At 36.1% G+C, this 72,089-nt stretch overlaps 5 protein-coding genes and 3 pseudogenes across 9 annotated transcripts in view; 4 read left to right on the forward strand and 4 right to left on the reverse strand.

Moving 5' to 3' along the window:
• Nucleotides 1-2,322, reverse strand: part of LOC146898586 (uncharacterized) — a 2,808-nt pseudogene extending 486 nt beyond the window's left edge. Inside the window, exons 1-3 of the transcript XR_015023164.1 lie at nucleotides 2,233-2,322; nucleotides 291-539; nucleotides 1-197 (exon numbers count right to left, since the gene is read on the reverse strand). The exon at nucleotides 1-197 is cut by the window's left edge and continues 486 nt beyond it. The product of XR_015023164.1 is annotated as an uncharacterized LOC146898586 (transcript). The remainder of the gene's footprint in view (nucleotides 198-290; nucleotides 540-2,232) is intronic.
• Nucleotides 2,323-19,829: 17,507 nt separating this feature from the next.
• Nucleotides 19,830-22,507, reverse strand: LOC146898587 (disease resistance protein RGA2-like). Its single transcript, XM_085731564.1, has 2 exons — nucleotides 22,388-22,507; nucleotides 19,830-21,167 (listed from the first exon to the last, which is right to left on the reverse strand). Exon 2 carries the CDS (start codon nucleotides 21,163-21,165, stop codon nucleotides 19,975-19,977), a length of 1,191 nt encoding a protein of 396 aa, XP_085587690.1. The 5' UTR covers nucleotides 21,166-21,167; nucleotides 22,388-22,507; the 3' UTR covers nucleotides 19,830-19,974.
• A 5,149-nt stretch (nucleotides 22,508-27,656) lies between these two features.
• LOC146898588 (disease resistance protein RGA2-like) lies at nucleotides 27,657-33,811 on the forward strand. Of its 2 annotated transcripts, none has more exons than XM_085733746.1 (3): nucleotides 27,657-30,920; nucleotides 31,117-31,174; nucleotides 32,051-32,316. In XM_085733746.1, the coding sequence occupies exon 1, from the start codon at nucleotides 27,809-27,811 to the stop codon at nucleotides 30,896-30,898; it is 3,090 nt and encodes a 1,029-aa protein (XP_085589872.1). In that variant the 5' UTR covers nucleotides 27,657-27,808; the 3' UTR covers nucleotides 30,899-30,920; nucleotides 31,117-31,174; nucleotides 32,051-32,316. The 2 variants fall into 2 exon arrangements, with proteins under 2 accessions (XP_085589872.1, XP_085589874.1); XM_085733748.1 differs by lacking the exon at nucleotides 32,051-32,316 and adding an exon at nucleotides 33,676-33,811 and having other exon boundaries at nucleotides 27,710-30,920.
• Nucleotides 33,812-34,247: 436 nt separating this feature from the next.
• LOC146898589 (peroxisome biogenesis protein 16-like) lies at nucleotides 34,248-39,198 on the reverse strand. The gene is made up of 8 exons (XM_085733749.1): nucleotides 38,975-39,198; nucleotides 37,318-37,375; nucleotides 36,649-36,865; nucleotides 36,268-36,545; nucleotides 35,187-35,455; nucleotides 35,036-35,103; nucleotides 34,844-34,905; nucleotides 34,248-34,736 (listed from the first exon to the last, which is right to left on the reverse strand). The coding sequence occupies exons 1-8, from the start codon at nucleotides 39,056-39,058 to the stop codon at nucleotides 34,675-34,677; spliced, it is 1,098 nt and encodes a 365-aa protein (XP_085589875.1). The 5' UTR covers nucleotides 39,059-39,198; the 3' UTR covers nucleotides 34,248-34,674.
• A 5,281-nt stretch (nucleotides 39,199-44,479) lies between these two features.
• On the forward strand, nucleotides 44,480-45,982 carry LOC146898590 (agamous-like MADS-box protein AGL62; annotated as a pseudogene).
• A 1,386-nt stretch (nucleotides 45,983-47,368) lies between these two features.
• On the reverse strand, nucleotides 47,369-48,082 carry LOC146898591 (agamous-like MADS-box protein AGL62). Of its 3 annotated transcripts, none has more exons than XM_085734307.1 (2): nucleotides 47,616-48,082; nucleotides 47,369-47,504 (listed from the first exon to the last, which is right to left on the reverse strand). In XM_085734307.1, exons 1-2 carry the CDS (start codon nucleotides 48,080-48,082, stop codon nucleotides 47,369-47,371), a joined length of 603 nt encoding a protein of 200 aa, XP_085590433.1. The 3 variants fall into 3 exon arrangements, with proteins under 3 accessions (XP_085590433.1, XP_085590432.1, XP_085590431.1); XM_085734306.1 differs by having other exon boundaries at nucleotides 47,369-47,493; nucleotides 47,593-48,082; XM_085734305.1 differs by having other exon boundaries at nucleotides 47,369-47,463; nucleotides 47,527-48,082.
• A 17,117-nt stretch (nucleotides 48,083-65,199) lies between these two features.
• Nucleotides 65,200-67,711, forward strand: LOC146898592 (uncharacterized; annotated as a pseudogene).
• Nucleotides 67,712-70,590: 2,879 nt separating this feature from the next.
• LOC146898593 (uncharacterized) overlaps nucleotides 70,591-72,089 on the forward strand; it is a 2,156-nt gene continuing 657 nt past the window's right edge. The window contains exon 1 of the mRNA XM_085736584.1: nucleotides 70,591-72,089. This exon is cut by the window's right edge and continues 40 nt beyond it. Coding sequence (XP_085592710.1) covers nucleotides 70,591-72,089 — 1,499 coding nt within the window.

Consider the following 72,089-nt stretch of genomic DNA (forward strand, 5'->3'; position numbering starts at 1 on the left):
TCATCATCATCATCATTCAAATTAATTCCTGATCCGCCCTCTTGTGTTGATTGAACATTTTCCTTCTCCATCTCAATAGTCATATCAATGATATCTTCTGTTACAGTACCAGCTGCTTTATCTTTTCCAAATACAGTATCCAAGCTCTCATAGTGTGGAAATGGTTTTTTATACAAGCCAACTGCGGTAGGGTGAGACTGCGTTAAAGGAAAAAGTGTTTAGAAATATAAATTTAATGCAAGAAAAATTATCATGAATTTATCAATTTGGAATAGTATATCTTATATTACCTTGCACCATTGACGATAAATCTCCTTCTCTACTATAATCATCTTTTCAGCATCATTCCACCCAAAACCACTTGCACCTGGACCCAACATATCTTTGATTGCAGAATATTGTCTTTTAAGCAGTTTCACTCTTGATTCAATATGTGGGGTGGCTTTTAGTGTGCAACCTGGGAATTTGTTGTGAATATATTTCTCCAAAGCTTTAGTATACCCAGGTTTAAATGAGTTTGCATCAGCCTTCTGTTTTATCTTGGTTTTCGGGTGTCAAACATTGATTACGTTTGAACCTTTTAAACCGGTGATATCTTATTTTTTCTTGGGAAGGGAAAAAGTAAGCAAAACCCTTGAGAATCGAGGTCCGGGAGTTGTTTTCGCTACGGGAAGGTGTTAGGCACCCATAACGACTATAGTAACCTATAGGAACCGTCTTTAATTTCTACGTGCGCGCTTTATTTTTAAATGCTATTTGAAAATGTTATTTACACCTAAAAGTTACTAAGTGAAGAATTGGAGGGAGAAGAATGTTTTTGGATTTTTATTTTAGTTGAATTGAAGGAATTTTGTTCCTTGCCTACGTACCCGATTAAGGGATCAAATCCACCGTAGTTCTCTTTCAAAAAATGTTTTTGTTTTTGTTGGTTGATTTTAAGTTTGAAAATGGATTTTGGAAGAATAGAAAGAGGCCTCAAGGGCATGAGATTAGAAAATAGTGAGGTTGGATTAGTGAATTGCAAAATATGGTCAAAGTAGGATTAGAGTTCATTGAATTTTTGATTAAGAAAATGGAAAAGGAAAATACAATGGGATATTGGATCCCAAGGTTTATTTGGAAAAGGTTTGAGTGAAGTTGTTCACATTTGTTTGGAAAATTGGTTTTTCTAAGTATAAAGCCTAAACATACATCTAAGCATACAATCCTAAACATACATCTAAACATGCATATTCTAGCTACTTAGTGATGTGTGTGCATGTGTCGGTGTACATTATTAGAGTCCATTGTCCTTTACACCATACCCTAGATACATTCTATGGCCTCTTTGCCAAGAAATTTAAAAGTGCATAAAGGAAAAACATTACAAAACTCCTAAGTGTTTACATTCTAACTTTGGTACAAATTAAATTGCAAGAAAAATAGAGATGAATATGGGATGAAATGGAGATGCTTATGATGAATATGAAACATGAAATGAAATGGTTAGTAGCATAAGGCAATATCAAGAGGAATAAAGCACGAAAGACACTACAACATAAAGGATAGAAAATGAGTGCAAACATGGCTAAAATTTGTTCATAGAATGCAAGAACCATATGACCTATAATTCTCACATTCCAATATATTTTTGGGGGTTTAGAAACAAGTCTTGGAATGGGAATTAAGGCAACATGATTTACTTGGCATTTTAAAACAAATTTTAAACATATTTACATTATTTAACTACACAACTAACTTGTAAGCTAAGCAACTAACTAAATTTCACACACAAGCATCAATATCAAACACAAACAGTGGCTAAACTCTATGGAATCAAATGGTATAGGTCACAATTATTCACCAAGCAATTGGAACTAAAATCAAACAAATTTTTCATTTATTTTTAGCACAAAATATCACAAAAATAGTACGAAAACCGCCACATTATTTTTATCAATTTTCATTATGTAAAATTAACACTAAAAGGTCACAAGAATATCAAGAAACACTCATGAAATTTTTAGGAATTCTTTTAAGTTTTTTGGACTAAAAAAAGTTCAAGAAAATTACTATTTCTAACAAAAATAAGGAAAAAAATGCTTCAAGTGTTTTTCTCAAGTTTTAGCACAAAGAATGTCACCAAAAATGTCAAGAAAAGCATTAAAATCATATTAGAAAAATTTTAGGATTTTTTATAAACAAATTTGAGTAGACATGGGTGCAGATAGCAAGAAATTAACCAGAACGCACAGAAAAGAAGGGTGCAAACAGCAATAACATGCAGCAACAACAAAGAAAGACAGTTATGGGCCCAAAGAGAGTTGGATCGGGTAGATCCATGGGTTAGCCAACTGGATCGGGTTATAGGGGGAGTATAAAAGGCTTTGTACAAAAAAAACTTCACACTTGACAAAAAAAAACATCACAACACTTGGTTCTAGAGAGAGAGAGTCTGACTTCTCTCTAGAACCAGTCCGCCGGAAACGAAACGAGGAAGACGACCGGAGCCGCTCCGACGCGGTGGTCGGCCGGAGAGCCGCCGCGTCGGAGCCTTTTTTTTTATTTTTTCTTGAAATTTTTACGTCATTTCACTCGTGTTCTCTTCCTCTATTCGAATCCAGTCTTGGATTTTCAAAACGAAACACATATAAGCCTAGATCTACTCTTCTATTTCGAAAATTCTTTAGGACAATGAACAGCAAAGAAATAGTTACCTCTTTTGGATCAAAACGGAGGAAGTAAGAGGAGAATGACGGAAGATTTCTCCGTCTTTCGCGAATCTTCTTCTTCGATCTGCTTTAACTTCGTTTCTGACTTTCCATCACGTTGAATTTGGCTTCGTTTTCGACCTTTCTTGCACAATCTGGTTCGAATTTCTCTGCGGCTTTGGATCTTGCGTTGAAATGTTGTTGCGGTGATTCTGACGTGTTGCTTGCTGTGTGATTTGCGTGAAAACGAACTGCTGTTGTGTTTGTTTCTTTTCTTTTGCAGGTGTATGAATCTGTTGTGGAATTAGACGGCGGATTTGTGGTGGTTTACGGCGGTTTGTAGTTTGTTACGGCGGAGATGTGGTGGTGTTGGAAAATTCTGTTAGGGTTTGTTCTTGGTGTTCTTGATGAACATTCATCAAGTTCATCAAGAATTTGATGATTTGATCTGAAAATGCAGAGAGAGAAAAAGTTGAATCTGTTTGTGTTGATTTTTTGGAAAGTGTGAATTCTGATCTTGACTTTGACTGTGATGTGGCTTATATAGCTGACACATGTGACTGCTGGACCTGTTAAATGATGACATGTGGCATAACTAACTCTTGGACAAATGAAAAAAGGACACATGGCACTGGACTAATGACTTGGACAATTAAGGACTAAAATGCAATTTTTAGACACTTAGGACTAAAAAATAAAAAGTAAAAATAAAATGAAATAAAATTGGTAATTGGGAAATAACGTAAAGTGAAACGATTAAAATTGACAAAACGGACTAAAACGAACAAATGGCCTAAATGAGGTACTTTAAAGTACCTCTCTGCCGAAATTTCGTGTGAAATGACCAAAATGCCCCTGAGGCTAAACTGACTGAAAATGTCTCAGATACAAATTTAAAAATGGATTTTTAACAGGGATTGAATCAAAGACTCATACAAGCAAAATTAAAAGACTCAGAGACAATTTTTAGGATTTAAACAGTGACTTGACACTTGAAATGACCAAAATGCCCCTAGGGGCAAAACTGACTCAAAATGACTTCAAATGCAAATTTTGGAATGGATTTTGACACAGAATGAAACAAAGACTTATTCAACCTATTTGAAAGGACTCAAACAAAATTTTGAAAGACTGAGAGAAATTTTGACATAGGAAATGACTAAAATACCCTTGCATGTGAATTTTGCAGATAATCATTGAAATAAAATGCAGAGAAAGATGTAATTGATCAGAGACAGTTCAAATGGCTTGAAATGCAAGAAAAGAAGAATTGAACAAGTATTTTTAGGTCCAAAATTAGGGTATAACAGCTGCCCCTATTTAAGTTTCTTTGTCCGGAGAGTCAAGAGACGAAGTCTTAGAGTTGACGGGACGAAGATACTTAAATATTAACATTTGCACTGCTTTTGGACATAAAAATACGTTTTCAGATTTTCAAAAACATGAATGCTATGTAATGTTTGATTATGAATGCAAGACAAACAACTGGAGTCTATGGAACCTATCATGTCACTGGGGATTCAGGTGGACATTGACAGGGTAGACAAACCAGGGATAGAAAATAAGGTACAAGCTGTTCTTTGGGTCGAACTAGTCACTTGACCAAGGAATACAAAACAAGAGATAGGTGCAAGCTGTTCTTGGGATTGAACTTGGCACTTGACCGGAAACATAGACATATAGGCAGATACAAGTGGTTCTTTGGATCGAACTTGACACTTGGTTGAAGATACAAACAGATAGGCAGACACAAACTGTTCTTTTGGATTGAACTGGCTGTTTGGCTGGAGACATAGAGGGTTGATACAAGCTGTTTCTTTGGATCGAACTTGCTTGTTGGATTATCACCACATCATGTGGGAGAGTGCAGACTGTTCTCTTAGATCGAACTTGTCGTTTGACCGATAACAAAGCATAAGCTGGGTACAAACTGTTCTTCCGATTGAACTTGCCGTCTGACTGATAACAAAGCATAAGCTGGGTACAAACTGTTCTATCGAACTTGCCGTTTGACCGATAACAAAGCATAAGCTGGGTACAAACTGTTCTATCGAACTTGCCGTTTGTCCGGAAGCATAGGTATATAAGCAGGTACAAGTGGTTCTTTTTTGGATCGAACCTGGCACTTGACCAGTAACAAGATACCAATTGAAAGTCTGGCTTAACAAGATACCAATTGAGGGTAAATTGTCATTGACTTGCTCTGAGAATAGACATGACCATTTTTGTTGGCCCAAGAGTAAATTGAGAATGAATTGACATTGGTTTGAATTGAATTGAAAGTTGAAATTGACATTTGACATTGGCTTGGAAATTGAAATTGACATTGACATTGACATTGACATTGACATTGGCTTGGCAATTGAAATTGACATTGACATTGACATTGACATTGACATTGACATTGACATTGACATTGACATTGGCTTGGCAATTGAAATTAACATTGACATTGGATATTGACATTGACATTGGCATTGGAATTGGCATTGGATATTGACATTGACATTGACATTTGACATTGGCATTGACATTGACATTAACATTGACATTGGATATTGACATTGACATTGGAATTGGAGATTGACATTGACATTGTCATTGGATGTCAACATTGGAATTGGAGATTGACATTGACGTTGTCATTGGATGTCAACATTGGAATTGTTATTGAAGTTGAGATTGCTTCGAATTTGACAGTTGACATGATTGGATTTGACAGTTTGACATTGAAATTGAGATTGGAATTGACATTGGAGATTGGAAATTGCTTCGAATTTGACAATTGACATGATTGGAATTGAAGTTGGAGAGTTGAAACTTGTATTGAAGTTGGCAGTTGAAAGTTGGATATGCAACATGTATGTATGGTATAGCAAGATTATTGGATGTATGAGCACATAAAATGCATGATTATGCATGTATGAATGCTTGGAATGCATGACTGGTTGGCAGTTTGACAGAGAAGTTTCACAAAGGCAGACGAAACATTGGAAGATTGGGCACGTAGTGGCTCGTGCTGCAACATATTCACAGGGGAAAAAACTCTTTTGGAGAGACCATCGTTGGGAGACGTATCGAAACCATGGCTGAGGGCAATAAAACTTGTAAAGGAGGGACCCTTGGAAAGTCCTTGGATACAGGTCGCCGTTGCTAGGCGTGTTAGTGCTGGGTAAACATTGGATGTTCGCATCTGTGGTCAATGCTTTTTCAATATTTCATTCTTTCCATTTTTCATTTTCAAACCCCATTTTGCCTGAACCGCCCTTTCGGGTTTTCGATTCACCGGGGAGTAAAGATTCTTTTCATTGCCCCATTTTTGCCTGAATTGCCTTCATAGGTTGTCAATCAGCGGGGTGCTCATTTTTGCCTAAGCCGCCCTTTCGGGTTTTCAACTTAGCGAGCTTTTTATTCTCATTTTTCATTTTTCATTTTCATTCTGTTTTTTCATTCTTGCCATTGACCACAGATCATCCTGGGGAGCAACCTGCTTGTAACATGTATTGTAATAGACATTGATGCTCATTCATTCATGCATGTTTCATTGAAATGTACCCTGTTGCTCGGGTTTGCTTTCAAAATAGACAGAGAAAGATTTTTCAGTTTTCAAAAATGTTTGTTTCAGATATTGACATTATCAAATAGAAAGAAAATATTTTGTATATAGCATTGAAAGTAGGAAGAAAAATAGAGTTTCAAACAGTAGAAAGGCTCAAATTGATGTAGAAGAGTGAGGGTCAGCCAGAGGCATGACTTCACGGATTTACAAAGCTTGGAAGATGGTAATTTTATTGGTTGGTGATACATTGAACACGATGACCGCTACACTTCATAGAAATTTTGAATTCACAAGTACAGAATCCTCTGATGAAGATGATCATTGACAGTTGCAGATGCCCCAAGGGGTGATGGTGATTTTCCAGACATAGTTACTCGTCTTTTATTGTTAACCTCATTTTTGCATGAACCGCCCTTTCGGGTTTTCGGCTCATCGAGGCGCTCATTCTTGCCTGAGTTGCGTACAATCTCAGCGAGCTTCTTCATATTCATTTTTTTGTCCCTAATTTTGCCTGGATCGCCCTTTCGGGTTTTCGATCCACCGGGAAGCGCATTTTTGCCTAGGCCGCCCTTTCGGGTTTTCGACCTACCACGCTGTTCTTTTCTTTTTAGACAAAGTATTTCTTGACTATATCGGCATTAACAGGATTTGGAAGCTCAACACCATCCATGTGTGTAAGAATCAAAGCACCACCAGAGAAAGCCTTCTTGACGACATAAGGACCTTCATAGTTAGGTGTCCACTTGCCCCTTGGGTCGGGTTGCTGACTTATTCTTCTTTTCAATACAAGTTCTCCTTCCTTGAATTCTCGAGGTCGGACTTTCTTGTCAAAAGCATTCTTCATTCGAACTTGATACAACTGTCCATGAGCCATAGCATCCATACGTTTCTCTTCAATCAGATTCAATTGATCATACCGACTTTGACACCATTCAGCCTCAGTTAGTTTTGCTTCCATGATTACTCGAAGAGATGGAATCTCCACTTCCAGAGGGAGAACTGCTTCCATACCATATACAAGAGAGAAAGGAGTTGCCCCGGTTGAACTGCGCACTGTAGTACGGTAACCATGCAGGGCAAAAGGTAGCATTTCATGCCAGTCTTTGTAAGTAGTGACCATCTTCTGAACAATCTTCTTGATGTTCTTGTTAGCGGCCTCAACTGCACCATTCATCTGAGGTCTATAAGGAGAAGAGTTGTGATGTTCAATTTTGAACTCTTCACACAAAGCTTGCATCATGTTATTGTTCAGATTGGAACCATTGTCAGTGATAATTTTGTTGGGAACACCATATCGACAGATGATGTTATTCTTGATGAACTTGACAACCACTTGCTTGGTCACATTAGCATAGGAAGCAGCTTCAACCCACTTGGTGAAGTAGTCAATTGCCACTAGAATGAAACGATGTCCGTTGGAAGCTTTTGGTTCAATTCTTCCGATCATGTCAATGCCCCACATAGAGAAAGGCCATGGGGAAGATATAACATTGAGAGCATGTGGAGGCACATGAATCTTGTCAGCATAAACTTGACATTTGTGGAATCTTTTGGCATGTCTGTTGCAGTCACGTTCCATAGTTATCCAGTAATAGCCGGCTCTTAACAGTTTCCTTGACATGGTGTGGCCCGAAGCATGGGTCCCAAAGGTACCATCATGTACATCATGCATCAATTTCTCAGCTTCTTGTTTGTCAACACACCTCAACAGGACCATGTCGTAGTTCCTCTTGTATAGGATTCCCCCGTCCAGAAGGAATCTACTAGCCCATCGTCTCAAGGTCTTTTTATCTCTGTTGGAAGCACCAGGTGGATATTCACGATTCTGCAAGAATTGCTTGATGTTGTAATACCAAGGCTTTTTATCATTCACATCTTTGTCAGCTTGATCTGGCATATTTTCAATGGTGAACACATGAGCGGGTCTATCAAGACGTTGTACTTTGATCACAGGCACATCATTCCAGTGATTGACACGAAACATGGAAGACAAAGTAGCAAGAGCGTCAGCCATCTGATTTTCATCCCGAGGGATATGGTGCAGCTCAACCTTCGTAAAGTATGTCAACAGACGTCTTGCATAGTCACGGTACGGGATCAGCTTCTCATGATGAGTCTCCCATTCACCCTTTATCTGATTAATAACAAGTGCAGAATCTCCATAGATGTCAAGGTGTTTGATTCTCAGGTCAAGGGCTTCTTCAATGCCCAAGATGCATGCTTCATATTCAGCTATGTTGTTTGTGCAGTCAAAGGTTATTCGAGCGGTGAAAGGAATGTGGTGCCCCTGCGGAGTCACAATGATAGCTCCAATTCCTTTACCGTAAGCATTAACAGCACCATCAAACACCAATCCCCATTTGCTGTTGGGGTCCGGCCCTTCATTGATCAGTGGCTCTTCACAGTCTTTTGCTTTCAGATGCATAATCTCTTCATCAGGGAAGTCAAACTTAATTGGCTGGTAATCATCAAGAGGTTGACAAGCAAGATGCTCAGCAAGGACGCTTCCTTTGATTGCTTTCTGAGCTTTGTACACAATATCATATTCAGACAACAACATTTGCCAACGTGCAATCTTTCCAGTAACAGCAGGCTTTTCAAAGATGTACTTGATTGGATCCATTCGGGATATCAACCAAGTTGTATGATTCACCATATAATGACGCAGGCGTTTGGCAGCCCAAGCTAAAGCACAACAAGTCTTTTCAAGCATCGTATACCGAGCCTCGCAGTCGGTGAACTTCTTGCTCAGATAGTAGATAGCATGCTCTTTCTTACCAGTCTCATCTTGTTGACCGAGAACACAGCCCACTGAATCATCTAACACTGACAGATACATAATCAAAGGCCTTCCTTCCACTGGCGGGACAAGGATAGGTGGCTCCAACAAGTATTCTTTAATGCTATCAAAAGCTTCTTGACATTCATCGTTCCATACAACAGGCTGATTCTTTCTGAGCAATTTGAAAATTGGTCCACAAGTAGTAGTCATGTGAGATATGAATCTTGAAATATAATTCAGACGTCCGAGGAAACCTCTGACTTGCTTCTCAGTTTGAGGGACCGGCATCTCTCTGATGGCTCGGACTTTGTCAGGATCAACTTCAATGCCTCTTTGACTGACAATGAAGCCTAGCAACTTTCCAGATCTTACACCAAATGTGCACTTGTTAGGGTTCAATCGCAGCTTGTACTTTCTCAGTCTTTCAAACATCTTTTTCAAATACACAACATGCTGCTCTTCATCACTTGACTTCACAATCATATCATCAACATATACTTCAATTTCTTTGTGAATCATATCATGAAACAGAGTTGTCATACCTCTTTGATAGGTAGCACCAGCATTTATCAAGCCAAACGGCATTACTTTATAACAGAACGTTCCCCACGGAGTGATGAAGGACGTCTTTTCTCTATCTTCAGGAGACATTCGTATCTGATTATAACCAGAGAAACCATCCATAAAGGAGAACACTTTGGATTGAGCAGTACTGTCAACAAGCACATCAATATGAGGCAATGGGAAGTTATCTTTTGGACTGGCTTTATTCAGATCTCTGTAATCAACACACATTCGAACTTTCCCATCTTTCTTTGGTACTGGTACGATGTTGGCAATCCACTCAGGGTATTCAGCCGTCATGAGGAAACCCGCATCAATTTGCTTTTGTACTTCAGCCTTGATCTTAAGAGCCATGTCTGGACGAGACCTTCTCAATTTCTGTTTGACAGGAGGACACTCAGGTCTTGTCGGTATCCGATGTTCCACAATCTTGGGATCTAGACCCGGCATATCTTCATAGGACCATGCAAAGACATCTGGATAATCATGGAGAAGCTGGATGATCTTCTTTTTCACTTCTGGCTCAAGTGCAGCACCAATCTTGATCTCTCGCTTGTTTTCTTCAGTACCCAGGTTGATAAGCTCAATCTCTTCCTGGTGAGGCTGAATGGCTCTTCTTTCTTGCTCAAGCAGTCGAGTGATCTCATATGGTATCTCTTCATCATCATCCTCATCTTCAGCTTCATATACAGGGAATTCAAAATTTGGAGGAACCATAGGGTCACTGTGTTCAACGGGTTTATTATGGTTCAATCTGCATAATATGATTGGGATGATTTTAGAAAAATGTTTTTCATGCAGATTTTTGAAATTAATAAGAAAATACAGATGTTTTGGTTTTTTCTGGCATTACCATTATTTCCAAGAAAAAAGCACTAAAAAGTAAAAAAAAACAAAGAGTCGTGAGAAAAACGACAACTTTTTATTGATTAACGGCAATGCCGAAACAAACACGCCCTTACAAAGATATCACTTTCGCCTTGGGCAGAGCGAAAGGATTGTTATTTTGAAAACAAGAAACATGAGCAACAAAACACATTACATGGAAGCATGCATGATTAAAGGAACATCAATGGCTTCCCAATTTCTCACAGTGCCTCCTGGTATAACAAATGCAGGCACGTGACCACCTTCAGCAGCATCTTCAGTAATAGCATTGATAAACCCAGCACTGTAGAAAGTTCCTGTTGAAACGCCTGAGGTCGGGGAGAATCCAAGGCCCTCTTTACGCTTGTTTTCCAGAATCTGAATCACTTTGCCCCAGCCAGCAGCTTGCCCTTCTTGAACAGCTTTCTGGGCATCTTTCAATGAAGCCATGCTAGCACCAGCCCTCCGGGGCTCCGCACCCTCAACAGTCAATCCTTGAAACGACGTCCCTTCAGCGGACCCTGCTTCAACACAAGAGAACAATGATACCTGGCTAACTAGATATGCTTCCTCACCGTGCACAGTGACAATCTTACCATTCCTCATGAACTTGAGCTTCTGATGCAAAGTGGACGTGACTGCTCCAGCGTCATGGATCCATGGTCTTCCGAGGAGACAACTGTAAGAAGCGTTGATGTCCATAACTTGGAAAGTGATTTGGAACGTCTCTGGACCAATGGTAATTGGCAAGTCTACCTCTCCGAGAACATCCTTGCGGGATCCATCAAAAGCTTTAACCAGATAGCTACTACCCCTCAGGGAAATTCCGTGATGACTTAATTGCCTTAGTGTGGATTCGGGCATTACATTCAGAGACGATCCAGTGTCTACCAATACGTTGGATATCAGGTCAGATCCACAATGTACTGAGATATGTAGAGCCAAGTTGTGGCGTTTCCCTGCTTCGGGGAGCTCATCGTCACCGAACCCCAAGTTGTTGCAGGCAGTAATATTACTCACTATCCCATCAAACTGATCCACAGAGACCTCATGATCAACATAGGCCTGTTCCAGTACCTTCATCAACACTTTCCTGTGAGCTTCTGAGCTCAAAAGCAGAGACAAGATGGATATCTTTGAAGGAGTCTGTAGCAGCTGGTCAACAATCTTATAGTCACTTTTCTTGATAAGTCTCAGGATTTCGTCCAGATTGGACTCTTCAATAGATTGGCCTACTGGGCTGGTATTCTTGTCAACAGGAGGAGCAACTGGTGGAGCTATCGTGGCAATGGGTGTCACCACCTGTCTTTGAAACAAGGGTGGACGGACTTTCTCGCTTCTCAGAGTTGTAACTTCACTAGCAACATTATCAACTGTAGCTGGGGATACGAGAGGCACTTCCACTCCGTTCTCGATCATGGTTGCATTGTATTTGTAGGGAATTGCTTTGGTAGAGGTATAAGATACCGGACCAGGTAGCCTGATTACCAAGGGCTCAACATTCTTTACCTGAGATGCACTTTCAACAGGAGAGTCATGGAATACTGGCACAATCACACATACATCACTGGCAATCAAGTACTTGTCATCCATCAGGCTCTGGATATCATTTTGCACAACACAACAGTCCATAGGATTCTGCAGACATTCTGAACAAGAATCATGATCATGTTTGAACAGAGAAGCCTGGCAAAGTTTGACATGTAATGGCACCAAGGGAGTGACGACATTGCGGACATCCAACACGGGATCCTCTTGAGGAACGGGAATCCTTTCAAAGGCCTCAATCATATTGACAGCAGCATGGTTTGGAAGCGGGTTGTCAAGGACATGAGGAACGCTATTCTCAAAAGTCAAACGCCCTTTTTCTATCAGATCTTTCACAATATATTTCAGAGCAAAGCAACCTTCAACATCATGGCCTTGAGCACCCTGATGGAATTCACATGTCAGGTCCTGACGGAACCTGGGAGGCAATGGATTAGGCGGAGGCTTGCCTGGTCTAGTGACACAGTGTCCCTTGGCCAGTAGAGTTGGGAGCAGTTCACCATACGACATTGGTATTGGTGGAAAAGAAGGCTTGGGTCGGGGACCCTGTTGTTGCTGTCGTTGCTGTTGAATAGGAGGTTGTTGTTGTGCTGGCTGAGGAATAGCATTGACGGGCATTGGTGGTTGACCCGGTGGCAGAGGATATTGCTGGTAGAATGGTGGGAAGAACGGATGCTGAGAGTATTGCATGTAGTGATAAGGCAGAGGTAGTTGCATGGCTGCTGCAGACGGGTTACCAGACACCATCCCTACGTCAGATTCTTTCCTCTTGTGATGTCCGTTACCGTACTTCTTTGGTACACTGTTTGAAGATTCGCCCTTCTCAATGACAATAATACCATCTCGGACAGCCTCTTCTAGACGCGTTCCCATTGTAACCATATCAGAGAAGTTGTTTGGGGCAGAGACTATCATTCTCTCCTTATATTCCTTCTTTAGAGTCTTCAGGAATGTCTGCGTTAACTCTTCCTCATCAAGACGAGGAGAAACACGGGCAGCTGCCCCTCTCCATCTCTGTGCGTATTCACGGAATGTTTCCTCTGATTTCTGAGATAGGGCTTTGAGAGAGTCTCTGTTTGGCCTCAGACGGGTGTTGAACTCATATTGACCTTCAAAAGCAGCAGCGAGTTCCTCAAAGGTATGAATGTTATCTTTGCTCAGACTAGTGTACCAATCTGCTGCATCATCTGTCAAGCTACTCTGAAAGCAATGGATCATCAGTGCATCATTGTCGGCGTAGTTAGCCATCTTTCGGACATACCGGATAACATGGTTATGTGGGCAAGAAGTCCCATTGTACTTGTCGAATTATGGCTCTTTGAATTTCTTCGGAACCTCAAATCGGGATACCAAGCATAGATCACGAGCTTTAGCAGGAGCACTATTGTTTCCTCGGCTAGCCTTGACCTCACGGAGTTCTCCAGCCAAGTCCCTTAACTGTCTCTTCATAGCTTCCATTGCGGGATCTTGTCCACGCGGAGTGTCAATATCAATCACCTGTTGCACAGTGTGTACAATAGGGTCGGTAACAACAGTGGTTACTTGAGGCATAGCAGTAGACACAGGAATCTGTCCCTGACCAGCAAAACCAGAGATACCGGCAGCAGTATTAGGAGAGTAGTAAGCTGAGAGGCCATAAGGACGGCCGTTGGGCATAACAAAACGAGCATCAGTAGCCACAGTAGACAGTGGGATAGAGGGAACCACCTCAGTAGTAACTGGAACAGAAGTGGCTGGCTGTTCTTGTGAAGCCATCATAGCGGACATAGCGTCATGAGCCTTAGCCAAGTCTTCTTTCATGGCAGCCAATTCGGCACGGAGCTGAGCATTTTCTTCTTCAAAGTTAGCCATTATCCTTCTCTTGTGAAATCTTGTCTGATGAATTCTATCTGGTTGGTAGACTTTGCGAACACGAGCCACTTTTCAGACTGCGGCGGACAAAACCAGGAGGCAATGAGCACGAGAGAAGTTTTTTGTGGTCAATGAATGCATATGATGCATGAAATGTGCTGATGTATATGCAAAAAAGACTCTTTTTAGGTTATCGAAGGGTTTTAGACAAATTATGAACTCGTAAACATTACTAAACAACAATTAACATAAACGGGAATCAAACAACTAACATATAGTTTTACAAGACAAATCCAACATGAACAAATGGAAATAACAACAGGAAATGGAAATCCTCAAGCATAGGAAGTGGAAGCGTCGTCCTCAGAGTCGGACTCATAGTCGCAGTATCGTGCGTAGAAGTCACGGGCACCCCTAGCTCTCTTGGAGTCCCTCATAAGCAGCCTATCTTTCTCCTCAATCTCTCTCCTAGCCTTAGCTAACTCTTTCTTCAGTGTCAAGACCTCATGAGTCTTCTGCTCATCCTTCCCATCCAAAGTCATGATCAAATTCTCAGCCTTATAGTATCTAGCTCTCCACTGATGCTTCTCCCGACTCTCCATAGCTAGGTGCTCCTGATACATCTCCTGGGTAGGTGGGAGTAGAGGCAAAGGCATGGTAGGGACAGATGCAGACACATATCTCATAGAGGGGTAAGGCGTACCAGCCTCCTCAGCTCGGTTTATCACCCACTGTGTATAGGCCTCATGAGCGATACCGGACCTCACACCCATATGCTTTACCTCCTTCTTCCGAAGTTTGGTCCAAGCTTGCATGAAATCTTTTCTAATGCCTGTGGGAGCATTGGAGTAGTGAAAGAAGTAAGGAGCTGTAGCAAGATTGATGGGCTTATCTTTCATCGGAAAACCAAATTGTCGCAAAGCAAGCTCCGGGTTGTAGTTGATTCCACCCCGGGTACCAAGAAGAGGTACATTAAGAAACTTTCCACCGCCAAAGATGATTTCCTTGACCCTAGAAGCGGGAGTGAGCCAAACCACTTCATTAGGAGTGAGAGCCATAATCCTCTGTGAAATAGACCAATTCCTCGGATTGTCGTGGAAAGACTGCGGAAGGTGCGAAATAAACCACCTATAGAGGAGAGGCACACAACAAAGAATGTATCCACGCCCTTTGCTGGAACGATCGTGAATAGCATGGTATGTGTCAGCTAGCAAAGTAGGAACCGGATTCTTGGAGTGGAAGATCATAATAGCATTCATGTCCACGAAGCCGTCAAGATTCGGAAAGAGAATAAGCCCATAGATGAGAAGTGCAAGAATAGCCTCAAGAGTGTCCTGACAAGTGGTATTGAGGTTGGCTTTCCCAAGAAGATACTCTGAAGTGAACCCTCGGATATGTGCTTTAGTAACAAGATTCTTGGAGACATCGGTGGTCTTGAGATAGAGATCTTTAGCAATAACCAATGGAGGAAGAGGATTTTCAGGTCCTGAGAAAGGTATTCCCTTAGCAATAGATAGACCTGTCAAGGAAGAATAAGCCTCTAGAGTGGGCACCAACTGAAAGTCTGGAAAAGTGAAGCACCGATACCCCGGATCATAGAATTGCACTAGAGTGTGCACAAGCTTCTCATCCACATTAGTATGGAGAATAGGAAGTAAAGCCCCGTAACGGCGTCGGAAACCAGTCGGATCCTTAATCTTGAGTGCCAAATCCCTCAAACTAGCCAAATCCACTTCCTTGAACTTGTAGGATTTAGTCATCTTCATCCCTACAATGTTTACAATTTCAACTTGTCTAAGCCCTTCGATAACAATGCATGACAAAAAGTTTATGCATGTATGCATGAATGCATGATTATGTTCAAATTCGGAGAAAACATGGTGGGTTTGAAGTTCAAAGTCGAGGAGTCATGGGTGGACACGGTGTCCGGTGAAACTAGGGCTTTAGGATAATAGTAACCGGGTTCTAAAAAGGTTCCCAAGTTGCAACCTCTCCGACGTATCTCATGGTGTCACGAGACAACCCTCGCTCCATGATTATACGTGGAAGGTCTAACTTGAGTGTAGTATCGCGTGACGACTAAAACTCGAGACAACACCCGGTTTAGCCTCCGCACTACATCCTAGAAAATGGCCATGGATGGGTTTGGTTATCTACGGTTCATAGCGTCATAGAACAATTAGAAGCAAAGTGCCTAAACGCGACAACTCGCGCCGACAACATCACCCCCAAAATGCCTCAGCTATGTGGGATTGATCGCATAATCCAAAACACGAGGCAACCCCCGGAATGAATTGTCGATTATATCCCTCCTAAATCCTAAGTTCACTCAGCCCGGGTGCAGGACTTTTGATATTCTCACCCCACACGTTTGCAAGAAATTAAACATTTATTCACATAGGAAAGCAAGTAAAAGAAGCAAGTAAAAAAATACAAGCGCAAACGTGGAAATAAAAACTAGTCGTAACTCTCGAATCTCCCCAGTGAAGTCGCCAGCTGTTTTATCTTGGTTTTCGGGTGTCAAACATTGATTACGTTTGAACCTTTTAAACCGGTGATATCTTATTTTTTCTTGGGAAGGGAAAAAGTAAGCAAAACCCTTGAGAATCGAGGTCCGGGAGTTGTTTTCGCTACGGGAAGGTGTTAGGCACCCATAACGACTATAGTAACCTATAGGAACCGTCTTTAATTTCTACGTGCGCGCTTTATTTTTAAATGCTATTTGAAAATGTTATTTACACCTAAAAGTTACTAAGTGAAGAATTGGAGGGAGAAGAATGTTTTTGGATTTTTATTTTAGTTGAATTGAAGGAATTTTGTTCCTTGCCTACGTACCCGATTAAGGGATCAAATCCACCGTAGTTCTCTTTCAAAAAATGTTTTTGTTTTTGTTGGTTGATTTTAAGTTTGAAAATGGATTTTGGAAGAATAGAAAGAGGCCTCAAGGGCATGAGATTAGAAAATAGTGAGGTTGGATTAGTGAATTGCAAAATATGGTCAAAGTAGGATTAGAGTTCATTGAATTTTTGATTAAGAAAATGGAAAAGGAAAATACAATGGGATATTGGATCCCAAGGTTTATTTGGAAAAGGTTTGAGTGAAGTTGTTCACATTTGTTTGGAAAATTGGTTTTTCTAAGTATAAAGCCTAAACATACATCTAAGCATACAATCCTAAACATACATCTAAACATGCATATTCTAGCTACTTAGTGATGTGTGTGCATGTGTCGGTGTACATTATTAGAGTCCATTGTCCTTTACACCATACCCTAGATACATTCTATGGCCTCTTTGCCAAGAAATTTAAAAGTGCATAAAGGAAAAACATTACAAAACTCCTAAGTGTTTACATTCTAACTTTGGTACAAATTAAATTGCAAGAAAAATAGAGATGAATATGGGATGAAATGGAGATGCTTATGATGAATATGAAACATGAAATGAAATGGTTAGTAGCATAAGGCAATATCAAGAGGAATAAAGCACGAAAGACACTACAACATAAAGGATAGAAAATGAGTGCAAACATGGCTAAAATTTGTTCATAGAATGCAAGAACCATATGACCTATAATTCTCACATTCCAATATATTTTTGGGGGTTTAGAAACAAGTCTTGGAATGGGAATTAAGGCAACATGATTTACTTGGCATTTTAAAACAAATTTTAAACATATTTACATTATTTAACTACACAACTAACTTGTAAGCTAAGCAACTAACTAAATTTCACACACAAGCATCAATATCAAACACAAACAGTGGCTAAACTCTATGGAATCAAATGGTATAGGTCACAATTATTCACCAAGCAATTGGAACTAAAATCAAACAAATTTTTCATTTATTTTTAGCACAAAATATCACAAAAATAGTACGAAAACCGCCACATTATTTTTATCAATTTTCATTATGTAAAATTAACACTAAAAGGTCACAAGAATATCAAGAAACACTCATGAAATTTTTAGGAATTCTTTTAAGTTTTTTGGACTAAAAAAAGTTCAAGAAAATTACTATTTCTAACAAAAATAAGGAAAAAAATGCTTCAAGTGTTTTTCTCAAGTTTTAGCACAAAGAATGTCACCAAAAATGTCAAGAAAAGCATTAAAATCATATTAGAAAAATTTTAGGATTTTTTATAAACAAATTTGAGTAGACATGGGTGCAGATAGCAAGAAATTAACCAGAACGCACAGAAAAGAAGGGTGCAAACAGCAATAACATGCAGCAACAACAAAGAAAGACAGTTATGGGCCCAAAGAGAGTTGGATCGGGTAGATCCATGGGTTAGCCAACTGGATCGGGTTATAGGGGGAGTATAAAAGGCTTTGTACAAAAAAAACTTCACACTTGACAAAAAAAAACATCACAACACTTGGTTCTAGAGAGAGAGAGTCTGACTTCTCTCTAGAACCAGTCCGCCGGAAACGAAACGAGGAAGACGACCGGAGCCGCTCCGACGCGGTGGTCGGCCGGAGAGCCGCCGCGTCGGAGCCTTTTTTTTTATTTTTTCTTGAAATTTTTACGTCATTTCACTCGTGTTCTCTTCCTCTATTCGAATCCAGTCTTGGATTTTCAAAACGAAACACATATAAGCCTAGATCTACTCTTCTATTTCGAAAATTCTTTAGGACAATGAACAGCAAAGAAATAGTTACCTCTTTTGGATCAAAACGGAGGAAGTAAGAGGAGAATGACGGAAGATTTCTCCGTCTTTCGCGAATCTTCTTCTTCGATCTGCTTTAACTTCGTTTCTGACTTTCCATCACGTTGAATTTGGCTTCGTTTTCGACCTTTCTTGCACAATCTGGTTCGAATTTCTCTGCGGCTTTGGATCTTGCGTTGAAATGTTGTTGCGGTGATTCTGACGTGTTGCTTGCTGTGTGATTTGCGTGAAAACGAACTGCTGTTGTGTTTGTTTCTTTTCTTTTGCAGGTGTATGAATCTGTTGTGGAATTAGACGGCGGATTTGTGGTGGTTTACGGCGGTTTGTAGTTTGTTACGGCGGAGATGTGGTGGTGTTGGAAAATTCTGTTAGGGTTTGTTCTTGGTGTTCTTGATGAACATTCATCAAGTTCATCAAGAATTTGATGATTTGATCTGAAAATGCAGAGAGAGAAAAAGTTGAATCTGTTTGTGTTGATTTTTTGGAAAGTGTGAATTCTGATCTTGACTTTGACTGTGATGTGGCTTATATAGCTGACACATGTGACTGCTGGACCTGTTAAATGATGACATGTGGCATAACTAACTCTTGGACAAATGAAAAAAGGACACATGGCACTGGACTAATGACTTGGACAATTAAGGACTAAAATGCAATTTTTAGTCAATAAGCAACAATAGTAGACCAAAAAATAATGAGATAATGATATCAATTACCAAATCTATGTTGAGTAATGGAAGAATTGAAAAGAAATTTGATGGTACCTTAAAGAGAAGAGTGAAATCCAGAACCAAAATAGCAAGCAGTTGATGAACACCACAAAGATGATGGGTTTTTATAGAAGATCAGGGAAGGTGGGATGTTTAGCGGGAATAGGAGTTCACAGCTGAGAAAGAAAAGCGGGAATTGCAGGGGCATAAATGGCTTTTTAAATAGATCAATGGGTTTACATTTCCTGGGAATAAAAGTTTCCCAAGCTATCTGATGGGAATAAAAGAGAGGAAAAAGAGAGGAAAAATGTGTGGAACGTGGGGGAGAACGTGGGGGAGCTGCTTTCCTGGGATAAAATAATTCCTAGGCATATTCTTGTTTTTCCCATCTACCAAACAAAGCAATCTTTGATTCCAGCCTTAGATTCCTAGGAATTATTTTGATAACCCTCAAACAAACACCCCCTAAATATTATATTATTATAGTTAGTAGATCATCAATTAATTAAAAAAATTTAGCACATTAAACATCCAATACTGCTAAGAATAGGAACATAGAATTTATATTGCTATGAGTGGACGACTTACTAATCCCAAACGATAGAGTATATAGCTTATATATATAGCTAACACCAGTAAGTGCAAGTTCTGCTTACATGTACTAGTTTATTATTGACATACCTAGTAAAAACTAGCTGCAACGAAATCCTAAAGTGTTAACTTTCTTGTTAGCTCAGTACATATCTTCTTCATAAATTGTAAGCACACCTTCTTCATCAATGTTCACAAGATCTTTGTCCTTTAACCTTAACCAATCATTCTCCGTCTTCTTAGAATACATCAAGCGTCCAATACTATAAATGGCAAGCGGAATCCCGTTACATTTTTTCACAATTTCCTTGCCTATGGACACCAAGTTTTGATTCTCTGGTTCATTTTCATCATCAAAAGCAAATAAACAAAACATTCTCCACGAATGCTCTTCATTTATTTTGTCCAAAGTGATTGACGGAGATGATTTTGTTGTTATCTTTGCCACTTTCTCGCTTCTTGTGGTTACGATGATTTTACTCCCTTTTGCTCCAAGTTTCAAAATGTCCGTCAAAGTAGACCAATGGTAATGACTCTCATTCCACAGATCATCCAACACAAGCAAATATCTCTTACCATTAACTTTTTCGCGGAGCGGCTGGTATACAGGTTTCATATTATAATTTGTATACTTAGCTTCTATAATTTTTGCAAAAATACTAGGAACATTAAAAAATTTAGAAACCCACACCCATTCTCTCCACTCAAAATGTCTTTGGACTTCCTTATCATTGTATACAAGTTGAGCAAGTGCAGTCTTTCCAATTCCTTCCTTTCCAACGATGGAAATAACTGAAACGTTGTTATTTCCGTTGGTGTTTGTATTCAACAACAACTTTATCAAATCCTTCTTCTCTTTCTCTCTTCCAATAAAATTTTGCTCAAGAATGAAGGAAAGTGATTCTCTTTCATTGAAATCCCGTTGCTCGCAAGGGTGACTCTGAAAATTGGAAAATTTCTGAAGGCCCTCAATTCTCTTTGTAAGTTCCTTAACTTTGGCAGCCATCTTGGAAGAAAAGAAAAATTGGTTTGAAGATGAGAAAAAGATTTGAAACTTTTTATCCTTTTTCTCTTGACGCCTCAAGTCTTCAGCGGAAAAGTCATCAAGCAAATGCAAAACATCATCAAGAGCATCTTTGAGTTTCTTCAGCCATATTTTAACTTCACGGCTGTTGTAACCCAGCTGCTTCTGCTGCGTGTCTGCAGATAAAGCCAAAGTATGGACAGAACGCATGCTTCGAACCAAATTTTTAACATCACCTCCTCTCATAGAGGCTTTAACATCCATGGATTCTAGTTTATTGATCAGCTGATCAATCATGTGAGACAACATACCTGCACATATTTATCGCAAACAAATTAGTATACAAACTTTTGGGATTTGGGTCAACTCATGTCAGAATTTAACATAGTGGTGGAGTTATATGTGGAAGAGTTCCCATGCCATTCTACAAAACTACAAAAACTTGGAAAAAAAAAATAGTAAGTAAAGAATCATAGAGAAAAATTGGAGGATTTTGGTGAAATGAATAAAAATTGTTACCATAGAGAACAGAATCTTACTTTATGTACATTCTAGACATTATATATGTTGTTAGACAACAGAATCATAGAGAGAGAAAAGACATGGTTTGAAGCAGCGAAATTCACTTATTAACAAGCAAAATCTTGTACAAGACAAACAGGACTGCTAAAGAGTGCAAACAACAACAGCTTTGTACACGCAGAAACTGGAACAGAAATAATAAACCCCAAAAAACACTTAAGAAGACACAGCACTTCAGTTATAGCTAAAGTCTAAAAAACCGAACTGAACATCCAAACAAAAGAACACCAACTCTAAAACCCCTATGAACTAAACATTGTCCAGAAGCTACAGAGGCAACAACAGAAATAGCAGCTGGGAGACGGAAAAACACCTAAACACAAAACGGCAGAAAAAAAAAAACCCAACACAACAGTTCGTCCTCCCAACACTACTTGCCACCTTACAGCACCCGAAAAAACCACACCGCCGAAATAACCGTATCCCAAAAGCTATCTATTGAAACAATCACCCGGATCCCTAAAAATAAGCAAGGCGATGACTTCAATCTACTTAGGCTCCACCTGCACGACGCGACCTTAATCTCCTATTCCGACCTCCTCACCCTTTTCCCAACACTACTAGCCACCCTAAACCTAAACTTATCAAATCTCACTTGAAATAGAGAAGAGGAATTTTTTGATTATTTGCAACAATATAATTTCAATTCAACTAATGTTTTGATTTGGAAAAATAGTTGGTAATTGAGAACAAATTAGTATCAAGAATTGTAAAACACTCTTCCCTTGCAATATATGATATTATGGTTCTTTTACTCTAAGCTATCAAAATAAAACTTAGAATATGATATATATGCTTCACGCATTGAAATTGAGCTTGTGATAGTATATATGATATCTGCTTAACTTAAAATTGTGAAGTTGAAATTAGAATAATGCACACATAAACAAATTAACATACTGTTAGGGTTCATGCGATTTGGGAGAGAAACAGAGAAAATGTTATTTACCTCGAATAGCAAGAAGTGCGAGGCGCTAGGGTTCCGATTGTGAGAGATACGGTTGAGAAGTGACGAAAGCGAGAGAAAGGTTTTATGAGGGTTTTGAGAGCAAGTTAGCAGCAAACAAGTGTGAGGCTCCTCTCTTGAATTTTTGTTCGTTTTATATAAAAGAGTTTATGTTTATGTTGGTTTTATCTATAATTACTGTATATACCCCTTTCAACACTTTTGACTTCCTTTTGTCAAAAAAAAAAAAAAAAACTTTTGACTTCCAAAAATACTCTCAATTTTCAATACATATATAAAAGAGTTTATGTTTATGTTGGTTTTATCTATAATTACTGTATATACCCCTTTCAACACTTTTGACTTCCTTTTGTAAAAAAAAAAAAAAAAAACACTTTTGACTTCCAAAAATGCTCTCAATTTTCAATACAAACTAGTTTAGAGACCCGGCGTTGCCCGGGTTAGATATTAAATAGTAAGTTTTATAAGTTTTTGTGCACGAATACACATGTAAGTATATTAGATTGAATTTATTTAAATTTACAATTATAATAATATCTTAAAAATATATATAAATGATGAGATGAATGTCCAATGCAAGAATAAAAAGTGTAACAAAATCAATAATGAATTAGTTCAAGGACAAAACTTAGGTAAAGTTCCATCTATACTCTTCTTACTGTTATTCAATAAAAACATGACACGTGTATTATTTATTTTAATTTTAAATAATATATCAATAAAATATTGACCACCGTTACACTTCTGTCTTCCAAACCTGAAACCCTCTTTCTCTCTTCGTCAACTCCTTCCACTTATTATCCATGGAATTATGCACTAAACTGAAATCATGAGTAAGTTTTCATCTTGCGGTCAAATTCACACCTAATTTCTCATTAATCCCCACTTCCTAAAAGTGTTCTATCAATCCAAATCCATATAATTTAAAATCAGTACTTTATCCAACAAAAAAAATCAAGACAATTGATAGCTCTTGTAAGTTATAACCAGGTTCTTCTTTGGTCCTCTGATGGTGTAAAAAACATATACTGACGACCTTGTTTGTTTAAGAGCACCGGTGGCAACCATGATGGCAGTCAAGATTGAGTTTTGTACCACCGTCCAAAACATGTTTTACAAACGTTCACCAACATGGAAACTTGATTATCAGCAAGAGTTGCTATTTCACAGTTTCGGTAACGGCAGGATACCGACGTTTAGTTTATTTGGATGACGTGGAATAAGTAATACATGTGTTATGATATTATTGGAGAACAGTAAGAACCGTACATATGGAACTTTACCTAAGTTTTGTCCTTAGTTCAAGTGGTAAGAGTTTTTGGTCCCTTTAAACATGTGGTCATGGGTTTGTTTCGTGGCCCATGCGTATGAGAGAAAAAATCTATTGAAAGGGAATAAAATTGGTGTTTGGTAAACCTGAAAAAAGAAAAATGTTAGATGAAAAGAAGGTTTGGGGTATCTGCTTGTGCTCAAAATATGTAAATATGTGATTAACAAAAAATTATTTATTTATAATTAAAATTTGCAATAGAATATGCTGCTAAAAGATACTCCCTCCGGTCCTTATTATAAGAAACAATTGACTTTTTAGGTTCATTGTACAAGTGATGAATCTAGCCTATATTTATGACGAGATACGTTAATTATTCAATGAACCTAAAAAGTCAACTTTTTCTTATAATAAGGACCGGAGGGAGTAACATAATAACTAATCGAACCTTTTTTTATCAAAAATAAAAACTAATCGAACCATTTTTTTCCTCAAACATAAAAACTAATTGAATGATACAGTGCTAAAAGATAAGTAATAACTAATTGAAGTTTCTTTTCCTAAAAACAAATAAACAAATTGAAGTCTTTTAATCATAAAATAAGATCATACATGTAAACTTTGTTGAAAATATTATGTGTAGTTTGTTGAGATATTTCTGCTACATAAAATATTAGAAATTCAAAAAAAAATTAAAGAAAAATTGAGTGGATAAGATCAAAAATGTTGTTGAGATATTTATGTTAAATAAAATATTAGTTTTTAAAAATAGAAAAAATAATAGAAATATTGAGAATGAATGTGGAAGTGACACGTGGCATAAAAAAATCTTACTTTATATATATACTATTGATAAAACATGTAACAAATAGATAAGAATAAATTTAAATATTAAACTAAAAATATAACAAAAACACATGTTCAGTTTTTTCCTTTATCATTTAAAAAATGTAACAAACTAGATAAATGTATATATATTTATTTTTTCATTATTCCAATTATACCCTTAAACAATAGTTTTTTATATAATAAATAGATAATCATGATTAGTTTGATTTGTTATAATTTGAAAGTAAAAAATAATTATATTTTTACTTTTAATCAAAATCAAAATTTCATAAAAAACATCGTTCATAATTTTCAAACGTTAACACAAAAAAAAAAACGGAAAGATAAGCACGTGAGTGCCCTTTTTTTGCTAGTTTAATAATAATTAATACTACCGTTCAGTGCTAGTCCGTCGATCATATTTATCGTGTGTTAATTTATAGAAATTATGAACAAGTGTCTTATAAAATTTTGATTAAAATTATTTTGATTTTGATTAAAATTATAAGTATAGAGAATAAATATTCTGCATACTTATCTTTTTTAATAATACCAACAATATACTAAATATAATATAAATTCTTATCATTTTGAATGACACTAACAAAATACCATTCTTTGAGTCAAATCAAAATCATGCATTCCCTTTATATATTGTATATATACATGATTTTGAGCTGCCTTTTTTACATCCAAGTATATCCTTAAAAAAATTGTATATAAGAATGTTATATTGTTGGTGTCATTCAAAAATATAATAATTTATATTATATTAGTTTTTATGGTTAGTGTTTTCAAAAAGACAGGCACTGTTTGTTACAACATGAAAGTGCAAAATATTCATACATATAATTTTAATCAAAATCAAAATAATTATAATCAAAGTAAAAATTTCATAAAAACTATTGTTTGTAATTTATACGTATTAATGTATAAAAAAAAAACATACAGATGTGCACGAAATGCTCGTATTAACGCTAGTTTATATATAAAATATTTTAATCTTATAAAATATCTCCAAAAAAAAATCTTATAAAATATCTAAAATTACTTTCATTTTTTTGTTGACAAAAACACAATAAATTTCCTTTTAAAAATACAACTAATTCATATCATTCATACATGTAGTTTTTATAAACATACGCTCGTGAATTTAGGGACAATATTGCCCCGACACCAATAGATGAGCAATATTGTTTGATGAATTTTGCTTTTGACACATCAGCATTGACTGAAAAACACATGTAAATGACCAAAATACCCCTCGACACTTAAGTGCCGATGTTTAGTTAACCGGCGAAAGCTAACCACCAATGGAACCGGCGGCAGTTAAGTGTTGAAGATTCCATCGACAGTTAAGTGCCAATGGTCTGTTATAAGAACAGAACAACACCTAGGAGTTTCCGAAACTCCATTGTTGCGGATTGAAGTTCAAGAGGTGCGAATTTTTTCAATTGTTGCGGATTCAACGCCAATTACGATCACAAAATCAAGTAAGTTGCTATCATCCTATTGCATTGTTGTTTTGTGATTGAATTGTTAGTTTTTTTTGGTTAAATTGTCACATAATTAGGTTTTGTTGAATTTATGATTTTATGATTTGATGTTAGGATTAGTTTATGTTTTGATGAATTGTTGTAGAATTATTAGGATTAGTTTAGGTTTTTTATGAATTGTTGTTGTTATGAATTTGTGATAGAATTGTTAGGATTAGTTTAGGTTTTGATCACCGACTTCCTTTATGTAGATATGTCTCGAAATCAGGGTGACGTTCAGTTGAACAAAAAGGAGGTTGATGAGAAGAAGAAAGCATAATCGACTGTGACATGGCACAGAATCAAATGTGATGGTTCCGTAAAAAAAATTGAAGGTGCCGGTGTATAATCAGTCCATGCTGAGGAGAAGCGGGAGGACATGCTATTTTGGTCGTCAACCAAAAGCAGGTGCCTCAGGGACTGTTGAGGACAACCCAATTGAGATAAGCGATGAGGGAGATGATTAAATAATGTAATGACTTGTAATAATCTTGAATATGCTGCATATTTTAGAACATTTTGTTATTGAATAATCTTGAATAAACTTGCGTTTTGAATAAATTTGAAGCGAAATTGTGTATTGATTAAATTCGAAGCGAAATTGCGTATTGATTAAATTCGAAGTGAACTTGCATATTTATTTGATTCGAAGCGAAATTGGGTATTTATTCAATTCGAAGCGAAATTGCGTATTTATTCAATTCGATTCAATTCGAAGCTAATTGCGTATTTATTCAATTCGAAGCAAAGTTGCGTATTTATTCAAATTTAAAATCATCTACGTTACATTACATTCTCCCTAAATATATGTAGCATCATCATGATGTTGGATTTAAAATAAATTCTTGAAAGTTTACTGAAAATATTGGCACTAATGTCTCTTATAAGAATGAAGAGAACACAACACTAAAGTTTACTTTGTATTTAATCATGAGTCATGAACCTTTCTGATAACGAGGTACAAAGTTAGGGACTAAAATGACCATTTACTCGTTTATAATTTAACATCATGGGTATTTTAGATATTTCATATTTTTAGCAATATTTTTTGTAAAACAAAATTATTATGTGTATTAGTTTAATAATTTTAAAATAAAAAATAAACAAAATGAGGTGTGAGTGTCATTTCACCCATCATTACGCTCAACATGTTAAACCATCATATTTACACAGTCATATGTCTCGAGGGCCCAAACCAACGTATCTTCAATTTACAAAAGGAGAATCTAAAACAAAAATTACAGGGAGCTAAACCAAATTTCACCCAAATAGCAGGGTGAAACCCTATTAACCATTTATCTTTTATTCATCTATTGCTGATTTTATGAGTCAAATAAGCACCAAACGAAGGAACACTATACCACTACAACGATCCCCATTTTTGTTATTTTTAATAAAGTATATGTTTTCATTTTTAACATAAAAAGGTTAAAAATGTCCGTAAGTAGCACGCATCTCAAAACTAATAAAGATATCGAAATTGTCACTGTATATAAAAAGAAAAAAAAGAAAAAGTAGAAATGATTTAAAAAATTGCTTAAAGAAGCTTCATTGAAATAATGCTTGATCGGCTTTTTCACCATTATGGTGTGAACACTGCATGCACTAGTCAATAATTAAAGAAGCTTCCAGGGTAGGTAAAAAGATGCTTTAGTTGACATCGTGGTAAAATAGTTCATACATGTTTTAGAAACACTATTCCCTTCGAAAAATTTGTGCTGTGAATCAAAACTCTCGTAAGTTTGTATATCTTTTTCATTTTTGAGAAAAATGGCTGAAGGACTTTTGTTCAACGTGATTGAGAAACTGATCGGGAAGTTGGGTTCCATTGCTGTTGAGGCTTGGAATCTGAGAGATGATCTTGAGAAGTTGGTGGAAAGCATGTCTGAGATCAAGGCTGTGGTTTTGGATGCAGAGGAACAACAGCAGGGCACCGACAACCATCAAGTTAAACGATGGTTAGAGAAGCTTAAAGATGCCCTTGATGATGCTGATGACTTGCTTGATGACATTTTTACAGAAGACTTGAGGCGTCAAGTATTGACAAAAGACAAGAAGGCTAAAAAGGTTTGCATCTTCTTATCCACTTCCAACCAACTTCTCTTTTCGTTTAACATGGCTCAGAAAATTAAGAAACTTAGGAAGCGAATTGAGGGTCTTAACGTTGATAGGAAAATTTTCAATTTTACTAATCGTACTCCTGAGAAACGAGTTATGAGACAGAGAGTATCTCATTCCTTCATTCGTGAGGAAGAAGTCATAGGAAGAGATGAGGAAAAGAAGGATTTGATAAAGCTATTGTTGAACACTGACATCGATGTCAAAGAAAATGTTTCAGTTATTTCCATCATTGGAATTGGAGGACTTGGAAAGACTGCACTTGCTCAACTTGTGTACAATGATACGACCGTTCAACAACATTTTGAATTGAAAAAGTGGGTGTGTGTTGCTGACGATGATTATGAAGTGAAAGGTTTTGATGTAAAAGGTATTGCTGCAAAGATCGTAGAATCTAAGACTAGTGATGAGATGGATCAAGTGCAACAAGAACTCCGTAGAAAAATTGACGGAAATAGATATTTGCTCATTTTAGATGACATGTGGAATGAGGAACGTGAAAATTGGCTTCAGTTGATGACACTGTTGAGGGATGGAGCAAAAGGAAGTAAAATTGTCATAACTACAAGGAGCGAGACGGTGGCCAAGATAAGTGGAACATCTTCCTTTTTCTCTTTGAAGGGTCTTGATGAAAAACAATCTTGGAATTTGTTCTGTCAATTAGCTTTTGAGAATCGAAAAGAGTCAGAGAATCCAATTTTGTTGTCAATTGGCAAGGAAATTTCAAAAAAATGTTCAGGGGTACCACTTGCTCTTAGAAGTATTGGAAGTTTAATGTTTTCCATGGAGACTGAGAAGGATTGGTTGAACTTCAAGAACAAAGATCTTATCAAAATTGATGAGCAAGGTGGCAATACAATATTTCAACTTATCAAACTAAGTTATGATCATCTACCCTTTTATCTGAAAAAGTGCTTTGCATTTTGCTCTTTGTTTCCAAAAGACTATCGAATTGAGAAGAAAAAGTTGATTCGACTTTGGATTGCACAAGGTCTTGTTCATTCATCTGAAGAAAGTACAAATTTAGAAGATAATGGTGATAAGTACTTCTTGACTTTACTTCATAGATCTTTCTTCCAAGATATAGTCAAAGAACCCCTTGGTGACACCATATCTTTCAAAATGCATGATATCGTGGCTGATCTGTCTAGATTCATTTCTGGAAATAATTATGTCATAGTTAATGAAAAAGGGCAGCATATTGAAAAGGGAACGCGTCATGTTTCTTTTGGCTTTGCGTTGGATATTTCATGGCAAGTTCCGAGTTCTCTTTTGGAGGCAAAAAAACTAAGAACATTTCTATTGCCACAACATTGTAATGCACATTTCTTTGATGTCCAAGCATCTATGGAAGAATCTGCTAGTAATTCAATCATATCAAGTTTTAAGCAATTTCGTGTATTGAATCTTAATCACATCATTACAAAAAAGATCCCGTCTTGCATTGGTATGCTGAAATATCTACGCTATCTTGATCTGTCTCACAATGAACAGATAGAGGTGCTTCCAAATTCTATAACCAAGTTAATTAACTTAGAGACTCTCTTACTCAATGATTGTTTCATGTTGAGAGAGTTGCCTAAGGATCTTTGGAAGTTGATAAGTCTTCGGCATCTTGAGTTAGATCGCTGCCCGAAATTGAGTTTCATGCCAAGTGGGATTGGAAAACTGAGTAATCTCCAAACCCTGACGCAATTTGTGTTAGATACGACTTCCAAACATAGTGCTAAAGCTCATGAACTAGGAGAATTAAATTATTTGAGTTACCGACTTGAGTTAAAAGGTTTGGAACTAAGGCATTGTCCAACTGATGCTAAACACGTCAATTTAATCGGAAAGTCTCATCTTCAAGATTTGAGCTTGTATTGGGATAATGATAACAATGAAATGGGAAAAGATGATATAATTCTACAAAGTCTACTGCTGCACCCCAACATGAAGGCCTTACAAATATATGGATTTGGTGACTTGAGATTCTCAAGCTCGGTCAACTCATTCATTTATTTGAACATTTTGCATTTAAATGGTTGTCCAAGATTGCAATCTCTCCCACAGTTGAATGTCAAAAGTCTCATCCTTGTCAAATTGCCTTGTCTAGAGTGGATAGTCAATGACAACAGTAGTTCATCAACATTTTGTCCATCAGTCACAGAGATCCTTCTTTATGAGTTACCTACCCTTAAAGGATGGTGTAGATGCAGTAAAGAAGACATTCCAAGCAGTTGTTGTCATCAGCTTAAGAGTCTCTGTAGTTTAACAATTAATTATTGTCCGAATCTAATTTCAATGCCACAAGACACAGTTAGCCAGAGAATAAAGCTTCACGAGGTGTGCGAGAAGATATTACACCAAACAATCAGTCATAAAGTAGAGATTCTTGGGATACAAAGGATAGAGGATTTAAAATCTTTGTCTGGAGTCCTTCAACAACTCACTACGCTGCGTGAATTGTTCATTGGAGATTCCGAGGAGCTTGATCTGTGCGATGATGATAATGGTTGTTATGGCATGCAATGGAAAGAACTTAAAAACCTTGTACACTTGGTATTGCGTAAAATCCCGAAAATGAAATCATTGCCTGATGGACTTCAACATGTTACCACTTTACAATCTGTGAGAATTGAGGATTGTGCAAATCTTACATTTATGCCAGAATGGGTAACATCGCTACCAACTTTGAGAATTAAAGATTGTCCCAAGCTGAAGTCTTTGCCTCAACGGGGGGATGCTAAAACGGATTGATTTTAGATTTATCATGTTGGAGGTAAATTCCACAAACAAGTATTCCCTTGTATAATATATCATTAAGTTGATAAATTCGATTCTCTTGCCAATTTACTGCATGATCGTTTGTTTGATATTTGGACATCAGATACATCTAATCTGATATAATTCAAGCCTAGCTTTTCTTTCCATAATTGCAATAGATTCATGTGTTTTTTATTTATTTCATTTTACAGATTTCACAAACAAAACATGAAGCATCGGAGGTTTTTTGGATTCTACCAACTTTCCATGGTAAGTTAATCATTCACATGACATAATCTATATCTCTAGAATTTTTTCATGTCATTGCCAGTAATTTGACATTTGCGCGATAAGAGGTCAATGATATTTACATATAGAAATAAAGAGTCAAATAGGAAAGTAGGAACTCATTAAATCACCGCGGTAATGATTTCATAGTAATAATCTAGATGATTTAATTTGATATTTTTACTGCAACTTTTAACCATAGGCTAGAAAATTGATTAGTTGAGAAACTTTTATGGGTCATGATGACTCATTAGCTACAAAACAATGAGTAATATCTGGAGCATAATAATATATCTGTTATCTTCTGTCATGCTCATTTGACCTCATTATAGAGCCAGCCCCCGAATTGCTAGTGAGACATCCGATATTTTACATGGAATAGTTAAGTTGTCTTCCAATCCCACGACTCCAAGAACCGAACCCGTATTATTTTCTTTGAAAGAGAGTCATGTTACCAACTTTCTTATAACGATACTGGTTATTTATATTTTGGCTTGGGATGCATATACCACATTAAGAATGACAAAATTACATTGAACCTAAATTTCCCTGGTTTAGCCCAATGCCGATATGGATACTTTCCAATTCACGGGTAGAAAGAAATGCAGTGAAATATTGTAATTTCATATGATGCTACTATGCATTTTCAGGCATTCTTCTCATCAGAATTTTTTATTTCTGATTTCATTAAGATTTTATCTATCCTACACCTGAATCTTTATCCAATTGTTTAGTTCAACTTAGTTCTGTTCATCCGTCACTTAAATAACTCTACAGTTGATTCTACATTAGTAAAAGTTTTGAAATATAACTATACGAACTTTTTTCTTTTTTTGACAATTTTCTTTTTAAATGAAGGTTGTGCCAGATGACAGGGTCGAGAAGAAAGATGATCTAAGAACTGAACTATACGCATTGATTGTTTGATAAAACACGATATTTTTTAAGCTATGGATTGGCATAGTGACCGATACAACTCATTATTTGTTTAGCTATGGATTTGCATAGTGACAAGTACATAGGGAAGGATCAAAGTTGTTGCATTCTATTTGTTTAGCTATTGTTTATTAAAATGCATCTACAACTTTTATTTGTTTAATAAACAAGTTTAGTATTACAACAAAGAACTTGCAATTTTGTTATGTAGGGATTTTGTTGAACAGTCACATAAGTAGAGAATAAGATTGGACAAAAGAATGTTACAACTTTGATTTATATTTTGAACAAGTCGTGCCTAAACATTTTAACAATACAATTTGGCACATTATCACTAAAAACACCACAGATAGTTCAAATACAAGAAAATCAGTCTTATGCAGCAGCTTTTCCAATAATCATTCTTCATTCCAAAATTGCTACCATCAAAACCTCCCCTCATCCTCTTCCAATAAAACCATAATATTGTTGGGGCCAAATTCATGCAGCTTGACTCATTTTATGTCCAAAAGCAATTAATTACGCTTGTCTATAATAACAGCAGTAACAAAATATTACATAAGTTCAGTTCACCTGCTAAAATATTAATTAAACTCTAATCTTGCTTACTGCTCCATGATTTATGGATATCCCTTCACTCTCAGAGCCAGTCCAATCCTCTATCCAAACAGATTTTGTTAGGTATCTCTCCATGCAAAGAGTTCAACGCACCCCAAGGTGATCATAAAGCCTTTTCTCATCATCCTCAATCGCATATCAAGATAAGATGCATGTATAAACATAAATTAAACCATGAGAATGCAGAAATACAGAAGAGCAAATAAGGCAATCTAGATCAGTAAATTATGACTCACATGCTAATTAATGTTAAATCAAAACTATAACTTCTCATTGGAGTCTTTTAGACATTAAATGTCTCAAATACTATAACAATTGGCATCAAGTCACATAATTTTGAACAAATTCGAAAACAGAAAATAGATTACATGACAGAAACCAATAATATCTTAATTGATTTGAAAGTTCTTTGTTGTAATACTGAACTTGTTTACATAGACATTCTGAATGATCATTGGAAAAAGTTCATTGTATCCATCTTTCCCTGACCTTGCTCTGCCTCTCACTTATAAATTTCTTATATTCATTGAAGTGGCAACTGAAGCATACCATCAATATTCCTTTCTTCATTATTTATTGCTTCTTTATACGTCATGCCATGCTGCATCTATTAAATTTTTGTAAAATCATTACCCTCTTTTATTTGGTTGAGAGTATCATGCAGACAAGAATACAATGATATTATTTTTGTAAATAAGTAGAAAAGTTGCTTACTCTCATTCAGATGGTAATTGTCATTTACTTTAAGCATGAGCCATTTAAATGGCTGTTGGCCTGTACACTAACGTGTCTTACAAGCATAAAATTAACCTCCAAAAATTTTCCATTTCTACTCTCTTTTTCAGGCATAGCCAAAAAGTTACTATATCTTTTATCTGGGGATAATGTGAGATTCACATTTTAATATTTTTTTTTATTTTATGAATCAGCATATATATTGATAACGAGCCCGGCACAACAAGTGCAAAAATGGGACAGCAGGGACTACACAAGGAGCTGTTTAACGGCACAGCTGGTGAAGCACCAAACAAGGCCGCAAACCAGCTGAAAAACTGAGGAAAAAAAAACTCAGCAGAAAAACACCAAATAACCACATACAAACTGTCCTAACACACCCTTTCACATGGCTAACGAAACAGCAGCACACAGGGGCTATAACAGCAGCAGCACACCAGAGTCGAAAACAGCAAAAGAACAATGCAGCAGCCCGCAGGAACAGACTGTGACAGCAGCGCCCCAAAACATTTTTATATGATTTCATAAAACATGATGCGAACTCAAAGAGATAAGAGATACAACTACATGTTTAAGAATACTTTCATGTTATTGTACTAAACATAGACATATTTTTTAAGCATAAAAAAAGTAAGTATTCGTTAATTAATGGCTAAATCAAAATGTTTGTCCACCAAACAACTCTAACATGCACAAAGATGGTGAATATTTCATAAAAAAAAAAAAGGCCAAAACAATAAGATAATATAATTTTGGTACAAAGATATTGACATAAATGAATTATATTTGCAGCATCACTTGAAACATAAGGATGCAATGGATGATAAGCTTAATTTTTTTTTCTTCAAATATGTTTTTAGTTCATGTAAATATGTCCCCTTCAGGATTTAGCCTAAAAAAAATACAATTTTCTAAGTTTAATTAATAAACAGTGTAACTTTCCAATCGATGCTCAGAACCATAAGTGTAGTCCACCAAGCTCTAATGTTGTAGGAGTGAAACAATCTATATCCTAGTTGTTGATATTTGAACTATCCTTGCAAACAATTTGTCCCACATTTGCTTGTTTCTTGCTTTTCAATCATAATAGTATCTCAAATTTGATACCTCCTCTTCCTTCGAAAAAAAAAATCAGGAAGCATAGGGAGAACATATTCCCTCAATTTTGGAGGGCAATGAGATCTTTCTTTTGATCATGATCCTGACATGTAAGTGTATCGTGTTTGAGCTCCAATCATCAGCTCAACAATTTTCGCTGCAACAAATATATATTAAGAAAAACATATCAATTCTTCAAAGTAGTCTACTAAGCTGAAAAACAGAAATAAGGTAACGAAGGAAATATATAAATATCAAGCACACCTGTAAGAAATCCAAAGATAGGTATTGGTTCCAAAACTTTCTCCGTGCTTTCGAGTTTTCGCCTATAAAATTAAGCAGTGAATTTTTAGTATCGTGTATTTTCCAGCTTAGAAGTGGCACATTGCAAAATGAATAATTTAAAAGAAGTGAAAATAAAAAAGATGTGAGAGCAGAATGTGAGATCATTGGTACCTAGTATATTTGCTGAAAAATGGATCTCTCATTAAGTAAAGTACAAATAACAGCTTCCTTCGTTTAACCTGAAGCAAAACTTCTTCAGCATTAGCTATTTAAGCCAGGAGCATCGTATGTAGTATGGCTCTAAGCCTAAAGAAACACAAACCTCATCCTTTTCTGGGGCAGAAAGATGAATCATTTTCTGATTTTCACCCGCTACTGTCATTGTAACAAGTGAGAGAATACTGTTTGATAGACTATCAATAGCCAGTGAAAGGAACCAAGGTGTCCACGATCGAATACCGTATTTTCGAATAAATAAAACATAAATAAGCGGTCTAGTAATAAATAGAACTTCTCCAATCAAAAACAAAGCTCCACGAAGACCCTTTTTCGACAATATGGTGGAAAGTGTAGGTTTCACTGCCCTTGGAGCTGTAACAATGTAGTATAAAACGAGTATTAGTGGAATTTCACATGCACTGTAAGCAGAGATTTATTTCTATGCACTGACATTGTAAAACCTTTTAACACGTGTATCCAATCCAATCAAATTACATTATGATCTCACTGTTATATTTGTTCCTAAAATAGGTGAGCGATAATTTAACGTGTGAGGTAAATTTAACACTGACCCTGCATACAAATTAAATCCTTGTAAGCTACGAAGCACATACACTCCTCGGATAAGGCATGTCCCGGTATCGGACACCAGACATAACTTCAATCAGATGTGTAACTGAATGTAATCACACACTAATACTTGTCAGACACATGTCTTCGATAAGATGTGTCAGTACTAACACTAATGAAGCACGGACACTCCTCGGATTAGGCGTGTCCCAGTATCGGACACCAGACATAACTTCAATCAGATGTGTCAGACACATGTCTTCGATCAGATGTGTCAGTAATAACACTGTAATCTATGAAGCACAGACACTTCTCGGATTAGGCGTGTCCTGGTGTCAGACATGTGTCGTGTTTGACACCGACACATAATTACCCTAATTATGTGATTTTCTCAAATTATTAGGAGTGTTGGCGTGTTAGTGTCCGTGTACGGTGGTCGTACTTCATAGATGGTAATACTTTAAAAGAAAATAAATTAACTAAATGTAATCACAAACCGACACTTATCAAACACCTGACACATCTACTCGATCAGAGGTGTCGGTGCTACATAGATGTAAGTATAATCTATTCCATTACAGAAAAGTGATAAAAGTATCTTTAGAACGGATTACCAGCAGGCTCCATAATAGCTTGTTGGTGATGAACCCTACGTAACCACACTGGTTCTGACACCATCCTAGTTTTCTCTCCAAATTGACTTAGAGCAGACAGTGCTCTTCCTTGCAGATTCCACGGGTTTGTTCCAGGAGTGTAACGCCCTTTCGGGTTTATGGCTGTTTGATGCTGTGAAGCAGAACCGTCTGAATGCATCCCATCATTAGATGTCTCGCCCCCGTGCAACAACATTTTATATCCACTCTTTTGAAACAAAGATAACCGAACCAGTACCCTGAGTTAGAGTAACTCAAAATAATAAGATAAAACAGATTGATGACTAGAGATATGTAATGAAATCCGAAGGACAATATGCTAAATCACATTATATTACTTACTTGGTTGCTTCGGTAATTGCAAGAAAATTCCATTTTTTATCATCACCATAGTAATGTTGTGCCACGACTTCGACTAACGTTTCCAGATCCTTTAATGCAGATAAGCATAATGGATAAGGAAATGAATGAGGCTCAACAGAGCCTGTAATATATTGGGTTGGAGCAGTATCAATTATATGTTCATTGATAGCTGTGATGATTCCCAGAATGGTTGTCACTACATGAAATCATAGATATTTTCAGCAAGGTGCATGTGTCTATAATAACAGAAAAATAATTAAAAATATACTATAAGACAAACGCAGCTCGTGTAGTCTTAAAGACATTGTTGGTAAACTACTAAACTAGAAGGAAGTAATATCAGTTGGAAATTTGCACGAGAAATCTATGAAGGCACAAGGCTCAGCTAAGTCTTTGTTTTTCCTACTTAGCATTTTGAAGATAAGCATATAATTGTCGATAGAAGCTTTTATTTTGCGAAAGCACGGTCTTATATTATTTTCTTCCCATTTTGTGACCAACTGAAACTGAAATCTATTACTAGTACCAATTATAAAACCTAAGTCATTTGCCACTTGTTTAATTACTTAAAGTGAGACAGAGTCTTATAAGTTACACTAATTTTTAACTCAAAAGAAGTAGCCAAAATTTACCAAAAATTCACAAAACCTGCTTCTGGTCCAATCTCTGATTCAGAAAACCGTTCCGGAAGAAGCCACGTCAATCCCTGTCCACATTTTCAATCAACAAATAAGATAACAAGTGGTCTGCAAATGCTAACATACAACAATGTTTCAACAATGTCCTTCATAGATTATTTAAATAGACAATATTAATCATAATCACAGAAAACTAGTTGTATAATTTGTTTTAAAATTCCATTTTCAGTTGATATTCAAGTTACAAAACGCCAAATTGTTAGACTCTATAAAGGAAATGGAGAAATCTTGATTACCAACAAAAAAGTACAGCATAAGATAGCACTTAATGCAACAATAGCTAAAACTATCAAACAACAAAATTCATGTAGAATCACAATTTTCCTCTAATTTTTCATTTTTGGGTTACTCTTGTGCTGTTATTGAAATTGCAACAAGTAATGACTAGCTATGACGCACCAACACTTCATATTGAAGTTGCATCTGATACCAACATGATATATTCAAGTTCCTTCTATTTTCTTAAAATCAGTATCCGTATCTATGTGTCAGTGCCGTATCAGGTGTGGTGTGTCTATATAAGATGAAAAGTGGTGTACAAATGCTCATATACAACAGTTATTTAACAATGTCCTCCATGACATACCACAGACTTGTTAAACAAACAATAACAATTACTGAAAACTAGTTGTTTATTTGTTTTAAGCTTCCATTTTCAGTTGATACTAAAATTACAAAAAGCGAAATTGTTAGACTTCATGAAGGAAATGGCGGAATCGTGGTTATCAGCAAAAGACCATAATAAGATACCACTTAATGTAACAATAATCAAAAACTATCAAACCACAAAATTCACAGCAGAATCCTCACTTTCCTCTGATTATTGCAACAATTACTAGCTACGAGGCACCGATACTTCATATTGAAGTTGCATATTACACCAACTTATATATTCAATTCAAGTCACTTCTATTTCTTAAAATTATAATTTGTATCTAGTGTCAGTGTCGTATCAAGAGTCGTGTGTCCATATAAAACGAAAAGTTGTGTACAAATGCTCATATACAACAATCTTTCAACAATGTCCTCCATACATAGAGACCTTTTTAAACAAGCAATCCCAATCACAATCACAGAAATGTAGTTATTAAATTTGTTAAGATTCCATTTTCAGTTGATATTCAATTTACAAAAAGCGCCAAGTTGTTAGATTTATGAAAAAAATAACGAAATCATGATTATCAACACAAAAACCACCATAAGATGGCACTTAATGCAACAATAGCCAAACTATCAAACAACAAAATTCATAACAGAATCACATTTTCCTCAAACTCTTGTGTTACCCTTCCGCAGTTATAGATATATTGCAACAAGTAATAACTACCTATGTAGCATCAACACTTCAGAATTAAGGTACACCAACAAAACATTAAATACATTTATTCATTCCTGCTATCTTAAATTATGAATTATTATCAATGTCTACGTATCAGTGGTATCAGTGATTGTGTCTGAGTGTCAGTGGTCATGTCTGGTGTCCGTGTCGGTGTTCTATATACAATTGTAACACAAAAGCATGACTTTGTAAATCTTAAACAACAAAATGATTAAATTGAATTAAACAAAATAATATTATCAAATTATCAATGAAAACATAAACTTACATTGGCCAAAGACTCCAAGGAGTGCACATAGTCTTTGTTCTGTCTGACCCATCTTTTATAAGCCTCCATAGCTTCAAAAACCATACACCCAAAATCTGAAGGTATTGGAAGTGACCCAGTTGATCAAGATACAAACTTTCGATACAATTTGTGTGAATTGAAGATTGGTTTCAAGAAGAAAAACATGGAACTCGAAGAACAAGGGGTTGCATTGATGAGTTGAAGGATCTATTTCCAACCGTTGATGTGTACACTGTTCTAGCTTGTGCACTGTTTTGATGAGAGGTGTTTGATATCTCAAGTAACGGATGTTGTATGAACATGTGTTTTAATAACTGGACCGGACTGCTTGGTCGAACTGATCAGACTGTGAACCGGTGGGATGACCGATTTGGTCTGTTTATTGAATTGATTATGCAGTTGAACCGGTTAGAACCCTCATGACTCGATCGATTTGTTTAATTTATGCTTAAACTCTTAGGGTCCGTTTGATGGTCAGGATAGGGAGACAGGATATGATACATTAATCATATCCTGCTTAAATCTCATGTTTGATGCACCAAAAGGATAGGATAAAATAAATCATTTTTCTATCCTATCCTGACTTTCCTTTGTAATTTTTATCCTGGGTATAGGCTGGGTTAGAAATTATCCTGATGGGATTAGAAGATCATTCCTTATTTATTGTCTTGATATTCTGCCATTTTTAAAATATTGTCATTTTTAAAATAATGATATCATGTATTTTCTATTATAATTAATTACATGCCATTTTTACAATATTTAACTAATTATAAGAGCAATTTTTCATTTAATTATAATGATATCCTGTTTGTTATCATGTGTGCATCAAACACATGATAGGATTAATGTTTATCATGTCCTTATCATATCCTATCCCTATCCAGCTTTATATCATATCTTGTCTCTATCCTATCCTGACCATCAAACACACCGTTAAGGTTTTGAACAATTTTTTGCATACGTGTTAAGAACGTTACTAAAAGTTCCGCAGCAAAACATTATCGCAAAATTTAATTTCCACATCCAGATTTTGTTACTTTTATCTTTAACTTTTTTCGTTTTAAAAAAATTCATATTAAATTTGTTTCACGTTGAAAAATTCTAAATTTTAGTAAATGAATCTTTCATATTGTTTTAAACTTGTCTCAAAAAAATCGTTCTAAAATTCAAGAATTTAAGAATAATTAAAGGGTTAATTATGTTTCTAGTCCCTATAAAATAGCGACTTTGTAAGTTTAGTCCTTACTTAATTTTAATAGCATTTTTAGTCCCTATAAAAAAAATTTACTTATAATTTTAGTCCCTGCTAAAACAAAGTTTGATTAATTATCCTTAAACTCTTAAATTTTTGAACGATTTTTTTGAGACAAGATTAGAACACTATGAAAAGTTCGTTTACTAAAATTTAGAATTTTCAGACATGAAATGAATTAAATATGAATTTTTTAAAACGACAAAAGTTAAAGATAAAAAGTAATAAAATCTGGATGTAGAAATCAAATTTTGCGATAATTTTTTGCGGAGGAACTTTTAGTAATGTTCTAAACATGTCTGCAAAAAATAGTTCAAAAATTTAAGAGTTTAAGCATAAATTAAACAAATTTGAATTGAGTAGGGACTAATACTCAGGGCAAAAAAACAAAATTAGGGACTAAAAATGCTATTAAAATTAAGTAAGGACTAAACTTACAAGGTCGCTATTTTATAGGGACTAGAAACATAATTAACCCATAATTAAATAAACTTTGTTTTAGCAAGGACTAAAATTATAAGTATTTTTTTTAGGGACTAAAAAAACTATTAAAATTAAGTAAGGACTAAACTTAAATGTTTCCAATTTTATAGACCAAAAACTCATTTAACCCTTAATTAATTTGCTTTTTGTACAAATTAAATTTAATCTTTTTTTTTTTGTAGTGGCCTGGGTTTGAACCTTAGACCTTACATATTTTATGCATTGTCCCAATCAACTGAGTTAAACTCACGATGACAAATTAAATTTAATCTATTAACTAACTATTATTTCCGCTCTTGTTAAAAAAAAAACTATTATTTCCGCTTAAAAACTACAGTATAAACTCTTTGAATTAATACTCCGTAAATTAATAAACTCTTTAAAATAATAAATTTGTCCGGTCCCGACTTGGGCCAATGTAAAAAATTGAAAAACTCGATAAAATAATAAGATAATAATTTTTCGGAAGATCCCTTTATAATTTTCGGTCCCAAGAAAATCATAAATTAATAATTCATAGAAACTGGAAAAAAATATATTAAGAATACATTGAACACATTTGTTCCTCTTGTTTACATTTACTGTACTTCAAAAGTCATTATTGATTTCCAATGCATATGAACACAATGGTTACTAATCTGCGTTGAGTCCCAAGGTTTGCTGCAACGTAATTCTAAGAGGCATAGACTAATTTGCCTTTTTGTTTGGTATGTAGAGTATAATTACTTAAAAACTCTTTAAATTAATAATTATTAATTTATGGATAAATTAATAACTCTTTAAATTAATAAATTTCTCCAATCCCGACATTATTAATTTATAGAGTTTTAACTGTATTATTTTTATATTAGCTCAGCATCATGGATATCTATAAGTACCAATTAAATTGTTCGGTAAGGCAAACAGAAAAAAATTTCAATATAAGTACCAATTACTATTATTCCCACACCACGTCATTTTCTCAAGTACACACGGTCTAAGCACGAAGCAGTAGTAACCGTTTTCATAAAAGCCATAAAATGATAAGGTTTAGATGTTATTGGACATTTTTTGTATTTCGACGTTGAGGTTTTTATTCCTTGGCACACCTTGTGCTAGGAAGGCCTTTGTTCTGTTAATATAATTCATTTTAGCTTCTTCAAAAAAAAAAAGGATCGGATAAATTGATTTAAAAAGTGATGTGAATTACTCGAAAAAGAGTCAAACCACACTTAACTTTCGTTAGGGGTAAGTTCATGAGCAATTTGAAAAGTGAGAAGGATAATTTTCATCAATTATATTTTTCTTTAAATAGTTTTTTTGTTTGTTTATAGATGGTTTTCGAGATTAGATCCAACCCTAGTTGGTTCTTGTTTATTATTTTTCAGTGTTTTTTCAGTCTGCACTTTGTATACAGCAATCAACATTTTGTTTAATGGTTTTTTGGATTTTTTTTAATCATTTTTTGTAGTAAATCTTTTTTTAATCATGTCAATGTGATCTTTTTCTTATAAATTATCTCCGAGGATTAAGGATGTGTAATTGAACCTAATTTATATTCTACTCGAAATTCCTTTAAGAATGTCTCTACCAACTCCTTCAAAAAAAAATTTGTCAACCAACCAATAAAAAGTCATTTTAAGAATGAAACATATATCGATTAAAAAATGTGGTTAACTTTGGTGTGTAAAAACTATAAGACAACCAACAAAGAAAAAGTCATTTTAAGAAAAGAAACATGTACCGATTAAAAAATGTAGTTAACTTTGGTGTTGTAAAAATTATAATTTATTCTTTGAATAATTTCCACTTTATATATATATATATATATATCGAAGGAATATATATTTTATTGTGTTCTATATTTTTTTTTTTGAGGGAATATTGTTTTTTATATATTCCATATAGTTCGAAATGCAAGAGGTAGATCAATAAAAATTGATTTATTTGGTCTAAAATTTGGATCATATAGATCAATCTTAATGAATCAATTGTCTCTTAAATTTAGAATTGGGTGGAGGATATTCTAATATTATTATATATTTAATTTAATATCTTAGTAAGACTGGTTTGGAAATTGTTTTTCACATACAAAAAATGTGTTGCTTTCCTGGCTAGGAATTAATTCTAAAGCGATTTTTTATGCAAATATTAAGGTGGTTATCAAAATTGCTTGTAAAATTGTTTTAGGTAGGGTAGTTCGTGATGTAGCTTGAAACCGTTTTGAGGGAAAAAATTATCATATTCAAAAATAAAATTTTAATATGATTTGAATTGTTTTTTAGAAATCTCAACTCGATTCAATTTAATAGGGTTCAAGTAGAGAGAAATAGTAAAAATTAGAGAGAAATAGTAAAAGATAAAACTAAAAATAAATTTTTTATTGATCTACCTCTTGCATTTCGAACTATATGGAATAAATATATAAAAAACAATATTCCCTCAAAAAAAAATATTTAGAACACAATAAAATATATATTCCTTCGATATACAGTACTATTTTGATTTAGAATCTTGATAGTGAAAAGTTATAATGATCTTTTTTTCTTTTCGAGGCGAAATTGTAGGATCTTAGAAATCATGATTTATTAAAAATGGGAAATGTTAACCAATGCCTCCGGGGCACTGGTTAAGGAAACAAATATAGTAATTTTTGCATTGAAAGTTGTGTAATCAATGCATTAAAAGTTTAAAAAGTGTCTTTTTTGACTTGCAATTTCTTCTTTTGGCTTCCTTAACCAGTGCCCTGGAGGCACTGGTTAACATGACCCATTAAAAATAAAAACTATTTTAATAAAAATGGAATCTAAACATCCAGGCAATATTTAAGATTTAATACTTAGATTAGGCAGAAATTATAGGATCTAATTTGATGGTACGATTTGTGTCAAAAAAAAATTTGATGGTACGATTAGACCAACACGGTCCTTCGCCTATAAATAAATTCTTTTCAAGTTATTTCTTATTAAAAAAAATTAGAGTGCAATTTCACCATGAATATGGATAACCAAATAAAGAAGAGAAATGATATTTGAACAACCATTTTTGACAATTTTGTGACAATTTTCTCTCTTATATTCAGTGGCGGAGCTAGAAAAAATATCGAGGGTGGGCCAACAAAATATACTATAATATATAAACATAAATTTTTCGGTTGCAATAAACGCTATGCACAAAGTTTCATCAAAAAAGTAAACTACATACGTTAGAAAATTAAAATAAGTCGTTATGCGATCCAACTAACTTGAAATCATCAATAATTAACTCAGAGCTAATACTTGCACTAATTTCCCTTTCGATATAAACCGTCATGCTATCATTTAGAAACCCACTTCCCATCTTGTTTCTCAACCTAGTCTTGATAATCTTCATTGCTGAAAAAGATCTCTATCGCGGTCGAAAATCGACGACAATCGACGGTGACACTTTGATTTGGGTTGAAGGTTATGGGTTTGTAGTTAGGTCGCATTTTCAAAGAGGGAAAAGTTGTGTCTAACGTAACAGAGGAAGGGGAAAAGGCAGGGAATGTTGGGTGGGCCACTTGGAAATAATAATATAATCTGAGGGTATTTTTGTAATTTCCCTATAGGAAAAATTTTTGTTTTTTTCTTGGGGGTGGGCCGTGGCCCACCTCAGCCCATATAAGCCTCCGCCACTGCTTATATTCACATTATCTTTTTACTTTCTCTCTATTGTTTTGGTTTTTGTGTTAATATTTCATTTCCTTTATAAAATTTTGGTTGTCACAAAAGTTATCACATATATGGATGTTCAAATTAAACAACTCAATAAAGAAAACCATAGAGGGGAAAAAGATTGAGATCAAGAAGCTTGACAAAGAATCCAACAAACAAGTCACTTTCTCAGAGAAGATAAGGTTTGTTCAAATAAGCAAGTGAACTTTGTGTCTTATGTGAGGAAGCACTTCAGTGACTTCTGGGCGTCAAAGGCATGTGCCTTTGCCCCAATCATCACCTGCCATGTGTCCATGCTTATATTAAAAATAAAAATAATAAAAATTGTGAAAGAGAAAGAGAAGAATGTGTGTTAGAAGAAACAGGAACATAACCCGAACAAAATCTCTCAAACTTCACTTAAACCACCATCCACCATCAACAATGCACTGTTGTCACCTCTCTCCGACGTCATCCTCCGTTGCATCGCGAAAATCATTTGCTATATGCCATCGCGAAAATCAATTCTACTACTCAAATTCCAAATAATTTCACTATTTAAGAGATAACAACTCTCAATCAAATCCAAAATTTATTCCACTGCACAACAAAACTCATCAAATTTGAAAAGATATAGAAGACGAGAGGATGTGAATTGTCGGTGGCCTGTGGCAGAACGATTTTCGTGGTGCAAAAGAGGACGACATCAGAGAGAGGCGACAACGGTGCACTTGTTGATGTTGGGTGGTGGTTTAAGTGAAGTTTGAGAGATTTTGTTTGGGTTATGTTCATGTCCCTGTTTCTTCAATGCTAGCAACACTCTTTTTTGAACATCCTCTCTAATACTCACTCTCTAATTTCTTTTATTGGTTTAAATCATTGTGGGTCTACACTTTGAAAATTGAACTCACATAAAGTGGTGGGAAATACATTGATTTCAACCAATAAAAGAGTGAATGCTAAAAAGAGTGTTGAAAAGTGAGTGTTGTTAACATTCCTCTTCTTCTAATATGCGTTCTCCTCTTTCTCTTTGACAATTTTTATTTTATTTTTATTTTTAATATAAACATGACCACATGGCAGGAGATGATTGTGGTAAAGGCACATGTCTTTGGTGCCCAGAAGTCACTTCTGTAATGGTCAAGTAACTATGAATTTGTTTTGCTCTAGTGACAAACAATATTTTGCTTTGGTCAACCCAACACTAACATAATCCTCAATAGCTACGTCAAAGGAACCACCGAGTTTGAGGATTCAAAGTCAACAGGAAATTCTTCAACTTAAGAAAAGTACAATAGACAATATGAAGAGGCGTTAAAGATGTTAGAGTTGGAGAAGAAGAAACTGACTCATGTTGAAATTTTGGCAGAGTTTTTTAAGAAATGTGATTGGTGGAATGATTCAATTGATGATATGAGTATTGAAGAGCTTGAACAATTTATGGTGTCCATTTATGAATTAAGGAGCAAGCTTCTTAAAAGGGTTGATGAACTTATGATGCCTGTCATGTAGTTGAATTGTTTGCTATCCATAACTAAATTCTTCCACATATATGACCAGTGGTAAAGAATAATGAAAGATCCACAAATTTAATTGCATCAATCCTCGAAGAAAAAAAAATTGTTGATGGTGTTCGCTCATTTCGATTATACGTGGTCTTTGAATGACCAATTCAACCACATGTTGATAAGTCTTTAATAAGATCAAAAGAATATTGAATTTGGTGAAAACCACAATACACTCCTTACTCGAATTAAAGTATCAACAAAATGAGTCACTATCAAATATTCCATCAAACACTTAAAGTACAAACTTGAAACAAATTAAAGATAACAATAGAACACAAACAAAGATGCAAAACCAAAAAATTAAAAAAAAAACATAAAAACTCACACAATTATTAGAACTCAAACCTGAAAATAATGGAGTGACTAAAACATAGATTATATATCAAACTTAAAAATTTGATATATAAAAAACACAACTCTTCTATGAGTAATTCATCTTCCAATAAACACAACTCTTTTTATACAAAAAATTGAATACATATATACACACACAACTCTTGTCCATTCAATCATACACCGAAAAATTCATATCATTTTCGACAAATTTTAGTCGTTCTTTTGAAGAGACGTATCGGATGGAAAAGAAAATAAATTTAAAATTACGATATTATCCTCTTCAATGCAAATCATTTAATAAAATTTTGACTAGTTTAAGCATAAATCTCAAACATTTAATCTAATTAACTAAATGGTACATGTGTATGTTAAAGTTTTTCTAGATTAACGGAGACGCACCTCATAGAAAATCACAAAAATAACCACCAGCCTCAATGAGAATTTACAATAAAGCTTGCATATAGTGAAGCCTTTAAAAGTGATTTATATTTTTTAATCACATGCATCATCATAATGCTAAAACTACCAACGAGAAGTTTGGTCTAATGGAAGAAATTAAATTAGCACATCGTGGCAGCTAAAAGATGTATCCACATTTGTGTCTAACAAACCTTGAATAGGATTATCTTCAATTGAAATAAATTGTGAAAAACCAAAAAATATGTAAATTATCCCATAACTTTTAATTGATTTTAGCACAGATACTAATTGTTATCCTCTGACCCACCTTTTTTTACACTTGATCATGATTTTGAAACTACCAACTGATGATTAAAAAATGAGGAGGGAATGAAACAAATTCATATTGGACTTAAAAACATTAAATAAAATTTTGAAGCAATACGGAAATATAGATAAATAAGATGCCCTTTATTCAAATAATAAAGAATACAACACAAGTACAATTTCAACTTCCAACTAGATAACAAATTCAATGAAAGACCCAACAACACTAAGGCTTGGTCCTAACCAAGTCACATACATGAAACTAGGTTAAGCATGTGTGCTTGAAATTAATTTAAAACAACATGAAAACATAATTAACACGGACATCTTAAGGTGGATCTAAGGGCTCGGATCAAAAGAATCCGGAGGGTCCATATCCACCTCCTCCCCCCATATTGTTGAAACTAAACAAATGAGATTGCAACATAGGGTTCTGAAAAAATTGTGCTGGAAACATTTGAGTTTGCCGAGGATTTGGTTGATGATGGAGAGGCATGTTAGAGGATGAACCATTTCCAACAAAAAATGGAATGGTTTGAGTAGGAGCACCCTGGATAACAAGCCTATCAGCATGATGTGCAGCCAGTTTCTTAGTCTCCTCCAAAGCCTTTTTGAAAAATTCAAGTTGGGCCCTATTCATCCCATCAACGGGACCAACCCACCAAAATTGAGCCTCGGTCGCCTTGCGTAAGTGGTTCAGCTCTTCAACACGTTTCTTCTCCATGTCCAGTAGCTGGTTGATCTGAGTCAGCTGAGTATTGAGCTCGCGCACGTTGGCGCTACGGTGAGCCTCAATGAATTGCATTGTACCATTGTTTTGGGGTGGGACTCGAGAGAGATAACGCTCTATGACCATATCAACATTGGGTTGGCCAAATGAAAATACCTTCTCCCCAGGCGAGAAAACAATGAGAGCAACATCTGCACCACTGAGAGTGCAAAGCTCACTGGCTTTCTTGAAGAGCCCACTACGGCGCTTCGAGAAAGTCACTTGCAAGTTGCTCTCGTTGCTCATTTTTTTCATCTCAATCTTTTGGCGACCTCGGCTTTTCCTTCCACTCGACATGGTTGAATCACAAAAAGAGAGAAAAGAAAAGGGTGGGTGAGTGTGTTTGTAAATTTAGACTAAGAAATGGTACATTGGAATTGGACGTGAAGGAATTATTTTATAGATAAATTTTGTGAGTATATTTCCGCTCAAATTTTGTGAATATATTTTCAAGACGCGGTTCTTTTTCGAAAGTTGTGACTTTTCATTACAATAAAATATTTACTAGATTGAGAGATTATCATCATATCTCTTTTTACAGGCTTATATGGAAGATAATTCATTGTTAAAAAAAATTGTTCTTTTTCCCGTTATATATATTTTTTCTTATTTAGCAATTGTTAGATAAATTGTACCTGGATAATTCCAAGAATCTGAAATAATTATATTCATACTATTTTATATATTTTAAAATTAAAAAGAAAGTCTAGTACAATGTTAAGAATGGTAATGTTCTACAAAGTTGAAGTATCCATTGTAGTCTGTCTTTTTTTACTTGACGTAAAAGTAAAAAAAGGAAATATACTAAGTGATGTGATAAATACGAATTATCAAACATTTAAAATTATTATTTAAGTTTATAAAATAAAAATGTTTCGCGAGATGGAAAATAGTATATAGTTATTATGAATTTTCTAAAAAAATGAATTCAAATCATTTAATTTTTAATATCAAATCATCGGCCAACTGTAACATATGAATCGTGATTATTATTATTTTTGTTATATTTTTTAAAATGGAAAAATTATTATTGATATCGCATGAGATTCGATCGACAAAAGGACAAAAAATAACCAAGAAAAAGACCATTATTAGGTTATTGAAGGTAATGCGCAGTAGAAGTGTAACAACCCAGGTGGGTCCCAGCTAGGCACTGTACCCCCCGACACTGTTATTCACAAGCTTAATCACTACCCCCCTATAGTAGTGTTTTTGCCTCCCGTGGGAATCGAACATAGTACCTGGGGTTAAGTACTACTTCAATGCATTCACAAAGTTGGGGTGAGTTTTCATTCAACCCCAATCAACCCTTTTATAGGCATGGACCGCCAATATTATATTAAGGGCTTGACGTCCCAAAATAAAGGCTTGTTGAACCTTTCGGGGAGCGCCTTTGGCCTTAGAAGGCGTAAACCACCTTTCCCAGCTCCTAGAAACTTCTAGAATGCTCGCCTGCTATCTTGGGGCCTAAGTTACTTAGGGCCCAAGACATGAAAATATAAGCCCAAAGAGGTTATAAATATCTCTCTTGAGAGCATTCTCAAGGCATGACCTAAACATATACTAAACCCTAGTTTTGGATATCTTCCTCACTGCCAATACAGTTGGTGCCACCGTGGGGCCTCAGTAAAACAAACCTAGGTTGTACTCATCAAACAAAAACCTCTCTGGCTGTCTCCAAACAATGGCCTCGAAAAATGATTGCCAACCGTGCCGGATCTTCATGGGAGCCCATGGTAGCCATGGCTCCCCAGATATTTTATAAATATTATATTAGGTGTAATTTATTAATTAAAATATTTGATTGTGCTGCAGTGGAAAAGAGATATGTTTTGCGACATGAGGTCGCGAGTTCTAATCCTACTGGCTCTTTCTTCTATTATTTTTCTTCTGCATTTTTAGTTTTATTCCCAAAAAGGGTCTTGCTAGGACTTGAACTCATGCTCATAACTCATCAGATAGCACTCAAGCACAATAAAACTGCTAAACCATATAACAGTATGTGTCAATCAAATGAAACAACTTAACTATATATTCTATGAATATTTGGCACCCCAACAAAATAAGTCAAAATCCGCCACCGATTCCCAAGCCTCAAGTTTCATCTCTCAACCACGCATCTGATGTTGTATCCAGCGAGAAGGATTCCGTCGAAACCACCAACACCGAAGTTCCTCGCTCTGCGTCATGAATCCCATCACATCCGAATAAATTTTTCAATCAGACTTCGCGTTCCTTTATTAATTAATTACGCATATATTTCTCCCATGTAATAGAATCAAAGCATAAAACAAATTTAGTGAGTTGTGCACCAACTGTGTTAGTAATTAAATTGTCGGCTTTTTCACTCTTTGTTCAATTTTCTTGTCGAACCGTCTCTAATTTGAAATTAATTAATAGATAGAACCACTAATTTAATTGAGTATTATACCAGCCTACATAATTGTTAACTAAAGTCATTAAAGTCATTGCTATTATTCGGCCAGTGTGTGTCAACAAAATCCATTACAATCGTTTCATATTAAAATCATTCCATAATTGGTTGCTGCAATGTTCATTACAGTTATTTAACTTTGGTTTGTATATTCATAACTGTAATATCCCGCTCGTCAGCTAATGGAAATTTTATCTGTTATATGTATCAGAGGACTAAGGTTCATGGAAAGCGAGTATGATGAAAATGTTAAGTACGACGGAAGATAATATTATGTAATATCAGTCAAGCAAGGGTTTATGTATCAGTGTCAGGCTAAATGCGACCGAGACAAAGGACAATTAAGTAATTTCACACAAGGGAGTATATAAGTATCTTTGGGCACCAAATACTCATTTTCCCATTTCATTTCTCTCTCTAGGTTTTGAGGAAATATTTCTCTCCCCCTTCTCTCTAGACTTGCGCCCTCCCTCTCTCCTTAAAGGCATCCAAACTTCCTCCAAAACATGATCAAGCATGGATTTAGGTAGCTTATCAAGCAAGAAACAAGTGGAGGAAGAGATTAAAGCATGGTTTGGTGGAAAGAGCTAAAGATCAAGAATGAAGAGGAAGCTAGGGTTTGATGCTTGATGCTTGAGAAGTTGCAAGAAACATGTTTAGGTGAGTTCCATAGATAGTTTACCACCCTTTGGTTGTGTAAATTTCATGTTAAAAGTATGGATTTATGTTTATGAAGGGTTTAGAACCCTAATGTCCCTTTTGCCAAATCTTGTTAATTTGATGTTAAATTGCCATGAAATATGTTTATAAATGTATATATATGTTGCTGGATGATTATGGTGCATTGCAGGATCAAATTTGACGAGTTTTGGGTCAAAATTGCAAAATCAGCACCACAGACCCGAAGAAACTCGCTAATAGCGAAATATTTCGCTATTAGCGAATTTCTTCAGACAGGACACGCTCAAATAGCGACTTCCTCTGGACCTAGAGCTGTCAAAACGGGCGGCCCGACCCGTTTCGACCCGGCCCGGGGCAACAGGCTTTTTAGGGCCGGGCTAAAAAGCCCGGTTCGAATATGGGCTGGAAAATTGGGGCCCGAGCCCGGCCCTACACGGGCTAACGGGCCGGCCCTGGCCCGTATCTTTTTTTTCCCTTTCAAAAATCAAAAAATAATTTTATTAAAATAAATAGCATCACAAAGCAAGAAACAATAAACAATAAACAAAATAGTATGCATAAGTAAGAATGCAGTTTAGGTAACTTAGTTGGCTCCAAATCTTGGATGGGTCTTATTCCCAGGAATGGAGTTGACATCCCATGTAATGCTTCTGTTGTTTTCAATGAATGAAAATCTTGAACTTCAAAAAAAAAAAAAGAATGCAGTTTAGAAAGGAATTCCAATAGTATGCATAAGTAACTAATGTATCGTATGTAACTATTTTTTTTATAAACAATATGCATAAGCAAATATTTATTTATTTAATCTTAAGAATGAAGTTCAGAATAAATGGAATTTCATCATAACAGAATACTATGTCATTTCCAGTGCTTAACATGAATCAGCAACTGCAGGTACGTTATGTCATTTTTTTTTATACATATTCAGCTTCATATGTAATGGTCTTCATTTCAAGTAGTAGTATTTACTGATATATAGCATTTTGCTAGCTTCTTTCCAAGTCCAACACATAGTGAAAAGAATATGCTGAGTCCAATTTACTGAGAATAATTGTTTAAGACTGTCCACACGCCATACAAAGACAAAAAAAAACTTGTATTTATTAGTGGGCTGGCGGGCCGCCCGGAGCCCGAACGGGCTACGGGCTTTTTCAGGCCGGACTAAAAAGCCCTGAAAAAATTCGGGCTGCAATTATTCGGCCCAGGTCCTACATTTTATTCGGGCTTTCGGGCCGGCCCGTACGGCCCGACCCATTTTGACAGCTCTATCTGGACCAGTCAACATGCTTTTGGCTTGTTGGTTCATTGTGGGGTTGGTGGTGCATTCCGAAGCTTTTCTTTCAACGTTTTACAATTTTATAACCCCAAAACAACATCTAGGCAATGCACATAACATCAAACGATTCTTGAAATGAAAATCATGGCAAACTTAACAAGAATGGCAAGAGTGATTCAAGAGAGTTTATGCCGATTTTACTCGGGTAGCAATGAATTAAGAAAGGGAATGAATGTAGAGCCTCGACATAGTTGTTGAGAACTAGCAAGATAGCATGAATCCTTAAGTATGTCAAGTGTAGGAATGTGAATGCATATGTAAGTAGGACGTGAAGTATATTCACTTCGCATATGATCAAGTAAGATATAGCAAGCATGTTAAGCCGCGGATTGATTAGTTAATCTCTCCATCATGTTTAAGAATGTACATGAACAAGTATGAGTTTACCGTTAATCCGCGGATTGATTAGTTAATCTCTCCATCATGTTTAAGAATGTACATGAACAAGTATGAGTTTACCGTTAATCGGATCGATCAAGGTTCCGAGGTAAACAAGCAAGCATGATTAGGTTTAATATTCATGAACTACAAGACCATGACTAATGTAAAGTAGGTGGCATGTCTCTTGCTATCCACGCCAGGGGGATGCAAGGGGTTCTCATGATGGGAATGGTTCAAGCCGCAAGGGACCCACATGTCAATGAGTAATCAAGATGTAGGTGCTCGTGTCTCTTGTTATCCACGTCAGGGGGATACGAGAGGTTCTCGACTCAAGGGGAACGATTCAAGCCATAAGGGACCCGCACGACACCGAGGGAGTCCGATGTACCCTTGCTAGGTTTCATCGGTCATGTATGGGATTGTTCTCGGGGTTACTCCACCCGGGGCTCTCTGTAAAATGAATCAAGATAATAATTGTTTGTTCAACGCTACATAATGAATGAACTTATGTACGACCATGTATATTATGATTATGATTTCACGCACGACTACGATTATGATCATGAATGAATCCATGTACGATTATGTTAAGAGCAAGAGCACGGGAAGCTATTAGACAAGTACAAGATATGTATAGAACAAGTAAAGAATGTAATACCGATGACGATCTTAGGTTTTCCCTAATCGTCCGTTTTAGAATCGTGCCATGATTATGTTATGTTTAGGCCTCGATGCGTAGAGCGTATTCTTGGCAATGCGGTTTTAGTTTTCCCCTTGACCGCCATGACACGTATAGGAAGTGAGCCTATAACAAGTAAGATGAACCTATGACGGGTCTGGTATGCACTACCGTCTAGGAATACATGACCACACACGTATAATCAACCGTCAGGTTGTATTGTAGACACGTGGTGACCGTAGGTTCCCCCTGAGGTTACCTATAGCCTAGGATTTAGGGGAACTCACTGAGACATTATGTCTCATCCCAATCCTTATTTGTTTCAGATAAACAGGTTGGATGGCAAGGTAGATGCCGAATGGATGTTTCAACAAGTGATCGTTCGTACCCGCAGCAGGATATTATGGATTTCAAGGATGTATTTGTTATACTTTTGAAACGATGAGTTGTATTGTTATTGTACGAACGCATGTTGTTGTATAAAATATTCATTCGAAGTTTTATTGTTGTAAATTCTTTAATGTATCCAGTACTAAACTAATACACATGCTAGACATTCTAGATACGTCTAGTATGAGTGTTACAATAACACTTTGGGATTCATTGGTTTAACTTGTTTCCAAATTTCAAAGATTATTCATCATTAGTCTTTACATATTTTGCCGTTGATTCTACTGCTTCGGCGGTGGCGTTGTTATATGACACTTGTATAAATCTATGATGGCCTCGTTGAATTCTTTTAATTGAAAGAAATCTAATAAATTTGATATTTCCTTGCTGTTGGATAAGGTCTTGATTTCATAAGAGAATGCTTTTCTATTTGAATATCCTTTATGCTTTAAAATAAAAGAAAATTAAATGTTTTTTTTTGAAGGAAAGAAGCTTATAGCTTTTCATTATTAATCAAAGTATGAATACAATGTGGAATATTAAGATGATAATGGAAACTAGCATGATTTAGTGCTTCCCTAGCTAGATTATGGGCAACACTATTGGCTTGTCTCCTAATGAACTTCACATCAGAGTTCGCTAAATCAGTCATTAATAGATTGCTACATTCGTGTATTATGGCCATGAAATCCGAGACACCATCCCCCTTATAGATACTTTCTGCCACCACTTTTGAGTCGGTTTCGAAATCCATATTTACCAAATTCAGGTCTTTCGCCCATCGCATAGCATGTAGGAGTCCTATAGCTTCTCCCATATCCACATCAAGTAAAGGTGTGGAACACTCAGTACGGCTTATAACATGATTCCCATTTGCATCCCGAATACAAGCTCCAAAGCCTACCTTATTGAGAGAAACAGAAAAGGCAGCATCAACATTGCACTTGAACCTCCCAACACTTGGTTTTGACCACTTACTTATGTCGAAGTGCGGATTTGCTGGCAAGCTGCGAATCCTTGTCTCTTGCGCGGTCTTCCAACTATTTAGGAAAGCCATCGCTCGGTCACCAATCTGCTCGGTTGTTTCTACAATATTATTCCACACTTTATTGTTCCTGTGTTTCCATAAGCTCCAAAGGGTAACCGCAAAAATCTGCTGCTGAGCGATGTCTAGCTGTTGGAGTAAAGAAAAAATTATAACAACACAAGAGGCATTATGAGACCAAACCTGCTGAATTGATGGCCAAAGACCCAGCACTCTTACTACACGCAAAAAACAGATGTTTCCCATCTTCCTCATGATTGTCGCATATGGCACAAGTTGGAGGGCACTGGACTCCTTTCGTGATCAACCGCTTACGAGTTGGTAAGCAATTTCGACATATACGCCACAAAAAATTCTTAATTTTAGGTGGGAGTTTAAGGTTCCAAATTATATTCCAATTCCCTGAAACCCTATGTTGAAGCAGAACATCATTACTGTTAATAACCTCTCGATATGTGCTGGGCACCGAGTACAAGCCATTCTTTTCAAATCTCCAAGTTGCTTTATCTACCTGAACTGATTGTAAAAGGGGAGTTTGTAGAATCTGATTTGATGTTTCTGCATTAAACACATACCGGATAAAATTCTCATTCCACTCCTTTGTATTTGGCTTGAAAAGATGACCAACAGTGAGAGCATCCCACATAACCTGCACTTCTGTAATAGGCTGGAGACAAAGCAGATCTTTTAGCCACGGTTGATTCCACACTGAAATGGTTTCTCCCGTTCCAATACTCCACTTTAAACCACGCTTAAGATTATCTCTAACAGACCATAAACTCCTCCAGACATAACTTGGGTTATGTCCTATAGAAGCACTAAAATAATCACTATGCGGAAAATATTTAGCTTTGAGTAGTTTAGTGATCAGTGAATCCGGGTTGCTTATCAACTTCCAGGCCTGCTTTCCAATCATGGCCAAATTAAAAGCTCGGAGACTTTTGAATCCCATTCCTCCAAAAGTCTTAGGAACCGAGAGGCGTTCCCAAGATAACCAGTGCATGCCTCGTGAATTTGTAGAATTATGACCCCACTAGAAGGTGTTAAGCATCTTCTCAATTTCACTAATGAAAGTGCTCGGTAGAAGGAAAATGCTCATGCCATATGAGGGTATAGATTGCAGTACTGATTTGATAAGAATCTCCCTCCCTGCTTGTGATAAACACCCGCTGCTCCAAGAGTTGATTCGATTCCAGATCCGATCTTTAACAAATTTGAAAGTCGCTTTTTTGCTCCTCCCTATCATTGATGGAAGACCGAGATACTTGCCTGTTCCCAAAACTTGCTTCACCCCGAGAGTTGTTGCGATACGATTCTGGCAATCTGAGGGAGTGTTTCTACTGCAATACATTTCTGATTTTTGCAAATTGATCGCTTGACCGGAAGCAGCTTCATATGTAGTTAGAATATTCTTCATTACCGATGCTTCTTGGTCAGAAGCTCTGAAAAAGAGGAAACAGTCATCTGCAAAAAGAAGGTGTGAAATAGCTGGAGCATTTGTACAAATACGAGTACCCGTAATGACACCTCGTCTCTCAGCATCCCTAATGAGAGCAGATAGTCCTTCAGCACAGATAATGAAAAGATAAGATGATAGCGGGTCACCTTGCCGAATACCACGACCCGGAATGAGAGGTCCAACCTGTACACCATTGACCAAAACTGTGTAATCAACGGTCTCAACACAAAGCATAATCCGTCGAATCCACTTCTCTAAAAATCCCATCTGAAACATTATATCACGGAGGTACTCCCAATCTAATCTGTCATAAGCTTTGCTGATGTCTAACTTGAGAGCAACATCACCTTGGGTCCCTTTTGTTTTTGCCTTCATATAATGAATTAATTCAATAGCCACAAGTGCATTATCAAGGATTGATCTGCCTGGAACAAAAGCGGACTGAGATGCAGATATGCATTTGTCAAGGACATTTTTGAGTCTGTTAGCAAGGACTTTAGCCACCATCTTGTAGACTACATTACATAAAGCAATGGGTCGCCAGTCTTTCATGGTTGTCTGAGCATCACCCTTTGGGATTAAAGCAATGTTAGTAGAGTTCAAATGTGGAGGGAACACACCATTTTCGAGCCATTCACAGCCTGCCTTGTGAATTTCGCTGCCACACATATTCCAAAAATTCTGATAAAAGTCGGGGTTAAAACCATCCGGTCTGGGGCATTTGTCTGCTTGCATAGAGAACGCCGCAGTTTTGAATTCTTCCAATGTAAACGCCGCAGTTAAGGAACAATTATCATCATCAGAGATGGAAGCAGCTACTTTGGAAATGACATCTGCACGAGTGCTTGGGAGCTTAGTGAACAGATGCGAGAAATAATCACGGGCAATTATTTGTAGTTCTTCCTCTTTCCGACAAACAACGCCATTTGAATTTTCAAGGTGTTCAATTCGGTTCACTTTTCTGCGTGAGGTGGCTGCTGCGTGAAAGAATTTGGTATTTAAATCCCCTTCTCTGTACCAAAATGTTTTTGCCCTTTGCTTCCAGAAAAGATCATCTTGTACAAGTAACTTGTCCAACCTATTTTTGAGAGAATTAAAATAGTTGACATTTGCTGCTGTCACATGAGTTCGAAGCTTTTCTATTTTCTTTTGAACTTTACTGATGTCACTGCGAAAATTGTTGTTATTACGACTCCAATCAGTCAGGTCTTCGGCGCAATAACTCAATTTTTGCGTGATACCTTCTTCAGGATAGAGCTTCCAGCGTTGCTGCACTTGTTGCTTAAAATCAGGTTCAGTGAGCCATGCATTTTCAAACTTAAAGCGTTTTGGATTTCTGTTGACAGCAGTAACCGATTTGCAAGTGAGCCACAATGGGTAATGATCAGAAGATGTCGTCGAAAGGCATTCAACACCTGCATTTGGGAACATGTTACACCAATCAGAATTTACAAGTGCTCTGTCTAGCTTCTCTTCAACAGCTCTAGCGGTACCGAGACTTTTGAACCAAGTGAAAGCATAACCAGTCATGTGTAAGTCAAACAGACCCGCGTCCAACACTGCTTGCCTGAAACCACGGATCAGCCAAGGAGCTCTCTCTGACCTACCTTTCTTCTCTTCAGATGCCAATATGTCGTTGAAATCTCCGATAACACACTATGGTAAAGAAGAAGTTCTTGCTAGATTTTTTAAGAAAGCCCACGATTCTTTTCTTCTTCCATTTTCTGGCATCCCATAAAAACCAGTCAATCGCCATTTTCCAATCAACAAATCATCCACTTCAACATCAATGTGATTTTGAGAGAAATTTGTAATAGTACAGTTAGCAGAATTTTTCCAAAGAAAAGCCAAGCCTCCTCCCCTACCAATTCTATCAACCGTAAAACAAGAATCGAAAGACAAAATATACTTTAATTCTTCAATTTTATTTAAAGCTGCCACTGTTTCAGACAGAAATATTCCTTCCGGTTTGTATGTTCGGATAAGGTACTTCAGAGTGGGAACTGTGCTCGGGCTGCCCAGGCCCCGACAGTTCCATACAATAAAACTCATTTTCCTTGGCGGGCCTGGTGACCAGGCTCTGCCATTACATTATCGCTTTCAAACAGACAGTTATCTCTCATTACAATTTCCTGACTATCTATTGCTAGAGAACCTATGTTTGTCTGAACAGCATCAACATCAGAAACTTCCACTTCAGCACCTGAATCATCAACCCGGCTTCGCTTCAGCTGTTTTAAACCATCATCTTTTGTGCTTATTTTGAGTGGCAGCGCAGCAGTCATCCTAACCTGCCCCATAGGTTGACAGTTAATTAAGCTGGCAGCAATCTGAGTATTTTGTTGTTGCACAAGAACGGGAATCTCCATAGTTTGTATTGGGTTCTTCAATCTTGCTTCATGCACCAACCTTGCAATTCTGGCCTCATCCTCTTCCTGTTCAGCACGCACTTCAGAAGGTTCTCCCGTTCCTGCTAGTTGGAGTATGTTTGGGCCTGGTGCAGCAGCAGCGACTTCCACGACTGGCCAAGCATTGAAATCTGCACTGAAAGGGTCAAAAATAATCCATTCATTGCTGCTGTTTTGTGCCCCAATGTATTTTGCAAATATCAGCTCCTTTGTGACAGAGTTTCTACCAATCTTGACTTTCCCGACTCGACTATGAATCTTACTGCAAGCTGGACGTTCCCCACCTTTCTGCCTTTGTGCACCTGTTTCTTGTCTTCGCAGCCAAGGGTTTGTGAACACTCCTCCTTCTTGAGGACCTTGAAATTCAGCTTTCAAACTTGGTCCCCACTTCTTTGGTCCTTCAATAAATCCTGCTTCAAACCTTTTGGGGCAAAAAGCATCAGTGTGGCCTAGCAATCCACAAATATAGCAGAAATTGCCAAGGTTTTCGTACTTAAAAACCACGGTTACTGGATCAGCACCTTCCCTTTCAAATTCCAAACACTGCTTCAGCGGTTCATTAACATTCATGGTGACTCTAAGGCGCATGTACTTACGCCATGTACCATAATTGTTGTTAAAATCATATTTCAGCAGTTTTCCAACATGGTTTCCCAAAAGATGGCCCATTGATTCAGCCATAAATCCAAAGGGAAGGTTATGAGCTTGAATCCATATGTCCATCGTGTCGATAGGCATAGTGAGTGGATTTTCACCAAACTGAAGCTTGCGTAGCAGCATAGGGTAACTGTCAAAATGCCAGGGTCCCGTGTGTAAAACTCTTTCCATTTCTCCCTGATCGAAGAACTGAAAAAGGAATCTGTTATTCTCAATTAAGGTTGCATCCATTTGTTTGTCAGGCTGCCAGAGATGTGCAAGTCTGTTTCAGATAGCATGAAAACGGATAGGTTTGTTACTAAGCCATCTCCCAACCAAACAGCAGTCATGTAAATCAGTGTTGGTTTGGCTTTGATCAGGCTGAGAGTGAGTATTGGATTCATTTTGGGAGGGATTTGTTGACATGGTTGTGGTGACAGAATTTGTGATCAAAGTAAAGAGGATAATTAAAGGTCTGTAGTTGTAAGGCATATGATTGTGATTGATCCTCTTCTGAATGTCGCTATTTAAACAAGTAGGGATGAGCTTGATTTGCTGATTTTTTGAATGAGTCATAAAAGCTAATTCCATATTCATCCATGATTTAATGTAAATTAAAAATAATAACTGGGAATTGATCAGTGAAATTTCAATCCCGTTTTTATTTTTAATTTCTATTAAGAGTGCAATGTTGAGATAGGAAATGTGGTTAAGTCTGTCAGCACAAATACCTTGCAAAGAATGAGGTTGATACTTGTTGACTAAGCATATTTCCTTTTCAGTCTGCCATCCAGAGATTGCATTAACTTCTTGAGTATCTTCTGTCTTAATGACATTTAGTTGTGAATCATGTATAGGAAGGTAGAGCCTTCTGTAACGCCTTCTCTCCCTCCTCCCTTGCTCTATATTCCTTAACATAATACACACATGCCATAAAGCTGAAAGTTGACTCACCAGCAGCAACATTTCTGTTCCATTAGACAGCATTAAATTGCCTTTACTTGTCAAGAAAGCTGCTAACGCGTCCCCTCCTTTTGCGCCTTTGATTTCATGGTAGTACAGATGCAGAATTGCACCAAATCTGGTATGTGAAGGACTCATACAGCATGGGATATCCTGTAATGCCTTTGTGAAAGTACAACTGACAGGATTCAATAAGCTTAAAACTGTCCATATTGACTTGTACTCATCATAGTTGGTATTGAAAATACGTATGGAATTACAATGAGTATATGTTTCATACATGAAGGAAGAAACAAGCCACCATACGCCTCCTACAACCCAACCTCCATACTTGTTCTTCCTTACATATATGGCACAAGACTCATGAATCCCAAAGTATTTCAATGAATTTCTTGTAATAATAGATTGCTTCCCAGGATGAAATATCTTAGGGTTAATTATGTTTCTAGTCCCTATAAAATAGCGACCTTGTAAGTTTAGTCCCTACTTAATTTTAATAGCATTTTTAGTCCCTAATTTTGTTTTTTTGCACTGAGTATTAGTCCCTACTCAATTCAAATTTGTTTAATTTATGCTTAAACTCTTAAATTTTTGAACAATTTTTTACAGACATGTTTAGAACATTACTAAAAGTTCGTCTGCAAAAAATTATCGCAAAATTTGATTTCTACATCCAGATTTTATTACTTTTTATCTTTAACTTTTGTCGTTTTAAAAAATTCATATTTAATTCATTTCATGCCAGAAAATTCTAAATTTTAGTAAACGAACCTTTCATAGTGTTCTAATCTTGTCTCAAAAAAATCGTTCAAAAATTTAAGAGTTTAAGGATAATTAATCAAACTTTGTTTTAGCAGGGACTAAAATTATAAGTAAATTTTTTTTATAGGGACTAAAAATGCTATTAAAATTAAGTAGGGACTAAACTTACAAGGTCGCTATTTTATAGGGACTAGAAACATAATTAACCCAATATCTTATGTATGCCTGCCTTTCCATAAAATATACTTGAAATTCCTGCACTCCTTCTTCCAATCTCCATGCTAATTTTACATTTAACCATAGCATGCTTGTCTTTTTTGTGTTGGATTTGTTGAATAGAAGCTAGTATACAATGACATAATCAAGGATATGTGACTATGTTTAAGAAAACCACGTTGTACTACTGTACTCTTTCATAAATAAATGAGCCATTTGAGAAAAGAGTAGACACAAGCCAAAACAAATAACAATCAGGATAGTAGAATACTAAACGATTGACAACAGACTCTCACCGGGGTATTAGATCATATGGAAAATACTAGCAAGATGGTTGACAGTGATCAAGGTGATAGAAGCAAGCCCTAGGAGAGAAAAACTTCCTATATTTTTTTTTAGTTTACTTTGCAGAACATATAGTTGACATATAGTAATTAAATGTTATGTGTGCACCTTTCTTTTCAACACCTGAATCACATATATTAGTTATTCAAATGGACTCTCAAATATAACTATGCTTAATTAATTGGATTTCATGTGTTCCCTGCATATGTTTTTACGGCTAAAATCCCTACTACTTTTCAAATTTGGAAAGTGGATTGAATGTCCTTATTGTTGAACATTTCCTAATCTTAATTCTAACAAGTTGTTGTTACATGCTAGCAATTAGGTGCATAATCCTATTTATATCGTTTGTGTTGTAAACAAGGTGTTTGCTGAGAACATTAGAATTACACTAGTGGATTTCCTTCATAGCTTGGTAGCCCCCATAGTAGGTGTGTTTGTCACCGAAATGAGACAACAAACTTTCTATGCCATTTACTTTCTTGTTATTTATTCTGTTTACTAGTTGATGTTGGAACATTAAACGAAACATTATCTGTCTGTGTGCATAACGTTGGAACATGTAACATCCCAGACTGCTTTTTAGGATTGCCAACTAACCGCACAAACCAACACGAGTCTTTTCAGCGTGTTTTGTCCTCACTCGCACGCTTACCGGGAAACTTCCCGGTAGGTCACCCATCCTAGTACTACTCCAAGCCAAGCACGCTTAACTGTGGAGTTCCTATGGATTGAGCTACCGAAAAGAAGATGCATCTTGTTGATATGGGTAGTACCTAACAATTCTTATAAGCCTTCCTTCAACCATGTAGTCCCATACCTACACGGCCTCCGGATCCCTCTCATTCCGATGTGATTCGGTTCCTCTTATTAACGTGGGGTCATCCTTACGGATAGTGCCCGTTCCAACTGGCGGGAACCTTTCGTATCCAACTGGCGGGATATCGAAAGCCACGTCGTGGGTGTTACAGAACATCACATAGAACATCTTAAAACAAGCACACTAGAATTTCATTTCATCTAAGCAAGATATTCATTTGTCACTTTTGGACAAATAGCTATCCCATTTTTCTTTTCTCGCAGCAAATGACATCTTATTCTAAAATAAGAACCGTTATATGTTATACTTCCTCCGTCCCATATTACTTGACCTAGTTGACTTTGTCACGTATGCCAATGCACAATTTTAAACTTAAATTTCTTTAATAATCTAGTAGAAAAAATTACGAAAATTTGATATTTTGAAAATATTAATCGAGACGAATCTAACAACATCTTATATGCTATATTTTGTTTTTATATATTAGTAGAAAAATAGAGTCAAAGCATGGTACATGAATAGTGCAAATATTCTAAATAAGTGAAGTAATATGGGACGGAGGGATTATTTCTATAGTTGCAGTTCTAAGTTGCATTATTTCCTTTTCGTTCATGCCTTTCTTGAAAAATTGTCACATAAGCCTTAAGAGGAAAATCTTTGTCAGTACTTCCAGTTCCACTTGTATATTTATTGGTTAAAGGTGTAGCACTATTGCGTGTGCTACATCCTACTCCCTAGTATTATTACTTTGTGAAAAAATCTGAAAAAATATAATAGAAAATTATATACTATATTATAATTGAGTCAAACCAAAAATCTTGACAAGGCTTACTTTTTACTCCCTCCGTCCTATATTACTTGATACAGTTGACTCTGACACACATATTAATGTATATTTTTTTATTTATAATATCTTAATTTCTCTATTATAAAAAATTATGAAAATTTAATATTTTAAAAATACTCATCGAGACGAATCCAACAACATCTTACATTATATTGCTTATCTTTATATACTAGGAGAAAAAACAGTCAAAGTATGTTAAATCTGTTGAGGCAAAATCCCTAATTAATTTTAAAGATAACAAACCTTGATGATTAAGGAATTAATGGACTTTGATTAATTTGTTGGTATTTAACTTGTGCTCTTGAGTGGTTAATTAAGACAGGAACAAGTTTCAATTCATACCAAGAAACAAAGAATCAAAGGACATAAAGACTTAAGAACTCAGTCAGAGTTCAGAAAGTTAAAAAGAGTTCAGAAGGTTGGACAGAGTTCAGAAGGTTGTTCATGATGAACATCAAGAACCAAGCCCAGATTTTCATGATCCAAATAAAGAACATGCAAGGTCTACGTGACTTAAATAAAAGCCCAGTAAAGTACAATGACTAAAATCAATCAAGGAATAAAGGCATTTAATTGATTAAAGTCAAAAAGGGCATCTTCAATGTTCATTCAAGACTATGAACATTTGAAGTACAAAACATTAGGAATATTCCGTCAAGAATATTATCCTAGATGTTTTCAAGCTGCACTTCATAAATGTTTCACTATTAGGATTTGATTACATCAAATAAGAGTCTTACAAATCATCCTAAGTGAAACAAAAAGAAACATTCTGAAGTCCCCTGAGTTCAGAAAGTTCGATCCTGCTCCATGCTTTTTTCTGACATGAACAGTACAGTTGTTGGAAAGAAAAAGGTAAAGACAAAAGCAAGATCAAATCTTATTCAACAAGATTTCGACACATAAGGGAGTTGGTACTGTACAAAGCAAACCAAATCCCCTAAAGCATGGAATGAAAGTGACAGCTCCACTTTATGAGATCCTGCACTTGTTCCAAGACAGATTGCAAAGAAAATCTGACCCAGGAACATTCTGAAGTCGTACAAAGCAAATCTTCAAGTACAACCCAGAAATTCATGTGACATTCATCTTCAAAAAGCCCAGATGCATATCTGACCGTTCATCCACATGAACCCAGATGAAGATCATGATGAACACAACAACATTCTGAAGTATTCTCAAGAACACAACAACATTCTGAAGTATTCTCAAGAACACAGCAACATTCTGAAGTACATCAGTTTTGCCCAGAATTCAAGTATAAGTTGGTGGGTCCCAGGACACGTGGCACAAGACCAGTGGACACTCTCCAACGGCTACAAAGGTTCAAGAAACTCTATAAATAGAGATCAAGACCTCAGCATAACACACACCTTTGCAAAGCATACAAGAAAACAACATATGAGTGTTTGAAGCTTTAGCAAAAATATTGATCATCACAAAGATTCCAAGAAGTCTTCAAAGTGTACATCAATATTTCTCTTATCTTTTTAAAGATAAATCTCTTCCTCCATTTCTCCTTTGTCTGATCTATATCATTCAAACTCCATACAAACTCCATACAAATTGTAAACAAAGTCTCATCTAGCTTTAGGGGTACTAAAGTATTAGGTTGAGTAGGAAGGTGTAAAGTCTAAGTAGGTAACTTAGCAAGAAAGGTGCAAGCCTGCTGAGGCTTAGAGAATACAGGTTGTGTAATTGTTCAGGTGAACAGAGTTGTACGGTGCAGGATTTGAGAAGTTATCTCAAGCATCATAGTGGAAAATCTCACAAAACTGTGAGGAGTAGACTAGCCCACATTGGGTGAACTACTATAAATTTCTGTGTGTCCTTCTTCTCTTCTCTTTACTCTTTAATTTCAGTAAACACAACACACACACAAACACATTTAATTAACTTAACTATTTAAACTGTTTTTCAGACTAACACTTCAGAACATTCTGAAGTATGTCAGTCAACTTAACCATTCCAAGTTTTCAACTTGAGAATAAAATTTTAAGTGACAGGTTTAATTTTAAAAGGGTCACAATTCAAACCCCCCCTTCCTTGTGACTATATTATCTACTTCAATTGGCATCAAGAGCCCGGTTCTAAGGGTTTGAACACTTAAACAAGTGTTAGAGAAAAGATTCAGGAAGGAAGTATGTCTAAAGTCAAATACATAGCTGAAGGAGGATCATCAAACAGACCACCACTTTTTGATGGATCAAACTACTACTTCTGGAAAGGCAAGATGGAACTCTTTCTCAGATCTCAAGACAATGACATGTGGTCAGTAATCACAGATGGAGACTTTGTTCCAAAGACCAAAGAAGACACCATCAAAGATAAGAGTGCATGGTCAACTGATGAAAAAGCTCAGGTATTACTAAACTCTAAAGCTAGACTCTTTTTATCATGTGCACTAACCATGGAAGAAAGTGAAAGAGTTGATGAATGCAAGAATGCCAAAGAGGTATGGGATACTTTGAGAATACATCATGAAGGTACATCTCATGTCAAAGAAACTAGAATTGACATTGGAGTCAGAAAGTTTGAAGTCTTTGAAATGAGTGAAAATGAAACCATTGATGAGATGTATGCCAGATTTACTACAATAGTAAATGAAATGAGATCTCTTGGAAAAGCATATTCCACTCATGAGAGAATCAGAAAAATATTGAGATGCCTTCCAAGTATGTGGAGACCTATGGTCACTGCAATTACTCAGGCTAAAGATTTAAAATCTATGAACCTGGAAGATCTCATTGGCTCACTAAGAGCTCATGAAGTTGTACTTCAAGGAGACAAACCAGTGAAGAAGGTCAAGTCACTTGCCTTGAAAGCCTCTCAGCAAACCTCATCAGTAATTGAAGATGATGTGCAAGAAACACAAGAAATTGAGGAAGTTCATGAAGAAGAAGCTGAAGATGAACTGGCACTAATCTCCAAGAGAATACAAAGAATGATGATGAGAAGAAATCAACTCAGGAAGAAATTTCCCAACACAAACAACACCAGATCAGAAGCTGACAAGAGTCAGGTCACCTGTTTGGGATGCAACAAAACTGGACACTACAAAAGTGAATGCCCTGACATTAAAAAGGTGCAAAGAAAGCCACCCTTCAAGAAGAAAGCTATGATCACTTGTGATGACATGGAAGAAACAGAACCACAAGAAGATAAGGAAGCCAACTTAAGTTTGATGGCTCAAACAGATGATGAAGAAGAGGTAATTGTCTATAAAACTCATCCTCTATATAAAGATCTTGAAAGCAAACTTGATAGTCTTTTATATGATTCTAACTTCTTAACTAATAGATGTCAATCATTAATCAAGGAACTTTCTGAACTAAAAATAGAAAAGGAAGAACTTCAAAACAAATATGATGAATCTAGAAAAATTATACAAACTTTACAGGACTCTCATTTTAAAATGTCTGAACAACAAAGAGAGTTAAACAAGAAACAGAAGAACATTCATTCCAAACCTTCTGAGGTACAAAAGGAAAACATTCTTTTGAAAAAGTAAGTTGAGGAATTAAAAAATGATCTTACATGTTTCATAAAGTCTACAGAAACATTTCAAAACATTTTGGGATCACAAAGCAAAAGTGATAAAAAATCTGGTTTAGGATTCAAGGATCCAAACAAGAATCTTATTAAAAGTTTTGTACCTCAAAAGGCTGAAATGAAACTGAAATGTTCTTACTGTGATAAATTAGGACATGATGTGTCTGTATGCTTTCATAAGAAGAATTTTATTAGAAAAAATAAAATTAATCTTAGTTCAGAACGTTCTCATCTCAATAGATCAGAAAGTTCACAAAAGGCTGAGAAAGCTAAGAAGATGTGTTCCTGCTGTAACAAATCTGATCATACAAGACAGAAAGTTACAATCAGAAAAGATCTCTTAGAAGAACTAACCCTCAAGGACCCAACATTACATGGGTACCTAAAGTTTTTGTCTTGTCAAATGTAGGTCCTGACTCAAGGTGCAAGAACAAAGCCATGGTACTTGGATAGTGGCTGTTCTAGACACATGACAGGTGACAGGAACTGTTTTCTGACCTTTGAAAAGAAGGATGGAGGACTGGTGACATTTGGAAATAATGACAAAGGTAAGATCAGAGGTAAAGGTACTATAGGTAAGCCTAACTCTGCTAAAATAGAAAATGTTCAGTATGTAGAAGGTTTAAAACACAATCTACTTAGCATAAGTCAATTGTGTGGTAGTGGATTTGAAGTGATCTTTAAACCTAACATATGTGAAATAAGACAGACCTCCTCTAACAAGTTGTTTTTCACTGGATCAAGAAGAAAGAACTTATATGTCTTAGATTTAAATGATATGCCAGCTGAATCATGTTTTATTTCTCTTGAAAAAGATAAATGGATTTGGCATAAAAGAGCTGGTCATATAAGTATGAAAACCATTGCTAAACTTTCTCAACTTGATCTAGTTAGAGGTTTGCCAAAGATCAGTTTTGAAAAGGACAAGATCTGTGAAGCTTGTGTTAAAGGAAAACAAGTCAAAAGTAGTTTCAAAACCATTGAGTTTGGTTCAACTCAGAAACCTTTAGAGCTTCTTCACATTGATCTTTTTGGTCCAGTTCAAACTGCAAGTCTAAATGGCAAAAGATATGGTTTTGTTATTGTTGATGATTTTTCCAGATTTACATGGGTTCTATTTTTAAAACACAAAGATGAATCTTTTGAAGCATTTCTTTGATCATGGAGGAGAATTTGAAAATGCATCCTTCAAAACATTCTTTGATGAAAATGGTATTAAACATAATTTTTCTTGTGCAAGAACTCCACAACAAAATGGAGTTGTTGAAAGAAAAAATAGAACTTTGCAAGAAATGGCTAGAACAATGTTAAATGAATCAAATGTTGAAAATTACTTTTGGGCAGAAGCCATTAACACATCTTGCTACATTTTGAATAGAGTTTCAATAAGAAAAGTTCTTAATAAAACCCCATATGAACTCTGGAAAAACATTAAACCTAGCATATCTTACTTTCACATATTTGGCTGCTATTGCTACATTCTGAACAATAAAGAAAAATTGGGTAAGTTTGATCCTAAATCAGATAAAGCTATCTTTTTAGGATACTCTACAACTTCTAAAGGTTATAGAGTGTACAATCTAAAAACCCAGACAGTTGAAATTAGTATGCATGTCATATTTGATGAATATGATGAACATTCTCAACCAAAATAAAGTGAAGACACAGAAGTGCCAGAACTTCAGAATGAAAGCACAACTGATGGTGTAAGAACCAGATTGTCCTTCCAAGATACCAACATGGCAATGATCTCTCAAATGGAACCCAAGTCAATCAATGAAGCTATTATTGATGACTCTTGGATTGAGGCCATGAAGGAAGAACTTTCTCAGTTTGAAAGGAACAAAGTCTGGAACCTGGTCCCAAATAATCAAGAGAAAACCATCATTGGAACAAGATGGGTTTTCAGGAACAAGCTTGATGAAAATGGTAAGGTTGTCAGAAACAAGGCAAGGTTAGTTGCTCAAGGCTACAATCAACAAGAAGGTATTGACTATGATGAGACCTTTGCACCAGTAGCAAGGTTAGAAGCTATCAGAATACTTCTTGCATATGCTGCTCATAAAAGCATTAAACTTTTTCAAATGGATGTGAAAAGTGCATTTTTAAATGGTTTTCTAAATGAAGAGGTTTATGTAAGTCAACCTCCTGGCTTCATAGATAAAGAAAAACCAAATCATGTTTTTAAGCTAACCAAAGCACTTTATGGTCTTAAACAAGCTCCTAGAGCTTGGTATGATAGACTTAGCACATTCTTAATTGAAAATGGATTTTCAAGAGGAAAAATTGATACCACACTTTTTAGAAAAACTCATAACTCAGACTTACTCAGTGTCCAAGTTTATGTTGATGATATCATTTTTGGTGCTACAAAAATAAAAATGTGTGAAGACTTTTCCAATCTCATGCAAAGTGAATTTGAAATGAGCATGATGGGTGAACTTGGTTTTTTCCTTGGTTTACAAATCAAACAACATCCAAATGGAATTTTCATAAGTCAAGAAAAGTATGTCAAAGACATTCTTAAGAAATATAAAATGAATGAGGCAAAAATCATGGTCACCCCTATGCATCCATCCTCAAGTTTAGATAAAGATGAAAATGGAAAATCTGTTTCTGAAAAAGAATATAGAGGCATGATAGGCTCGTTATTATATTTGACTGCTAGCAGACCTGACATAGTGTTTGCAGTAGGCTTATGTGCTAGATTTCAAACATGTGCAAAAGAATCTCATTTAACTGCAGTTAAAAGGATTTTTAGATATCTAGTAGGTACTAATGATCTTGGCCTTTGGTATAGAAAAAGTTCTAGTTTTGATCTTGTAGCCTATTGTGATGCTGATTATGATGGAGTCAAAGTTGAGAGGAAGAGTACAAGTGGAACCTGTCAATTCTTGGGACAAGCTTTGATTGGATGGTCTTGCAGAAAGCAAAACACCATTGCACTCTCCACAACTGAAGCTGAATATGTCTCTGCAGCAAGTTGTTGCTCTCAAGTTTTGTGGATCAAAAATCAGCTGGAAGATTATTCACTAAGGTACACAAATGTTCCTATTATGTGTGACAATACAAGTGCTATTAATCTTTCTAAAAATCCAATTCAACATTCTAGGTCTAAGCATATTGAAATTAAGCATCATTTCATTAGAGACCATATTCAGAAAAAGGATATTGCATTAAGCTTTGTTGATACTGAAAATCAACTAGCTGACATATTTACAAAACCATTAGTTGAGGATAGATTCAATTTTATTAAAGAAAAATTGTTAATCATGAAAAATCCCAACAAAGGTTGATCACTGTAAACACTAAGGGCCATAGACCAACCCCCTTGATGCTCTCTGATCCAAAATCAGAAGGTTCAACTAAGATCAGAATGTTTGCAAAGTTCAGAATGTTTGCAAAGTTCAGAATGTTCAACCAAGTTCAGAATGTTCGCATCTGATAAAAAGGTTCAGAACTGACATTCATGATAAATTAAATAATTCATTTATAAAATGATTATTTACTTCTTTTAGGATCCTTCCATATCTCTAGCATTTAATGCTAACCTAAAAGAAGCCTCATTTGGTTTTTAACCATTAGGCAATGGTAAAAAGGTCAACTACACCTTTTCTACTTCCCTCCTTTAACGGCTACTTTTTCTCTCTCCTCTCTGTACCGTTTTTCTTTTTCCTCTTTCCCCATAAAAACTGCCATCATCAAACTTCTTCCACTTCTCCACTCTCACACGTTCACTTCTATATATCCAACTACTCCTTTCACTAACTCCTCACTTTAAAACTTTCTCATTTCTTTCTTTCCTTCTCTCTCCAAAAACCCAAAATCTTTGTCTTTGTCTTCGTTCTCAAATGGCTCGAACCAAAACAACATCTCCATTATCTGAAGATGACTCAACCCCTGTTGCTCGTTCTCAACCACCATCTCAAACCGCTGCTGATGAATCAAACTCATCACCTCTGAACGAAACCCCTGTCCACACCATTTTACCAGACGAAATCATTCCAATCTCTGAACCCTCCAAAATCACCAAATCATCCAAACTTAAGACCAAGAAGAAGGCCACTAGGAAATCCTCAAGGATTATGTCTGGTTCGTCATCCTCTAAAACCAAAACAATCTCTCACGTAGATCTCACAGACTCTAGAGAAAATGATGATGGTGATGAAACTCTCTCTGAGTTCATGAAGGCTTCAAAAGCTGAGTCTAAGAAGAAGAAAAATAAGGGAAAGACTCAAGTAATTAAGACTCCTCCAGCATCTGAAACTTCAGAAAAGAACTCACTCTCATCTGAGGAAGAAGGAGAAAAAGAAGCTTCTCCTCCCAAGCATGGAAAAGGGAAGGATGTCAAACTGATTGCATATTTGATGAAGGCTGAGAAGGAAGCAAAGCAATCTCAAAGACCAGTAAGCAGAGCAAAATATTTTGACTTTGCTGATCTTAAGAAGAAAAACTGGAACCTACGAGAATATACTGACTCTCAGGAATGGACCCACTTTGTGTCCCTCCAAGACCTCACCTTTGAAGATTTAGTAAGAGAGTTCTATAGCTCAATGAGTGTCAAGGAAAAGAAGAACGAAAAGATTCTCATCACCACTGTCAAGGGAGTAGAAATCAAGATCACCAAGGAATTTCTCTCAAAAGCATTGAGAATCCCTAATGAAGGTAATGAACTCTTCTTTCCTTCCTGGTTTGATAAGATGAAAGTCAGTCGTAACAAACTCATAGCTGAGTACACCAAGCCTGACCACTCTTTCAACTCCACAAATCTAAGAGATGTCCCAAAGATTCTACACAACATGATTAGGCACACCCTGCTTCCAAGGAGTGGTACTTTTGAAGCAGTCACAGACACAGATCTTTGCATCATGTATCACCTAATCACAAAGAAGAAGTTGAATCTTTGTTATATCATTCTTCAACACATGATAGACTCATGTATGAATCCCAAACAATCAAATGCTGCCCTTGCTTATGGTATGCATATCACCCCTATTCTTAGAGCTGCTAAGGTTGACCTTGAAGGAGAAGATGGTGACTACACCTTCATGAGATTCACCTCAAAGACTCTTGCTCAACTTCACATAACCACCTCAAACATGCCTACTCCTACATCTTCAGAAACTACTGGATCTATCAAAAGGCACTCAGATCAGAAGGTTAAGATGACAAGGAAGAAGAGAAAACTTGAAAAGGTCAGGAACTTGTCAAGTGTTCACAGACAAGAGGACAATGAAGCCTCTGATGATGATATGGCTGATTCTCCTCCAAAGGAAGATGAACCCCAGTTATTAGTCTCTTTCAAGGAGTTGCTGAACGTGCTAGAGAGATACTTCAACAAAATGCAGAA

The sequence above is a fragment of the Medicago sativa genome, chromosome 8 (genome assembly GCF_051527215.1).
Source record: "Medicago sativa cultivar Bolivia chromosome 8, Bolivia_mono, whole genome shotgun sequence".
In the NCBI taxonomy this organism is placed as follows: Eukaryota; Viridiplantae; Streptophyta; class Magnoliopsida; order Fabales; family Fabaceae; genus Medicago; species Medicago sativa.

Excerpts from the sequence above, each read along its gene's own strand:
- LOC146898587 (XM_085731564.1), bottom strand. The coding sequence starts at position 21,165 with ATGTTGTCTCACATGATTGATCAGCTGATCAATAAACTAGAATCCATG.
- LOC146898588 (XM_085733746.1), top strand. The coding sequence starts at position 27,809 with ATGGCTGAAGGACTTTTGTTCAACGTGATTGAGAAACTGATCGGGAAG.
- LOC146898589 (XM_085733749.1), bottom strand. The coding sequence starts at position 39,058 with ATGGTTTTTGAAGCTATGGAGGCTTATAAAAGATGGGTCAGACAGAAC. Across the intron at positions 36,546-36,648 it reads GCAATTACCGAAGCAACCAA|GGTACTGGTTCGGTTATCTT; the intron begins GTAAGTAATATA and ends ACTCTAACTCAG. Across the intron at positions 34,906-35,035 it reads TTTTTCAGCAAATATACTAG|GCGAAAACTCGAAAGCACGG; the intron begins GTACCAATGATC and ends TTAATTTTATAG.
- LOC146898591 (XM_085734305.1), bottom strand. The coding sequence starts at position 48,082 with ATGTCGAGTGGAAGGAAAAGCCGAGGTCGCCAAAAGATTGAGATGAAA. Across the intron at positions 47,464-47,526 it reads TCCATTTTTTGTTGGAAATG|CACAATTTTTTCAGAACCCT; the intron begins GTTCATCCTCTA and ends AAATGTTTCCAG.